The sequence below is a fragment of the Falco punctatus genome (assembly GCF_963210335.1).
Source record: "Falco punctatus genome assembly, chromosome: 1".
NCBI classification, from domain to species: Eukaryota; Metazoa; Chordata; class Aves; order Falconiformes; family Falconidae; genus Falco; species Falco punctatus.
In genome coordinates, this window is record NC_137580.1 from 79,190,203 (window position 1) to 79,262,291 (window position 72,089).

General features: G+C 38.9%; 1 long non-coding RNA gene across 1 annotated transcript; it reads right to left on the reverse strand.

Moving 5' to 3' along the window:
• Positions 1 to 20,042: 20,042 nt before the first annotated feature.
• Positions 20,043 to 51,549, reverse strand: LOC308062995. The gene is made up of 2 exons (XR_013927790.1): positions 27,764 to 51,549; positions 20,043 to 26,943 (listed from the first exon to the last, which is right to left on the reverse strand). It is a non-coding gene; the product is annotated as an uncharacterized lncRNA (long non-coding RNA).
• Between the last annotated feature and the right edge of the window lie 20,540 nt (positions 51,550 to 72,089).

Consider the following 72,089-nt stretch of genomic DNA (forward strand, 5'->3'; position numbering starts at 1 on the left):
TATGTTTGGTTCTACCCTCTTATCTGTATAAGGATAATTAGTATGTGTTTCTAATCACTCATTCCTTCTGTTTAAAAGAATAGAAGAGGTAGCACTTAAATAAGTGCTGAGCTGCATGAAAGAAGTATTTTTGGTGATTAGAAATAGTAGGGAAAAAAGAATTTAATACAAAAAAGGAACATGAGCAGATTGACATTTTCAAGTGTCTAAATGACACAAAGAACAAGTGCACAGTTATAAAAAACTTGTTTCTTCGAACAGAAAATGGATTGAAGAAAATTGCTTGGAATGAATTGCTAGCATGTTGATTTACAGGGGAAAATTAGAAGAGGTTTTATAGAGCAGTCACTGAATGAGGTAGTACATTAAGACTCCTGAGCAACCATTTATCTTGGGGTTAGTGTGATATAATGAGAGGTGGGTCATTTGTTCATGAATAATGTATATATTTACCTAAAGATGGTAAACATAATTAAACAAATCTTTTCCATGAGTTACCTTCTGAAAGCAACTTGCTAAATCCTGCAGGAAAACTCTTGGCAGAGAGGTTAGCTCTGTACATCAGAAGCAGTGCTGTTCCCTCAGGATTTTTCTCACAGCTCTAGTGTCCACACCTCAGATCTGCTCTATGCCTACATTTTTTGCCAGAGTAGCTACCTCACTGAGCACTGTGAGAAGAATTGCTCAGCTAACAATTGGAAAAAGATAAATATATTATCAATAAAACCTTTATTGTGTCATAGATTCTTATGTCTGGCAATATGGGTAAGCTATGATGATAATTATTCCTTATTTCTAGCAGGAGAATCAGTAACCATAGCGTGTGGCTTGTACAAGATCAAGCTGAGGTTGCTGCACTGGTATAATGGCAGATGGTGCACACTGGACCTCGTTAATAGTGAACTTTAACTATTCTGCTATGTCTATTTTAAGTGCAGCAAAACAAAACATTTAAAAATATATTTTTATCCTCAGTATTGCTAAAGATTACAGAATTAACACATTCTCAACTGCTGTGCAGAGCTGTATGTTTCATCAAGCAGGTTCCAAAGCCAGAGGAGGTTAGAAGAAGAAAAAAAACAGCAGCTCTTTCAGTTAAATGACAAATGGACCTGGTTGCTGGCAGGTTCTTTTCCAGTTTATCAAGTAACTTTGTTTTGTAAGATGAGAAACTGGGAAGTAGAGTTCTAGTGCCGCAGCAAGTTCTCCACATCCCTCTGGATCAAAGATTAGTAAAATACAGCATTAGATTAAGGCATAGAGTATAAGATTCAGTGTTATACTGAGGAACATTATGACCTGAAGTCTCTAGAGGCTGGGATATTCATTAGATTTATGTTTTGTAGTAGAAACCAAGGAGTTCTTTATTAAAGCATTCAGTGGTACATGAAGAAGTAATCATAGAATCTGTCATTTGTCTTACCAGGATAAGTGTTTGTTGTTTTAAATGTGTGTTCTGTAAAAGGAATCCCACAATTAAATGCTCCCCCATTCATGGTCATGGATCAAAACCATAAAAAGGCTCGCCCCGTGCAAACAGCAACAGTAGCTACCACGTTGTGCACATTTATTTTCAGATGAAAAGCACTGTTGTCCCTTTAGTTAATAATCTCTGCCAATTTGGCCTGATTGATTTACTGCACATCATTTACTGCTGTTGTCCAAATAATCTCTATTCATGCCAACAAAAAACAGTGTCAACAACTGTAATAATAGCGCACTTGTTTTCTCACCACGCCAAAAGGAAGAGACATCCTGAGTTCAGAGGGATCCTGAAAGAAATAGTGTTAATGAATATCCTTCCCAGCTGTACGCACTATGGTGAGTGAAAAACCTCCCCAAGAGTATTGCGTAACCCAGCATCAAGGTCGTTGTTTTCCCAAGCACACACCTTGCTTGGTCTTGTCGACATCAGTGTGATCACACAGGGTACAGGCTAGTGCAGAATTGGCCCCAATACCTCTAGTGAAGCCAAAAGGCTTTATCCCCATAGACCAGCTGGCACTGAAGAAACGCAAGATAATTTCCATCTACTTCAGCTCTAGTTCATCTAACCCAATGGGAGTAAGTAGTTATGCAAACTTTGAAAAGCAAAAGCAAAGAGAAAATTAAGTGCTGTAACCCTTCACTGGTATTTTAATGCTCCAGACTATAATAGTAACTCCCTCTGAAATAATAATTACTTTCTGTGTCCTTCACAAGGGCATGCCACACTTTTCAGAGGAGACTGAATTTTCTTTCATGCTTTCCTCAGCCCTGGACCTCCTGCAACAGCTTCTGATTTGGCATCGGCCTCTGGTAGGCTACCCACGCCATCTGGAGAAGAGGCTTTCTGATGAGTGAATGAAACAGCTGTAAGAGTGTTTTTAGGGAGGGAGATGAATAATGTGGCAATAGAGAATGTGCAGCCATTGGAGACCTTCTCCAAGTATCAAGGCACTGACTTCACTCCCTATTGAACTGAGACAACTCCGCTCATTACACAGACAGCTTTTTATACCAGAGGGTGTCAGCATCACTGGACTTTTCAACTGCTGCCAGAGGCTTTATGCAAAGGCCACTATATTTCCATGGTTTTATAAGATCTGTGTATTATTGTTTAAAGCCTCCTTTACAATGGAGACCCTTGCCAAGGTCAGAGCTGTACTGAGCTACATCATGGATGACATAATTTATCTTGAACAACAAATATTGTAAGAAGCAGGGATGAACATCTGACAAAAGGATTATGGATGCAGGAATATTTTTCAATTAACAGGAGATATATTTATCAGAAAGTATCATTTCGCTAGGAGCTTCTGAGATTTTACTACAAAGAAACAAAAAGTAGTATTTTGATGCCCAGTAAAACAAATACCAAATTACAACTTTTTGATGAAACTCAGCATTTTACAGAAATAAAAATCCCTGGTCCAGTTGCTCTAGAAGTGAAATAAAACCATATAGATTGAGAGAAATCTGGATTTGCAGATCTTATTGATGAAACTTGGAAATCATTTCCATTTGGTAAATATTAGACCATTTCTCCTGAGTCCATAAGAGGGATAGCTAAATTCTTTTTGTTGGCTTGCTTGTTACTTTCATTCAGGAACAGTTTGTCTGTAGGAACAGCCTTTATTTTTCAGTTATTTTCTCTTTTACTTCCCAGCATATGTTTTTCTTTTTATTCTTTTCCTTTCTCAGAGGAAAAATAAAATAAAACACTAAGATATTTTGTTTTCTGAATACTAATGTGATGTTTTTGTTAAAGAACAAAAAATGGCTGTGGAAATTGCAAAACAGGCTATGTTTATGTTGCTGCTCTTCATAGAAATTTGTAATTTTATAAAATGTAGACCTGCAATATTTAAGGAACTGAAGATTTATAGAACTGAAGGGATCAGTATAAGCGAAATAAAATCTGCTAAGAAAACTAAGTGCGTAAAAATCCAATGTTTATTAATCTCAAACAATAATCTTTATCTTTACCATGACTTTTTAAATGATATTTGGTGTCAGTGGAAATTATCATAACAGGTATTCAGCTTTACAATTTGGTTGTAAACTTGGGAGTTAAATTAGAAGACTAGCCTTAGGTACATATAGTATATGGTCATTGTCATGAATTCTGTTCTTAACCTTTTCATATTTTTTTTTTTTTTAAGAAAACAGATAGAATCATAGAACACTTTGATTAGGAAGGGACCTTAAAGATCACTGAGTCCAACCCCCCCTGCCATGGGCCGGGACACCTTCCACTAGACCACATTGTTCAAAGCTCCATCCAGCCTGGCCTAGAACACTTTCAGGGATGGGGCATCCACAGCTTCTCTGGGCAACCTGTTCCAGTGCCTCACTGCCCTCATCACAAAAAAATTTCTTCCTCATGTCCAGTCTAAATGTACCCTCTTTAATACTATTTCCCCTTGTCTTGTCACTACAGACCTTTGCACAAAGTCTCTCTCTGTCTTTCTTATAAACCCTTTTTCAGTATTGAAAGGCCACAGTAAGGTCTCCCCAGAGCCTTTTCTTCTCCAGGCTGAACAACCTCAACTCTGTCAGCCTTTCTTCACAGGAGAGGTGTTCCAGCCCTCTGACCATTTTCTTGGCCCTCCTCTGGACCTGCTCTAACAGGTCCATATCTTTCTTGTACTGGGGCCCTCGAACTGGACGCAATACTCCAGGTGGGGTCTAACAAGAGAGGAATCACCTAGCTCTACTTGCTGGCCTCACTTCCTTCCATGCAGCCCAGGATATGTTTGGCTTTCTGGGCTGTGAGCCCACATTGCTGGCTCAGGTCCCATTTTTCATCCACCAGCACCCCGGAGTCCTTCTCTTGAGGGCTGCTCTCAAGAAATTCACCCCCTAGTCTCTATTGATATTGGGGATTGCTCAAACTTGTTGTAGGACCTTGCACTTGGTCTTGTTGAAATAGTGCAGTCTTTTGTCGTTCTTCATCTGCAGCATTTGATTATATCCTTACACCATTTTGAATGCTATGTTTTACAAACGGTTCCCAAATTTAAGCATTTTTAATGGAGTTTGTTCAAGTAGAGTTGTACTTACTATAAGAAGTGGAAATGCTAAGAAGCCTTTGGACCCTGCTGTTGTAATACACTGTAAAGTCCAGTAGCACAAGTGTTGAAATTACAGGTGACAGAAAGGACAAGAAGCTTCTTATCAAGACATTTTCCCACCTATTTTATATCATGTCAGGTATTTTTAGTTGATGGGTGGGCTTATAAGACAAAACCTGAATACAATTCCTTGCATGTCAAATACTATGCTTGTAACTTTGGTTGTGTATCTGAATGATGCATAATATTTTTATTAATATAGGGTAGGCGGAAGAAAACCTTGGCAATCTTAGACAAAGGTGAAATTAGGATTGCTTCCAAAATAAATAAAAAAAACGATTTATTCTTTCTGATCAAAAATCTCCCTCCCTTTCCTGCTTTCCTTCTTTGAATAATGTCTTTAAAATTCTCAGCAGTCTTTCTTCTCCTTTTTGGTTCCAAGTTCAGTCACAGAAACTTCCATTTACATTGAGTTCCACAGTCATTCCCCATTATGCTCCATTTGATAAATTCACTTTATATAAACAGCAGATGACCTATACTCTTGGTTTTATATGTTTACATTGTTATTAAAAGCAGCCATATAAAGTTATTTCAACGTGTATTATGTCACAAAGTTAATTTGGTATTGCTCACTTTGACCAATGCAAAAATGGAGTTTCTTTTTTCAGTTAATAGAATAGCCGCTACTCCTGCATCCACTTGCAACCTTATTTGCATTGCTGTCTGTGTGCAGCCCTTTTTCTCCTGTTATTGGAAGATGCTTTGACTGTTTTATTTCCTCAGGATTTCCCCTCAGTTAGCTCATTATATCTTTGCCTCTGCGTAAGCTGTTCATACCAAATGGGTTTTTGGTGCATTTTAAGTCACAGGGCTGAATCTTACTTCTTCTCAGTGCTCTACGTTAGCTGAACTTATTAAAAAAAGATTTCAGGGATATAATGCTGAAACTGAACTTTGTCAACCTGTGAGTATTTTAATATTTCATATTAGAAAACTATTGCTATACAATATGAATACTAATATTAACATTGGTATTAGTCCTGATATGTATGTGTGTGGAATCTTTTGAAGCATTAAATTATAAACATCTCAAGATGACAAATAAAGCTAGTTGATGGACCAAACAAATGAAAGACCAAAGGCTACACATTAAAGCCTGAATAATTCAAATGAAAAGTAAGGCAGACGTTTTTAGCAGTGGAGATGGATAAGAAAAAACTTTTAATAGGATTCTCCATTTCTTTTAGTCTTCAAATGAAGCTTTGATGTCTTTTCAAAAATTGTCTAATCAAATCATAGATCTACGTGTCCTTTGACTGGAGTGGTTGAAGATGAATCTGAACGTAGAGACGGACCCCAGAAGACCATGTAACTTGCCACCTCCCACAAGATGTCTCTGCCCACCCCTGCAGGCAATTCTAATATGCTGAAGACCTTCACTAGTGGGCACTATAAAGAAAAAGTCTCCCTACCTTTCAGCAGTTTTCCTCTAGTATCTAATTTGAATCCTCTCTTGTGGAATTGCAGAAAATCTCTTTTCTTTTATCCATGATAGAAATTAGGCATTAGTAGGTAATCTGCCTTGCTCTCCTTTCTTTTAAGCTAAGTAACTCAAATTCTTTTAATCTTTTCTCAGGAAGGTGAATTTGGTGCCCTTGAACAGGGATTAAAAAAAAAAAAAAATCAGGTTCTTATTTTGCACATTATATCTTCTTCACGTTGGTAGAAATTCAGCCAGAGCCAGGAGAGACAGCCTCTGCAAGGGGCACAATGCCGCTGATGCTTGGCTGGGCTCCTTGCCTCCTGCACAGGTGCTATCCGCTCTCTTCTGTGCCGCTTCAGTGTTCTGAGAGCTTTCTGAGTTCCAAGTGCGGAGTCTGCGGGCTGCTGCCCCTCACCAATGCCTCCTCTATGGTCCCTGGCACCCCCCCGCCACCTCTGCATCATGCTGCTGTGTACCAGGTGCAGGGCTGCCCATAGATCCAATAGATCCGTGGATCTGGGACTGCTTTCTAAGTCTGAACTATGAAAACTAGTGCAAGTGGAGAGCTACAAGTTTCTCATTTTAAAACAAAAACCAGCAAAGCTGCCTTGTGTTGCTCAGTACCTTCTAATACCAATTACAGAACGCTCTGTCACTCCATCGATTTTGATGTATCAGTTTCCTGCATGCAGCGCTTCACTTCTGTCTGCTTTCTGTAACATCTGATGAGAGATGCTTCTCTGTTTTCAAGGCTTCTCAAGGTCTATCCCTTCCCACTCAGTGTTGATTCCCACCTCTGGCCAGGTCCAAACCCTGCCCTGTTTCCATTTGTTATTTTGCTCTTGGACAGGTCCAAACCCTGCCCTGTTTCCATTTGTTATTTTGCTCTTGGACAGGAGCTTTGGGTTTTTTCTCCCACCCCCCGTACAGGCACAGACAGGTGCATGCAGTAAATGGGCACGGAAGGTAGAGTGGGATAAAAAATTACTGCCTTTGGGTCCCCTGTCAAAGCTCCTTGCCCAGAGGACTTGACAGAGCAGACAGGGTTGTGAGACCAGTAGTGGCTACTGCAAAAGAAAATTTTTTTCTTGATGTTCCCGTTAGCTCTATCTCCCCATCTACTTCTTGTTTAAGATTTACAAAAATAGTTATAAGAAGGGTGATTTTTTTATTTTCATTCTGTGTCTTCACAATGTCTTAAACGTTGAAATCTTCATCTATGAGTAAGATCCGTAGTTGTTACAATGATGAAGATGCTTCTGCTGCTGTGAACAATAATAGTCATATAGAAGTGAACATAAAGTTTAATAGGTATCAAGTGGAATAACATTGAGTCTCTGAAGGGGCAAGAGAAAGTTTTGGGCTTTTTTCAGATTAAGACAGAGAGTCTGGTTGCAAGACAAGCGGCTCAGAGCTCACACGTGGCATAGACTAAATGGAATCATTTGGCTGAAATATTTTGGTAGGCTTTGAAATCTCACTGTAGTCCTTAACGTTACTTTGGCTCAAATGGTCAAGAATATTATGAGTTGTGGCTTGTTTCCTACAATATGGTCATACTTACGTAGTTCATTTAAAAATGTTTAAAATGCTATTAGTATTACATTGATTTTTGAAGTGATTATTACTTATATTTTCTATATTCTCTATTACTCTGAAATTAGAGATACTTCTTATTACCTCTGGTTAGATATCTAATGCACATACTTTAAAAAGCAGTATTTTCAATATTTTAATATTTTAGTCATATTTCCACGTTATGTGATGGAACTGCCTACTGCAATGTTTCAAACTCTTACAGCTCCTCTCTGCATCTCTTTTCTAGGTATGATTTTTCACTGCTGTTTGTGTGCATTGTTTTATTATTATGATTCTCTGTTTTTCAAGCAAGGTGGTTTTAGTTTGATGAGAGAAAATTGTGGAACACAGCGTACTGGTAAACTGGGCATTCCATTGTGCTCCATAGTGGCAGGGAGACAAGCATCAAAATGAGTTGGGCACTAGAGTGCAGCTGGTATTTGGGGCAGCAAGGTGGGAAAAGGAAAATCGTGGTTGGTTTTTCGGTTCTCAGTGTTCAGTGCTCACCTTAAATGGGACCAGCAAAAAGTGGAAACAAATGGAAATTACTGAGTTTCTCAGGAGACCTAGTGGCATAAGACAACCTGTAGCCTTTCTTCCAGATGGTAATTTAGAACCTAACCATTTGTTAACCCTGTGTGATGGCCTCTGTACAAAAACATAGAGAAAAATATCAAGCTGAAATAAAACCAACATAACAAAACCTATACATAGAATTAATACCTACTGTTATTTTTCTCATTTTTGTCTATAAAGTGTATCCTTTTCTGAGAAGTCCATTCTAAATGTATCTTTTCAGTTTCACTTTTTTTTTCCCCATTTACACTGTTCAACTCAAAAAACAAGTATCAGTCTTTGAACAAGAGAAAGTTATTCATAGAAATAGATGACAGCGAGAGATTTTTCTCCTTATTCACAGTGAGCAGGGACACATAAATTAATGAAAACAATGGGAGAAATTTTAAGAAATGTAGAAAAAATATCTATTCCAATGTTTTTAAAAATATTGTTCTGAAAATCTATTTTATATAAGTGATTATGTCAGAGATAATTTGCACAAAACAAAATCATACAGGCTTTTCAGGAAAGCTTAACTGAATGTGTTGTTTTAATGCACAATTATTTACCAGAAAAATAACTTTTTGGTAAATTAATAGTAAAATTTTGTAAAAGTCAGTGGGGAAGGATTAAACAAAAGCCTAAAGGTTTAGTGCTAGATAATCAAATATACTTTCAGATGCATATTTTGGTATTTCACAAAGCAATGAGACTAATTTGAAAAAATTTCCAGGTATTTCTGACCTGTCTAGCACCAGAACATAGAGTGAAAACCTGATTTTCATATTTACTTTTAAGATCTCTTCCTTAACAGAACAAAAACAACAAAAGGTAGTCTATAGAGTCCCCAAAACAATGAGAAGTTATTTCTACACCCAGAGTGAATGTCTGGGCTGATATGTAAGGTTGAGGGGTGTTTTTTTTGTCTGATGACATATACCCTCTGTTTAATTTTACCCCTTTACTATTAAGAGTTTGAAATAGAAAAAATCACATCAAAGCATAGAACAGTGATATTTTAGGGAAAAGTAAGTATTGGTAAATTCCTTTATGAATTATGATTGAACAACAAAGACATTAAATTGCTTGCAAATTTCACAAAATCCTCCGGCTCAATTACATGCTGGCTTAGTGTGTAAATCTTTGATGACCTCTGCTTTCAGCATAATGTGCCTTTTTAACTATTACAATCTGCCTATATATTTAGAGAAAACTCCTTAAATGCTGCACACTAGTAATAATTCAAGCTCTTTTTGTACTCTCCCTTGTCTACGCTTCATTCCACAGGTATTGTTGGTAAAGCAATGCAGTCATTCGTTCTTCATCTCCTATCAATCATAGTCTTTCCTCATTACATTGGCCATAAAATGCTGATCCTTTTGAGTTATGTTGTTTACATGGTGCTGACAGCAGGAACTTGCTGGAAATCAAGACACTTTTCTTTAAATAGCAACCAAACTTCAAAGGGAGCAAAGATGGTTACCCTATAGGCTTGCATTTGAAGCAGCAATATTTCTGGTTGTTTTTTCTTTTGATAAAAAACATTTTAGAATCATGGATGAGAGTTTAAATAGCCAACATATCTAAAAGTAACACTCAAGTCTGTGAATGTGAATTTTCTAGAAATGAACAAGCAGTGCTCATGATCTATGAAATGCATAACATTAGTAAATTCTCCCTGGTTTTACGTATGGGTAAGGGCTCTTTCAGAAGGGTAGTCATTGCATTACTCTAATGTTACTCCATGTTCTTGTCCACATTCCTGCCCAGCAAACTAAATGTATGCATCATGGGAGCGATACTGTGGAAGTAGACATCCATCGCTGACTAATAATGTAATGTAAACTATGTAAACTTATAGGCTATTTTGCCAATCAACAGGGTCAATAGATAGCACACAGACACCAACACAGAAAATAACCTTGATTTTCTGTTTGTTTCAGATTAATACAGAAAATAAGGCATACAAAAGGATTAACCTAGGATACCCTGATTCCAGCAATAAAACAGATAAGCAAGGCAATGCACCTAATCATTACTATTCAAGGTTAGCGACAGTAGTTAAGAAAGCTATGTCCCCCGTTTCCCTGGTACGTTGCCATCACCCAGCTCGGCGGTGCGGGGCTGGCATTTGCAGAGCCTCCCCCTGCCATCGGGAGACCCTGCATGGGGCGGCCCCTCGTCCCTGAGGGCGCCAGAGTCGCTGCAAGAGGGCCCAGCTTTGATACTGTTACACAGACAAGCTCACTTCGTTTCAAATGTGGAAACCTCTGGTTTCACCCTCCCTCAGGCCCCACTGAGGCCTGGCCAGGGCTCAGGGAGCAGCCGAGGGAGTTTCCTTTATCTGCTGGAGGTCAACCACCCGTTTACAAACAAGGCCGCACGGCTGGCGTCACAGCCTTGGCCACCTGCCTCTGAGCAAGGAAGCGTGCACTGTACCCTCAGTAATGATTAAATTCTGTCAGAGCTACATCTTTCACTTATGATCATGCATATATCACTAATGATCATGCATATTTTGCTAATGTTTGGATACTAAATTGTATATAATGTTTGGTTGGTGGGTTCATCTAGAAGCCAGCTTCGCCGCAGGGCCTGTTGCTTTAGGCCTCAGCACTTCCTAGGCACAGAGTTATTTAGTGCCAGCTGATGAGACAACATTCAGTACAACAGACATGCCAAAGTTTCTAGCTAAGAATCTCTGTAGTCTGTGCTTGTTTTGAAGGGGAGATGAGAACTATGTGCTAATCTTCACTATCCGTGCATTCCAGCTGCACTTCATGTCTCTACCGAGCACAGTATTTTAGAGACAAAGGTTTTAGCTCCCTGTGTATTAGCCACTTTATTGGCTGAAATATGCTTCTGATAAAAATTTAATATTCTGATCAGGATAGAAAGACAATTTGATTAAGAGGGAGTAGGCATGACCTGTTGAATACTTCTTTAATACTGTGGAACCTTCTGAAGAAAACTTTGGGATATTTATCTCAGATTTAAGCATTTAGACCCTTCCACTCTCCAAATCTTCTTCCAAATCTTTTTACATATCCATTTTGGTTGGGGTACCGCAGTCTACTGAATTTTAAATTAATACTGAGGAAGTAACTTTCATATAATCTATAATGATAAATTAGTATCATGAAATACCAAGTAATCAAAGAATATTTATTTTTTCATTACTATATGGTGAACTTCTCATATTTAATTTACCTTCCTTAAGGGTGTATATACTTTTTCTTTTTCCAAGTAGAAGAGGACAAATGTTTTAAACCTTTAGATTTTATTTTTTTAAATTTATTTACTGTACCTTAATGGTTGAAATACAGCCACACAATCTGCTATATTATTTCTCTTTGATTCCCTTTTATTTTTTCTAAACAAAGCTTCTTCTTAGCTTAGATTCTCCTCTATCATCCTTCATCTTCTGTACAAAATGGGCATCAAAGTATCAAGCTATGAACGGGAATCTGTCTAGATACAAGTAGGAAACAGAACCAGTATCACTGTGAACTGGGCATACATAAAACATGAAACATATACATACCTCGAATATCCATGGTGTCCTGGTTTCAGCTGGGATAGAGTTAATTTATCTTCTTAGTAGCTGGTGCAGTGCTGTGCTTTGGATTTGGTGTGAGAACTATATTGATAGCACACAGATGGTTTTGGGGTTTTGCCAGGTAATGTTTATACTAGGTCATGGACTTTTCAGTTTCTTGGGCCCTGCCAGTGGGAGGGCTGGAGGGGCACGGGAAACTAGGAGGGGACGCAGCCAGGACAAGTGATCTGAACTAGCCAAAGGGATATTCCATACCATGGGACATCATGCTGAGTATATAAATTTGGGGAAGAAGAAGGAAGAGGAGGGACATTTGGCATTAGAGGATTTGACTTCCCCAGTAACCGTTATGTGAGATGGAGCCCTGCTTTCCTGGGAATGGCTGAACACCTGCCTGCCGGTGGGAAATAGTGAATAAATCCCTTGTTTTGCTTTTTTTTTGTACACGGCTTTTGCTTTACCCTATAAACTGCCTATCTCAACCCACGAGTTTTCTCTTCTACTCTTCTGATCCTCTCCCCCATCACACTGTAGGGAGAGTGAGTGAGCAGCTGCATGGGTCTTGATCATCAGCCAGGGTTAAACCACAACACATAGTTATTTCTAAAAGAAGAGCTATGTGTGATTGTGTTAGGTAATATGGGAAGAAAAAAACCACCTAAACGTGGTTCCCATTCCATAAAGCATTCAGTTGTGGAGTAAATCTCTATAACAATATTGTTATAGTAATGCACATAAAGCATAAGAATCAATCAATTTTAAGTTGAATACCAGGTTTCATAAAGACTTGTTACCTTGAAATTGTAAACACTATTAAATGGTCAGGTACATGGTATCTGACTGTAAAGTTCTTCACTGTCATGATGAATTCAAAGTTTAAAACCAGTAGTGAATAAGGAATGAACACTTATTATAAGTCTGTTTCATGGGGCTGAGTAGTCCCTTTTGTAAGCAACCTATGGATTTTTCAGTGATACTTACTTTTAAACTAAGTTTTATTAAAAAAAAAAAAAAGCTCAAAAATAATAGGGAAAGAATCTTCTGTTCCTCTATTCCCTGAATCTATTAAAAAAACCAACAGAATGAAACATATGCTATGTTGTAATGCAGTACATTGACCGTACCTACCACAAACATAAATTCATATATGTAGGTATTTATATATTTTGTCTTTCATATGGCCATAAACATGCACTGAACATCTAACAATCAAGCACCTGTAAAATCTTTGGGGAATGCAACACAAAATCCATTTAATAATACTCTGGTATCTAACTTCTTATAGTAGAAGATATAGCTTCTTATAGTAGACTGGCAGATTTCTATGACTGTACCTGCTCCCAGCTACCGTTTTCTGAATATAGTTTGAGATGGGATTCTTTTCTCATTTTTTTTTCCGCTAGAGCAGTTCCAAATATTTTCCAAGTTTAACCACATAGTTCTCCTTGATTTAATTAGTTTCCTCTACTGCAGCTCACTTTCTTAATGTGACATGTTACTCAGTCAGAATAAAGTAGCTTTTAAATTTGCATGTATTCACCCAACCCAGTCAAACACAGTTCACAAACAAGTACTGAGTGAGAAGTGAAAGTATTTTATAAATATTATAAATATAGAAGGAAAAGATAACTTTTTTATTAAATTGATGACTGTAGCATATACTTATGCATGTAACCTGTACTGCTTTTTGTTCATGCAAGGATGCCGTTCCTTAAGTAAATGCTTGAATTAAAGTGTAATAAATTCATGGCACAAAATCAGTTAATATCAGGCTATGACATGCTGATAGAATACCAAATTGTTGTTATTAGTTCTTCAGGGTTATAAGAGTACATGTCTAATCCATTAATGGAAAGGAAAAGGAAAAAAGAAAAATTGCTAGATATTAAGTGAACAAAACCTGTTCCTGTCCTTCTGTTTTAGCCAGGGCTATTCAGCCATTTCAGAACAACTTTTGCGGTCCAGTATCTTCATATTGTTGCTTTTCTTTGCTGCAAAACGTTTTAGACACTATCTGGAGAAAGTACAGGATTTTGCCAAAATGGAACAATGTGGAGGGGAAGAGAGAGTTGGGTTTGGTTCTCCCAGGCAGATGTCAAAAGCAACACTCAACTGAAAGTCTTGGCCTTATCTGACAGTTTTATAGACATAGAGCTCACTGCTGAATGGGAGGCACTCAGGAAAGCTGTTTAATATCCAAGGATCATCTCCTCCAAGCTCAGGAGTGATGCATCCCAACAAAGAGGAAATTGGTCAAAAACACCAGGAGCCCTGCATGGGTGAACAAGGAGTTCCTGGAGAAACTCAAACACAAAAAGGAAGCCTACAGAGGGCAGAAGCAACGACAGGTAGCCTGGGAGGAATGCAAAGAAATTGTCCCAGCATCCAAGGATGAAGTTAGGAAAGCTAAAGCCCTGATAGAATTAAATCTGGCCGGGGCCATCAAGGGCAACAAGAAAAGCTTCTATAGCTACATTGGTGATAAAAGGAAGACAAGGGAAAATGCGGGCCCTCTCCAGAAGGAAACAGGAAACCTGGTTACCTGGGACATGGAGAAGGCTGAGGTACTCAACAGCATTTTTGCCTCAGCCTTTACTGGTAGGAGCTCCAGCCACACTGCCCAGGTCACAGAAGGGAAAGGCAGGGACTGGGAGAATGAAGAACTGCCCACTGTAGAACACTGGGTTTGAGACCATCTAAGGAACCTGAAGGTGCACAAGTCCACGGGACCTGAAGAGATGCATCTCTGGGTCCTGAGGGAGCTGGTGGATGAAGTGGCTAAGCCACTACCCATCATATTTAAGAAGCTGTGGCAGCCTGGTGAAGTTCCCACTGGCTGGAAAAGAGGAAATATAATGCCCATTTTTAAAAGGGAAATAAGGAATACCTGGGAAACGACAGGCCGGTCAGTCTCACCTCTGTGTCTGGAAAGATCATGGGCCAGATCCTCCTGGAAACTGTGCTGAAGTGCATGGAAAATAAGGAGGTGATTGGTGAGAGCCAGCATGGCTTCACTAAGGGCAAATTGTGCCTGGCAAATTTGGTGGCTTTCTATGATGGGGTTACAGTGTTGATGGATGAGGGAAGGGCAACTGTTGTCATCTACCTGGACTTGTGCAAAGCTTTTGACACTGTCCCACATGACATCATTGTCTCTAAACCAGACAGACATGGATTTGACTGATGGACCACTCGGTGTATAAGGAGTTGGCTGGATGGTCACACTCAAAGATTTGGAATTAACAGCTTGATGTGCAAGTGGAGATCAGTGATGAGTGACATCAACATCTTTGTTGGAAACAAACAGTGGGATTGAGTGCACCCTCAGTGAGTTTGCCAATGATGCCAACCCGAGTGGTGTGGTCGATATGCTAGAGGGACCTTAACAGGTTTAAGAGGTGTGCCCATGCAAACCTCATGAAGTACGACAAGACCAAGTGCATTATACGCCACAGGGTCTTGCACATGGGTTGTGATAACCTCAAGTATCAGTACAGGCTGGGCAGAGAATGGATTGAGGGCAGTCCTGAAGAAGGACTTGGGGGTGTTGGCTGAAAAGAAGCTCAACATTACCCGGCAATATACCAATGTACATTTGCAGCCCAGAAAGCCAACTGAATCCTGGGCTGCATCAAAAGAAGCGAGACCACTGATTCTCTCCCTCAACTCAGCTCTCATGAGACCCCATCCAGAGTACTGATTTCAACTCTGGGGCCCCAACATCAGAAGGACATGGACCTGTTGGAGCGAGTCCAGAGGACGGCCACAAAGATGCTCAGAGGGCTGGAGCAGCTCTCCGGTGAAGACAATCTGAGAGAGTTGGGGATGTTCAGCCTGGAGAAGAGAAGGCTCCGGGGAGACCTTATAGCAGCCTGCCAGTACCTAAAGAAAGCTGAAAAATGCCTTTTTACAAGGGCATGTAGTGACAGGACAAGGGGGAATGGCTTTAAGCTGAAAAATGGTAGATTTAGATTGGCTGCTTAGAAGAAATTCTTTTCCTGTGAGGGTGGTGAGGCACTGGAACAGGTTGCCCAGAGCAGCTGTGGATGTACCATCCCTGGACGTGTCCAAGGCCAGGCTGGATGGGGCTTCGAACAAGGGGGTCTAGTTGAAGGTGTCCCTGCGTATGGCAGGGGGGTTGGAACTAGATGATCTTTAAGTTCCCTTCCAGCCCAGATCATTCCATGATTCTATGATTCTATCATTTGTTTGATTAGGAGACTCATTTCTCGGTGTAAAAGAGAGGTAAGAGATAAAGCGCTGCACTAGTGTATTTCCTTTGATGTCCAACTGTGAGTCGTAAGTACTTTGGAAGCTCTATTATGCATCTCATGCTAGCATAGCTAAAAGCATTTCAAGTTAGAAATGTTCCATTTTCTCATCAAAATGGAACTTATACAATGGTTGCTCCTATTAATAGTAATGGATTCACGTGAGCCCTGGTGTTCATACCAGCATAGAAAGACACAGATCATTATCATCTGCTTTTTACACTCAGTCAGTGTGCAAAGATGGTCATATGGTACTGAAAGTGCATTGAAATGTCTTAAATACAGAAATCTGTGTGTATGGAAGAGGAAGCCTTTCACAGCACATTGATTTAAATACGATAAGAGTTTGCCCTACAAAGAGCTAGTTAAAATGTATGTGAACTATCACATACATTTTGAGACATTGTAAGAGAGGCTAATTATAGCTCTTTATAATACCACTATAAAATTCTGCTTCTACACATTGTCCAAAGAGATATGTTTTTTTTCTATTTATTCCAAACTGGACTGTCAACGTAGAACAGGTATTTGGAGCACCACTTTCAGTTTGACTCTTTCAGTATTTACTATACTTGGTTATAATTACTTTTGTTGCTCTTGTGATTACTATTCACTATGTCTCTTTTTGCGTATTTTTCCTAAGTCACTTTTTTACCTGGGATAAGATTTTCTTAATAACATAACCTTAGAGTACAAGCTATGATTATATCTCCCTAATGGTTTGTCACCTCAGCTGAGAATTAAATAGAAAGTCTGGGAATAGTCTGTGGTGGAACGTGGTGTCCAGCATAGTCTTTTATTTCATCTCTGTAGTTTAAACTGTGCATTCACCTGTGGTCCAGCTAGCGTATCTTAAGCCCTGAATATTTCATTTTTATTATAGTAATACTGTGTTTTATTATACTAATACTACTCTTTTAATGATAACATGTAAAGCACATAAATAGTTGCTGACTGAACTGGGTAGAATGAATTCCAAATAGTCATCCCATTTTAGAGAAAGCTTAAGTAACTTATGGAACTTTTTGGTCAGGTTTTGCATTTTGATCAACAAAGCAGGTAGTTTTCTGAAACACCCGTTCCTGATAAAATTAGGAAAGAAATTTGAGGATCATGATAGAATCAAATTTATATCAGCCTGAGTACGCAGTTCTCCATCACAGCAACAGAGGGGGCAAGATAAAAAGCACAGATCACAGTTTCCCTGAAAATCCATTTTTCTGTTCAAAAAACAGAAAACCATTAGTAAGTTTGGGTGTTTGTGTTGTTGTGGACAGGTACATAGAAGACCCGGGTGCGGAGTCTGGAATCCTTATTTATATTGACTTGCCCTTTGAATTAGACCGTATGGCTCCTTTGAAGTCCGAGGGACATTTACCAGTACAAACAAGGGCAGATTTAGCTATCTACTCCAGTCAAATACTCTGCTTTAAGTGATATTAATCTTAATTATTCCCTTGCCAACACTAGCCTTAGCAGGAAGCCCCAGTTTGGGCATTCACAGAGACAACCAATTCCCTCATCATGTATTAATCGCATCCTGTGTGCAAGGGTATCCTTGAAAAACATTTTATCCTCTGCTTATGTTCTGTACTTAAAAAATTAATTGTGCCTTAGAAATTTTATATACAGATCATGTAGACCTGTGTAATGAGTGATTCAAATCTTCTATATACTCCACAAAAGTAGGATGTATGGTTTAAATTCTACCCTGCTTTATTGGTTTTGTTTTCACTTAGTATGCCCAGTATTGCCGTTATTGTGCTGCTTTTACTTGTATTAGTATGTAAATGATGGTGCAGTAAGCAGATGATATTTATAACATATTAAATTATAGGACATTTATCACATATTAAATTATATATTTATCATCTACAACAAGCTTTGAAGAATACTGTTGGGATTTTAGTGATGGCTACGTTCACCTTATATGCTGTGCTTCACTTGTTTGTTTGTTTTTTGCTTTATCTGGAAATTTTTGCTATCCTGGAAATTAGTGTTCCTTTATTTTTTGAAAAATCTGCTTCCTGTTCCATCTTCCACTAAAAACAAAGAAAAAGGTTTTGCACAAAGATTCTTTATGTATGAGTTCATGTATTTATTACTTTAACACAGACAGCATCCTGTCTTAACAGAGTTATATATTTCTTACTTTATGACACCCACCAGGGTGCTGGCAGTATCAGAAGAGACAAATATATATAACACCCTTGTTTCAAAATGGTCAGAACATGTATTAGCTTCTTCCACGGGGAAAACCAAGGTATCTTTAGTATCCAAGAGTGCTCTGATCTGTGAAAAGGTATTTCTTGGGGTACAGTGACCCTTGAAATGTGTATAATAGCTTTATATATATATATATATATATATATATATTGGTTTTGTAGTAACTGGAAATAAAAAATGGCCAAATACATGACCTTCAATAATATTAGCACTTCTGAAATTAAGTCTTGGTTAGTTTTTCCAGCTAAGCCCTTTACAGATGCACATATTACCCTTAGTGAAACAACCTTTCTAACGGGTGTAAGACCCAGCTAAAGGGCTTGTACTTAGTCTGTTTTCAGTCCCTGCAGAATTTGTAGGAATAAATATGGAGAAAACCAAACTCCACTCCTTTTCTAGTTCCTTTCAGTCCTTTTTTCCAATGGTTATTCCATTGCATCTCTTACGCTAGGGAGAAGTGAACACCTGCATAGGAGGTGACCGGACGAGCTGGTGGACAGTTTCTCATCTACATTGCTACTTCTGTCAGAAAGGTGAATAGCAGCTGGTTTTGTACCCTTTTGCCAAAAAACATGCCAGAAATGTGCAGTGGGCTCAGTCCACACATTATCCATCAAGCTGAAGCATGGATCAGAGCACATGCACAGAGTCAAGGTATTTTCACTGCTTTCACCGTCCTCCAGCTGCTCTCTCCAGAGATGCAGTCTGACTCATCTCTGCTTGCAAGAAACAAGTGGTGGCTGCTGTCACTTAGAAAACGTCAGTCTAAAACTCATCTGGACCTCTATGTGTTACCAACACTTCAAAAAATAAAGGATTGTATGCCTACTTCATTCTTCAGCTCTCATGAATAAAAACCTTTCTCCTCCAAGTTATTATGTTAGGCTCAAATATTATTCAAAGTAATGACTTAACCTTCCCTTTGATAAGTTTCACAGATGCAGTCTTTCATCCTCTATTGATAAACAAATATGTTTATGGTGGATAAAATGTGGGGTTTTTTTCACTGTGTGAAGTGCCTTGAGGAATGTATTTCATAATAGGAGGCTTCTCAATACAGCAGAAAAAGATAAAACAAAATCTGCTGGCTGGAAGCTGAAGGTAGATCAATTCAAGCTAGAAATCAAGGGGGGAGTTTTGACAATGGTGGTAATTGCCTTTGGAACCACTTATGAGATAGTGCAGTAGGTTCTACAAAACTCTTAATACTTCAAGCCAAGGTGGGGTTGTTGCTGTTGTTATCAAGTTTTAATTAAACAGGAATTACTTAAAGAAAGGTCTAATGTCTGTTGTTATGCAAGAGATCTAGCAATTCCATTTGACTTCAGAACTTCTGAAATATATGCTGCAAAACATGCTTTATTTTTCAAATCTGTTCACGCAGCAGTATTTGCTCTCTTTTGCTGTTACTCTTCTGTGCTTTCAAAAAATTCATAGGAGACAGTCTAATGCCATTTTAGTCAGCAAGCAATTTCCCTCCTGGTGGAAGGAAATTTCTTTCTTCTCTGAAACACATCTAGAAACATAAAGGAAACCATTCTCTTGCACTTATATTTATCTTCTTTTGTATTGTTAACCAGTTCACAAAACTTCAAGCTGCTCTGTATGGCTTTCACGGAGTATTATGGGGTTGGAAACAGAAAGGATGAAGATACAGTCATATGACTGAAGACAAAAGATAAAATTCTGCTCTCATTTTACACCAAGGCAAACCCAGAGCTACCACTTATGAATCCATAGATTTTTTTTAAGATTTCCTACCAAAGAAACTAAAGGCAGGATATAGACCATCATAATTTTTTAAAAAAAAAAAAATATTTTTAAACATTGTCTTCAGGAATTAAGTTACATATGTTATTTCCCAGCATCTTCCCCGTCCCAAACTTCCCCCAAAAAATCACCTGTAGATTTATAGAATCCTGAAATTCTTTTTTGTTATGCAGATGCTTTTGTCTTATACCACACTGGCAGGTAACTCTAAATGTCAAACGGAACCCATGTCTTTGCAGTGTCACTTACAGCTCTCATCACAATTTCTTTTGTTCTTCTGTTGGCACTTATTTCTTTATGAAGAACTGTTCCACACACTTTGAAAACCTGCTCTAAACAGCAAGTGGTTGTGTTTCCTACATTACAAACAGCTGAAATGATGGTCGATTTCCAGATGGTCAATTTTTTAATGACTTCTGTGCCCAGATCCAGCTATTCTGAAAGTCCCAAACACCGAGAAGTAGAACTGCAAGGAGCAATAACCATAATGCACTGTAGCTACAGGTCAGTAGTCTTCTGCACCTCGGAACCTGCAAAAGCTGTACCATATCCTCTGATTAATTTATGTAACCTCTTCCCACTCTTTAATCAAGGGTCCTAATTGAGGAAATAAACCTTAGTTCTGCAAATCAATACCAATTTCTACAAAATTTGCTTTGTCAGTCTTCCTTTGTATATTTATCCTCTAGCTGTTGTCTGATTATGGCAGGTACAATTCCAATTATGTTGTAAATTGATATATGATATTTATCTCTCAGTAACCATATGTAAATCATAGTACACACTCTATAGTATAGTACAGTATTTCAATTTGAAGGCAGCTTCTTCTGAATGCTCTGTTTCCTTAACCCTCATGACTGACATAAAGGGTGCTGAAGATCAGGCTACAACAGTTTTCACTGTATACTTCAGCACAGCTATTTATCCAATTTTTTGCTGGGCATGTACATTATATACAACTCATTGCAATTGTGGTACTTGGATAATTTGACTACTAAAAATACTCTCTTTTTTTTTTTTCCTTTGATGTGTTCTCTGAAAAATTTAAGTATCACCATAACTTGCCCTTTTTGTGTGCTTTTTGACTTTTCTGCTTTTTTGTTTTACCCTTTTTAAAAGTTTTTGCACTTCTTCCTGTGTGAACAGTTCATCATCGTTCATGGAAAGACACTGTGGAGACTCCGTCCTCAGACAGCAGACCTCCATTTGTGGCTTTTAGACACATCTTCAGACATTTGAAGTGGGTTTGGTCATGTAAACTTCTCTGACATGAACCCTCAGACAGAGCTGTTTCATTGTTCCTACATGATGAAAGAGATGCACAATAGAGAGAACCAGGTTGAACAACGCAGTACCAATATTCCACCTTTATTAAAGTTTACTAAATACTCAAATTGCTCTTTGGACTTCTACCTGGCAGAAAAATAGTATCACATCAGAAACCTGGCATAGGAGTTGCTTAACATTAAGGGGGGGGAGGGGGGGAATTAAGCAATTGAGAACAGATTTATATTAAAAGCTTGACATATGATGAAGACAATACTCTGAGGATTAAAGAAGATGTGGTTGTTATGTAGGAATAGAAAACTTTGATTTTACAGTTGATACTGCAGTGAACTATGTCTGGGGTTTGGGGTTGTTTTTCAGATAAAATTTCACCACAACTTTAAAAATCTTGCCTCACCTGTTAAATATGTAGTGATCTAGTTGTGCTTTACAGCTGCTGAAAGACAGATTGGAAGGCTTTGATTCTTTTGTGCTTGGAATATTTTGTGATCATCAATGAGAACATACTGCTATCACTTTATTAATTACTGTTCTTTTTTCAGAGAAATCCCATGCAAAGTTACAGCTATGTGATTGCTTTTGTCAAAATAGCCAACGTACATTTGAAACCAATATTTTATAGCAAAATATACACAACAACAGAATTTATCAAATTTTAATTTTGATTTTCATAGGCTTCATGATGGTCTTTGGATTCATTATAACCATACTCTTCTATCACTATCCAGATGAAGTACAAAACACAATTTATCAATACTCTAACTAATTATTAATAACTGTAGTATAATAACTGCAATTGGGCAGTGCTAACTTATTCAATCAAATTAGTATTTTATGTATAGATTGATAAAAGGCTATTATTGATGTTTAACAAAACACAAAAAATAAAACAGAATGAAGCTTGAAGCCATATGTGGAGAACAAATAACAGACAAGATCCAGGTTAGAGATTTCATAATGAACATACAAATGCAGGTTTGGATTCAAATATTTTTCAGTATGGTTTGAAGATAAATAATTATCTGATTGTTGCTAACCAAAACTTCTATGGATAACATTTAATTTTCTGGTAACTTGTTAGTTATAGGACATTCAAAACGTGTCCATGGGAGATCTGTTATCCTACAGAGCGGGACTAGAGAGAAAATAGGGCAAGTTAGTGTTGAGGATATGAAATGGTTGGAGTTATAACCGTCATGGCTGCAGGGTCATTCAGTGATCTGAGGTGCAGTTTGGCTGTACCCCAAGTGAAAGCATGCATGGACTCAAACATATCCTGTTTTGACAGTCTTCTGATTTGACAATTAGTTGGTGCCTGCAGACACTGGAAGATGCCGGGTGCCTTGACACAGCACTGGATTTTTACAATTTGGATATTGAATTGACAGCACATCTTCCTTGTCACCAGTTCTCGGGATGGTCACAATAGATGACCATCTATCCAGGTTAAAGGAAAAAAAAAAATCTGGAAAGTTCATCTTAGCTCTATCTTTTCATTTTTTTTATAACATCAAAAATGGGGGGCCAAAGGAAGGTGTTGCCTTCTTCCTCTTGCAGAACAAGTGCAGACAGCTCGGTCAGTGGCCTGTCCTCAGCAAGAAGTATTAGATACATGTCTGAGGACATCGGGTTTGAGAAGAGTGCTTGGCAAGACAAAATATCTCAAAATTCTTACTAATACAGGTCTTATCAGAGCAGGGGTGGCTGACTGGTCTCACCCTTGGGTCATACACTGAGTCCTGCACCCACACAGCGAAAACTGTATGTCTAGGAATGGTTTGTTATAAATACAGATTGTGACTTGCCGCTTGCTCCGCCTGCTACAGTTCTGTGCCATTCTTTCACTTGCATGCCTAAATCAATTTTCACTGCATGCTTTATAGATGCTTTAATCCACATATTGGTATGGATTTCCACAGAGCTGGAAAAAACATTCATCTATTTAATAAAATGCTTCTAGCTATGTTCTACCTTTCCAAACATTTTTCATTTATCTCCAGGAAAAACTGCCATAGGTGCTTATTAAAAAAAAACCCTAATGGTTCACAAAAATGCTCCTATTACTAATTCTCCTCTTATGAGGGCAAGTGCAAAGCTCTTTGAAATATTTCCTCAATGAGTTCAACAAGAGAAAGCACTGAGGTTAAAAGGTGCAGCAAAATCAAACTACAAGGCCTAAGAGAAGAAAAATTTGTGTAAAACTAACACAGTTTAGTTGTTTTTTGTTGATGTTGGAACATTTTATTTTATAACATACTTTACTGATTATATGATACTTGTAAATCTTTGGAGCAATGCTATTTTTTGCTTTCTGTTTATTTCTCTGTCATAAATCTGTGGGGTTTGTGTAGCTTGTCTTTGTCACACAGCAGAATTTTAATTTCCAAATGTGATTCCATTGGTGCATAAGTAATATCCATATCTTTTATACCTTAGTGACTGCACTGAATGGTGAGTGTTTTACAGAATGGATTTTATGAAAGTAAATGTAGTGTTTGAATGCCATAGCTAGCTGATAGCTGGTATTCTCGTATCTCCTGCAACAGTTCATTTACCAGAAATATAGGGGTAGATTATAATAGCAAATCCCAATGTCTGCTAAAACTCAGTTGAAACCTGAGAGATCTACAGTGAGGGCTTTTCTTCTGTACCAGGTACTGAAGTATTAGTGGCACATTTGCAGATCCTCTGCATCCTTTTCCTCACAAAGCACCAGCTAGAATAAAAAATGGACCCCAGCTTCACCGCTGCATTTTCAAATGTGTAAATCATGGGTTATTGCCCTCTGTATTCATGAATATCATTAATAAGTCTTTCAGCAAACAACATAGTATTTCCCTTCTTCCTTTTACTCCCCAACACTTTAACCATTACTCTACTTACTAGGGGAATGTAGGTGTCCAAGGTTTGGCTGGGATAGAGTTTATTTTCTTCTTAGTAGCTGGTGCAGTGCTGTGCTTTGGATTTGGTGTGAGAACACTGCCGAGAACACATGGATGATGTGTTTGGTTGTTGTTGGGTGAGGGTTATACTAAGTGAAGGACTTTTCAGTTTCTCAGTCGCTGCCAGTGAAAGGGCTGGAGGGGCACGGGAAACTGGGAGGGGACACAGCCAGGGCAGGTGAGCCAAACTGGCCAAAGGGATATTCCATACCATGGGACGTCATGCTGAGTGTATAAACTGGGGGTGGGGAGGAGGGGGTGTGTTGTTGGCCAGGGCCTGCAGATCATTGCCCAGGGACTGGTTGGGCATCAGTCATCAGTCAGTGGGTGGTGAGCAGTTGTATTGTGCATCCCTTGTTTTCTTTCCTCCTTTCCCTTTGGATTTCATTCCTCCCCCTTCCTCTTTTTCATCATAACTGTTACTGTCACTATTGTTCTTTCACTTATATTTTATTTTCAGTTATTAAATTGGTTTTATCTCAACCCTCGAGTTTTACATTACTTTCTGATTCTCCTCCCCATCCCTCTGGGTGAGGGGGCAGTTGACTGAGCAGCTGCCTGACACTTAATTACCAGCCAGGGTTGCACCACGACAGTAGGTTATCAAGACGCCTTCGTTGCCCTTCAGCAAATAGTTAAATTCTGCAAAGCATATACAAAATAGTACTTATCACTTTGTCTGTATTATTTCTAACTGTTCTGTTTACATGATACATATAAGCAGGCACATTTTCTGACTAGGATTGAGTACACATCTTCCATAAAACTAACTATGGTATAATCTAATGGGAGCAGAATATGGATGCCCTGGCAGGTAAACAGCAGCAAATACTTGCTTGCGTAATCACTGCCTTAGAGGCTGGGCTCCTCATTTGCCCACTAGCTTACCAGTACTCTGGGCAGCAACTTTTCTGTTAGAAATGCATTTAAAATTTCAGGGTGTTTTAGAGAGAAAATAATGCTGTTAGCACTCTTTCCTCATTCATTTCAGATGACATTGCAAAAGTGATTACCAGTTCTCAGAAGAAGCAGTTATTAAAGTAATATTTTAAAAGTACAATAAAGTACAACATAATCTAAGCCAATTTAGCAAGTGTTTTCTCTTGCAGTCAAAAAGCAGAAAGTGGATTAATTAAGAGAAAATATTCTATTCCTTCCTTAAGGAGGCTATACAGGGACAACGGTAGTTAGCTTGCTTTAAAAGTACCTGCATTCACAAGCTTCCTAATTGCACAACAATTTACTTGGTGCTCTAGAAATGTTGCTAGTGAGTAACATTTCAATGCTACAACACTGCCTGAAGCGATCCTATCTGCTACCTAGTACTGTTGAGTTGACTACCGGTGACAATTTGGGATGCTGAAGTCACATGTAGTCTCTTCTTTTCCTTGCCAATGGGGGAGCAACCTCATTCTCCGCGGCTCAGCACGTGGCAATGCTGTTGTCAAAGAGCCACTTGCACAGTGTATGCCCCAGTTTATGACTTCCAGGTCTGTGTTGCTGAGAAATTACCTGCATGAGCTGCTCTTTAGGGTTTATTATCTGCAGAAGAATAAAGGGACGAATGTGTTTTCCAGCCTTGATCTCACTCTTAATACCAGGGAAACCTAAAAATGAAATGTGCCGATTCCTGCATATCTCTTCCATGGGCTTTAGGATCTAACTACTGGCCTCTTTTTTTTGAGCTGATGCAGCCTCATTTGCCATTATCAACCTTCATTTGAAATAGAAACCTATGTTCCCTACCTCAAGATAGCAGGACTACACAGGTATTAATTTTTGGTGGCTTTAACATTAATTAAATATAATAACCTAAATAATATAAATAGTTTGATCAAATTCTTATTGTAACGAATGTACAATATGGCTATGCTATAATAAAGAACTTTCATATTATTTGAAGAGAAAAAATAATTTAAAAGAACTGAAAAGAGGCATTGGGTCACTGATTCAGGAGTCTATTCAGTTTTCCCTGAAGACCATGGACTTTGCATAGCACTGAAAATAGAGTTATGTTAATGTATTTGTTATGTAAATTGCAAAGGATGTGTTGTTTTGCTGATTGTCTGGATACCAAGAAAAAATAATTCCAAATCAAATATAAGAATAAGTGCATGTTATAACATAATAAAGGGAAACAGTATGCTGTATGATAAAAGCAAACAGTACTAGTTATTATGAACAATATGATAAAAAAGCAATAGGAGCGAAGCATCAAATCATTTCTGCAAAGAGTTACAGAGACTAAGAGAAGGTTACATCACCAATTACCACCTCAACATCATCCAAGCCCACACTTTGGCTGGGAAACCCCATTGCAACCGGTGCCAGGAGTCTCTTGGTAACTGGGAAAATTCCTACATGGTACATCCACCCATAGGTGAGGCTTCTGGCCCAGTCCCAGAGCTTGCTCGCATCTATATTCAGTGAAAACCAAAAATAGTTTACATACCTAGCGTATGCAAACTTTTGAGTTCAGGCTAAGTGCAGGCGTGCAGTATCCCATGATCCGTAAGGTTCACACGTGCCAGGGACATTGGCCAGACGCCCGAGCGTGGTGCAGTTGCCGTTGTGACCCAGCTGCACACAGCATTGTTGCCTGGATGGTCCTGCCTGCATCTTGCTTGTTCAGGGGGCTCAGGACAAACACCACTTGCTCATTAAAGTTGTCCTTGAGCTCCGTGAGCTCACTGTCCAAGTTAAATGATTCCTAATGAAAGAGAAAGACTTTTTCATAAGCAGTAATCAATTTAATAAATTTTCACCACGTGTTATGTTCACAAAACAAGTAATAACAATATTTTCTTGTCTAACCTTTTCCTATTAAGGTATATAGCACAATATTTAGTATTGTTCCATTCCAATAGTTCCTCACCTGTTTGTCTTAAACATCTTTTAGATTTTTCACAGGGTAAGATCTCCTTTATTTTGGAAAGGCAGAGCTACTTTGCCAGATTTACACATGTCAAGTCTGTGGTTCATTTTCTTCTTCTATCACATTTACAGGTGCCATCCTTCCACAGGCTACTCGTCCTGGCTCACCCTGACTGTTCTGCCCGAAATTCTCTGTAAACTCTTTCCCCGACCATTCAATAGGAATACTCCTAGGAATATGTCTGTGAATCTGACAAGGCTTTGCACTCAGTGTTCCTCTTTATTTGGTCCCAGAAGTTCTTCAGAACATTTAATTTCTTCTGGAAATGTTTTCTTCTAAATTCAATGCCCCTATAAAGCTTCCTCCCATATCTATTGTGTTGCAAATTTTGTTCATTCTTTGAGCTACAGTCAGTCTCCTAAGGCTTGTTGCTATGTAATTTTGTTGTGGTTTTTTGGCCTATTTTACTTTCCTCTCTTTTCTTTTTCAAATCCAAACTGCAGCATAATAGAACTAACAACTTAATTTCTCTGTGTTCAGGCTTGGTAACATATAAAACTGAAATAACAAACAGACATTGACTTCTGTCAATGTGCATAATAAAACTTATCATCCAGAGAGACTGAATATGGAACAAGACAATGCTGGTACTCACTGAAACATGAAGCCATCGTTACAGCCACCATTATAGCCCTATATTAAGAAAAATTACAGTAAATTAACATTTTAAAGAGATGGAATTAGAGACCTAGGAATAGCTGTTCATGTTTTATCAGGAAGCAAAGCTTTCAGTTACTGTATGACTGAGGCATCCTAAAAATACTGCTTTTTTTTCCTCTAGTCGACTGGAGCCAGTCACAACATGCTGAGATTGATCTCGTCCTGATTGTTACCCCTAGGAAGGTTGTTGGAGTTAAAAACCAGGACGAAACATGATTTAAAACATCTCTCTTTCTCTCAGACATTGAAGATAAAGGTCCAGGACGTGGCATTTAACCTGTTCTTTGATACCAAGCCCACGCTCCACCCTGCCTGCTCAAACCATTGCAGTGTCAACTCTCATCGGATTAAAAGAATTTAAGCTTTTTGCCTCTCTTGGAAGGATGTCTCATACTTTGGCGTTTAATGAAGTGTTTACCTTTTAAATAGCCACTTTTAAACTGAATGTGGCTGTGTTTTTATTAAGACAATCATATGTTGATGGGCCTGAAATAAAAACCACATGCACAGGCATGATTGTTAATAAGTCTGACAGCTTGCAAATTCTAAACAAAAGATCTTCTGTTCTGGGATGTTTTGATCTAGCAGTTTTTTATAGTACTGTGATGAAGATGACAGAGGTTGTAAGATTATGTCCATTTATTTACAATCAAGAAGCTTAAAAAACCCCATTGTTTATGGTGATGCACAAGCTTGGTTATCTAATTTTCTTTCTCATCAACAGCACTTGCTCTCTAACGTTCTTTTTGAAGATCCTTTCACTAGAAGCCGATATATACAAATGAACATGCAGTTGCGTAAGATATTTCTGTGTTCCCCTAATTTGCAGATTCTATTAGCCCATGGAAAAGAAAAACAACAAAAAAAGACTACATTCAAGCATATTTCTTCAGCCACTTTTCATTCAGCTTGAGGTTTCTGCAACCTTTCACACTGTCTGAAGGTACAAGTACTGTTGCAAAGTACTCTTCTGGGGTTTGAATATGAAAGCACCAAGGTAAACCAATCATCGTGGTATGAAGCTGAATGCACAGCAATATTCCTTTCCAGTGGCTTATGACAGTAATTTGTCATTCGTTCTAGCCTCTAACTTACTTCTCAATTCAGGAAAACCAGAATCTCCAGAATTCCTCCTGATTCTCAATAGTGTAGGAAAATCATTCCTAAAGTGTTGTTTTTAATGAAAGCCACATTGCTTTGGTTTTAGCTATTTCCTTATGCTTTGGCTTGTGAGAGCCAGTTTTGATATGAATTAAAAAGCTCCAAACTTCAACTTAATGCAGAGCTTACTAAAATCCATAAATTGAGAATTTATTCCAAAACCTGTCTGAGAGTCTGATTTTGAACTTTAGGGCATGCTTCAAGGCTCTCTGCGGGGGCTTTTGCTTAAATATGAGAAATTAAAGGGATTGACTTTTACCTTCTTTGTGTAAAATCTTATCAGCCAATTAAATTAATACCTCATGAATTTATTAAATTCCCTTTTAATTTACCACACTCATTTCACATGCACAATAGACATAAATGTTTATTGATGTCAAAGGCTGTTTTGATTAAATTCAAATTTAGTCTTAGTAAGAAAATTAATCAGGGTTTAGTTCATTTTACATCTAAGTTATGGGTATGGTAACCAAAACCCATGATCCTCATCTCACAGAACACATGGTATTGAACACATAGACTTAATCTATTGTAATTTCTCACCCCAGCTCAACTGGATGTGTTTTGGCAATGTGAAAAACGCAGACCTTGATATTTGGTGCCTTAGGCCAGGTTTCCAGAGGACTGGGAAGCAAAGACTTGCTGACAGTCTGCATTCAAAAAATGGAGGCCAGGCTGCTTGCAATATGTATGTTTAGGTGTGCTGGGAGTATGTTGCGGGGAGAGCCAGACGAAAACAAAGGTGTGACCAGCAAATCTGCACGTTGTTCAGGTCTCCTACACCAAGTCTTCAGGTATGTTAATAATTTATATTTCAGTGGCACCTTTCTATCAGAAAGATGTGAAAGCTGAGTGTGAAGCCAGTGAGGAAGCTTGATCCAATATCACGAAAATATTGTTTTTTTCTGCTTTATGTGGCAGGTGAATGTTATAGGACAAAAAGGATTTCATACGTCCTTATCCTAGGTATTCACGTGTTGAGTCTGGAAGATGGCTGTGATCTAAACTAAACTCTTTAAAATAGCTTTATTTATAGTATTATTGACCTGGAAGAGAGGTGATGAACACCATAACCTAAAGCATTTTTGTGAAAATATGGTCTCAAAACTATATGACTTTGCAAAAAGTTTTATTGAAATGGTTGTTTAAAACATCTTAAAGAAGGAGATGCATGTGAAAGAATACAGGGGCAAAACACATTTGAAGGGAGGAAAAATAAATTAAATTATGAATGTAGGAAAAGTTTAAATAATGGGAAAGTAATAAGCTGTAAAAGTTTTCCAGACCTGAAAAATACCAGCAATCTTCCATCCTTTAGAAATTATAACCAGTCAGCTTTTCTACATGAAAATAAAATAAAAAAAAAACCAAAACACAACCAAAAAACCCCCAACCAAAAAACTGATGTGCAAAGAGGAGACAATACATTTAGAATTTATATAATGAGGCAATTTAAATTTATACAAGAAAAAATATCCATTGAGGTCAAAAGCATAAATACTACATTTGATCCTTCTCACAGGTGAATTAATTCGTTGAATATTAAAACCTATTGCATACATTTCCCTCAAAGACAGGCTAACACCAGATATTTGGATCTGCTGACAACCTGTACTTACATTTTAGTAGAGGCATCATGCTTTTATTTATTTGTTTGTTTGTTTGCTTATTTAAATTCTAAATTACTAAGTAACCCAATTACCTGCTTTCTCTAACATAGCAAAATGTGATGTGCAAATCCGATACAACTTCAAATTCAGTAAACGTAGTAATTGTTTTCCTTCTAAAGACAATATTTAAAAATCAAGTTAAGGAAAAAGTCAGGAAAACAAAATATCTGCATAAACCAAAATTTCAGTGAAGAAGGTTTATGTGTAAATCATACACGTGTTTTTATACCTGACTTGTCTAATATACAAAGATATTTTCCCCGTGGTGGTAAAAATGAACAAAGGTATTCTCAGAAGATCAGCAAACAAAACTGTTCAGGGAGTTTTTTGTACCTTGTCTGTTTGGCTGGGGGTTTTTGGAAGCTGCTCTGTTAGTGGAAATCCTTCCCACTCAGTTTGGTCTGCAAGGGTGATTTAGTGGAGACGAAGTGGCCCTTACTGGGGGACAGGCCCTTCAAGGGTCCTTTGGCACCTGCCCTCCAAGCAGCTGTGTAATCAGGTTCAATTTATCCCCATACTCCTCGTCCCACAGATGGCACAGCTTGATCCCTTCCCTGGATTCCTGTGGGCCACCATGACTTTAGGGCTATCCCAGCAAGGCCCTTCCAGCGTTCCCTCCCAGGCAGTAACCGAGGGGGGGGGGGTGGTGTACCGCACACAGCCTGCAGCCACGCCGCATGGCCTGGGGCTTAGGGACCCGCCTGCCCCGCACCATTGCTCCTCAGGACCTGCTAGCACAAGGATGGGGTCGGGGGTGGTGAAGGGTGAACCACTGACCGGATCTCTGGTGGCCTCGGAGCTCTCCAGACTCTTCCTTCCAGGCATATTGGATCACCCATAAACCACCCGCACAGGGATGTCCTGCAGGCATGACAACTGAGGGCTTCATGTGAGACTGGAACTGGGCACACCAGTATGTGTCAGAGCATGAGGAAGAAGGGTGAGCCAGAAGGATGGGTGCCTATTTGTAGTGGAAGTCTATTTTGCCCCATTTTTCTTGGCCATCCACCTGGTTCTGAGCAATACTCACGTCCATAAGAGGTAACATGCTGAGCAAGAGCAGCTCCAGGATGTGCCTGAGCTGTCACAGGTTACATCTGCCTGCAGCAGCTGCTGGGGGGAAAGTATAGCTTCTCCTGAATGCAATTGCTGGTCACCCAAGCACATTATAACCGAATGGTAAGAGCTCAAGTTTTAATGCTAATCTGCTAAGCAGGTTTTAGTGATGTGGAAACCCCAGAAACAGTATTTTCCTGGAAATGCTGAATCACAGGTCCAGGTAGTAGAGTACACTATCTACAGTGATACACATACTGATCAACTCAAGGCAGAAGGCCATCATCTGTGGGATGTTTTCTCCTGTTGCTGTGTCCAGATGTGAAACCTTCTGTGTGGATGTCTCACCCCGCTAAGAAAGTTCAAACAGGATAAACCATCTTACTGCTCTTCTTCCCCAGCCTCCTGAGTGCCCTCCAAGACCAAGGCACTTTGGACATGCAGACACTGTCACTCCAGCGATGTAGTGTAGATGTATGATCTTCTCAGAAAAAGGAAAGGGTAGAACACGGGCTTTGGAGGAAAAAAGTGTAACTAATGAGTTACTGTAAGAAGGGGAAGGTGTCTTTGCCTTCTGGCACTTTTTAAAGCTGACAGGTGGGATCAGGATTCAAAATACACAGAAGGCTGCACAGAGAAGGAGGACTTCTGCCCAGTTCAGACCTCGGAGGTTAATAACCTCTTTCAAGATCATGATGCGTATTAGCAATATTATTATTATTTATATGTATGGTTGTGATATCTGTGTAAATATTTTCCCGTACATGTAGTAAACCTATTCCTTCAAAGTTCCTGTGCTCCATAACTGGACTCAGGAGAGAGATCTGGGTTGTGTCTATCTCAGGGGTCACTTTCCATGTGCCAGGCAAAATACCTTCTAAGGGATCACTTAAGAACCAACTTTGTGTATGTAAGAGAAACCTCAGGGAATTTACTTCTCCCCTGTACCAGTTCTATTTGCACAGGAAACAATCTGCCCCAAAAAGCTGAGCCACAGTAGAAAATGCAGTCCCTTCTGCAGCTCCAACAGTGTGGTCCTGCGGCATTCCATACAATCGATATGTTAGGGCACAAGTGATACATACAGGAGCTTTCTGGAGCTCTTAAGCGAGAACAAAATCCAAGGTCAGCCATGACAATGCATAGGCCTGAAGGAGCATTGCTCAGGCTAATTTCTTTACCAAATATTTGGAGTTTTTTAACCATGCAAACAAACTTTTTCACTAATGACCAGTAGTTATTTCAGCCTGGCTCTATATGCAGCCTGGCTATTTCTATTTTTCAACCAATCTCTGTATCTTGCAGGTAATTTGTTTAAATCATGAAGCCGGTCAGCTTATGACAAAGGCATACCAGTGTGAAGTGAGTGACCTGAATCTGCAAACATAAATCTGAAACATCACTACAACAACTTTCCAATCCATTCCTTCCGTATTCATTCTTGAAATGGATTGACTGGGCAGGAGAAATAAATTCTGTGTTTTCTTTATCAGGTTGATTTAACTTTATCTTGAGGTCTGAATCGTTTCACTATTCATTAGAAGAATAATTGGTTAGCCCAGCTATGCTATTTCTGATGCAAGTGTAACATTTATTTTGAATTTCAGTGTAACTTCATGGTTTCTTGAAAATCAGTTATTTGCATCAAACTATGAAATAAAAGTACTTTTTTTTCTTAACTTGGACATGGAACTCACTTAAACCTGTCAAAGCGTGCTGACTGCTTCCATTAAATAGTATTGAACAGTTCAAAGTTTAACAAACGTCAACTTCAAATTTCCTGATCCCACATGCTTTCTGAAAATACACTACACATTGTGAAAGTTTTGCCTGAATGGGAATGGTTAGAACACACCCCCTATCTGTTCCTAGGGGTGCCACAATGAAATAATTAATGTCCAAATACCAATACATATCCAAATACAAATGACTGTATCTGATGAGGTTACCATTTAAGAACACAAATAGGAAGAGAACTCGCAGATGTTCTTAATGTCCAAGGTTGTATATTGTTAAAAGCTTGCTGCACCTTGTGTAGATCGAGCTGGCTAGGTAGTGACAAATACATAGGTATATACTGAATCAAAACTGCTGTCTTACTTTCTATAAAGAAACCCAGAAATGGACTAGTTCCTAAAAGGAATGTAGCTTTTCACGTCACGCTGCAAGCAGATATGGCTAGAATGTTTGAGAACGCTGAGTTTTAACTGCAGCTTTACTGCCTGACAAACCACAGGAGTCTCTCTCTCTTCCTCTTCCATCCTGTAAGGTAGAAGTGGTATTTGACCACATTTACTCTATGTAAGTGTTATGATGGAAAGTAAAAATATGTGAGTGGTTTTCAAATGTTATTACTGCTTAAGTACTGTTATGCAATATTACCATATGATTCATTAATCCTCTAATGGATAACTTGCTTCCCACTTGCACACTCTGTAACCTACTACCAGGATATATCATGACCAAATGGAAATTAATTTTTTTAAATCTTTATCTTGGGTATTAAACCAAATAATTTATTGTAGATACATCCTGTGAGTCACTAACTCTCCAGGAAATCTTTTTAGTTTGGCTGTAGCTCTGAAATAAAATTTCATTCATGTCACTGAATCAGGCGGAAGTCTCCAATTCCAAACTAAAGAAATTAACTCAAAATTCTCAAAAAAATTCTCATCTGACTTTAAACAGCTATAACTTTACTTTAAAAACATTTCAACTACACAGTACATAAAGAGAAACATCACTTATGATTATAATTTTGGTTTCCAGAACACCCATAGCAAGCTCTGAATCATGGTTTAAAAATGTGAAGAGATGGCTGTAGACACTGCCACTGGGGGATATATGAAGATAAATTGTAAGAACTAAGAACTTAGCTTGAACATTGACTTTTTTTACCACAGTTTTTACTATGGTTTCGTGCTGTACACGTTACGAGGGATGCAGTAGTGTGAAACTGTAGTAAGAATAGTACAACTATGAAAAAAGCCACTGAGCTGAGTCTGTCAACATTACATATGTATCAAAACCTAAATTGGTCATAATCTGTTTCAAGCTATTTTCCCATTTGTTTTTTCTATATTGATGCATTTGTTACATTTTTCTGCTGTCCGTCCAGTTCATAGGTCACTTCTGTAAAGTGCTGAAGACTCAATGGCCATTAAAGTCAGTAGGAGCAGGGCCAGTATTTGTCCTGTGGGGCCAAGGCTTCCAGTGTCAACGCCTCCACTTTCTGATTACAAAATGGACAAACACTCCTACAGCTCAGCCCTTCAAAACACTTGCCTTTAGCCCCTGCATACCCTCAGGTCACGATCCTATGTGGTTGCCATGCACTATATTCAAGTTACAAAAGTTAGTTACGAAAGTTCAGGCACCTCCTCCAAACTTGAACCTGTTGACCAGAAATCTCACAGTGGCCATCCTAACCTCAGCAAGAGAATTAGGATAAATATACATCTAAGTTAATGTATTATGGGAGCTGCTTTACCAAGCATACCCAGCTGATCTTGCTCCTGTAAACTTTATTCTGTTGACTTCTGTTCTTCCTACATGGGCTAAGTTATGCATAATAGCCAGAATATGTACCTTTTGCAAGTTCTCTTGAGAAGTTAGCACATTTTTTACTAAAGGGAAAGCTAATATACTGATCATTGATTTAATCAGAAGCTTCATTTAAAAAAAAAAAAATTTAAAAATGGTCCTTGATGTTTTACTCCAGATCTAAAATGCATAAGGCTGAGAAGTATTCTGGGGAAGAAAAATGACATGTAAATGTAAAATATGACTGTTCTATTTGCTAGGGAGATGATCAGAGCTAGTCCTGTAACCCTGTTGCAAATATTTCAGACCTTCACCAAAAATGTAAATCTCTAACAGTGAAAAAGAAAACAAACAAACAAACAAAAAAAAAAGCTTGTTGTTGGTGCAGGCTGGCATGAAATTGTTCCTTTTCACTGCTAAAAGCATTTGCATCTCAGTGCACACTAACTTTCTATTTTCTTTTCCAATGCCCTCTAGTGCTAATTGAAGATTTTGTTACTAACTGAATATGCAGGAAATGCCTACCAGGAACCCAGAGCTTTTGAAATGAATGAAGTTTCTTGCTAACTTGTTACTTAGTGCCAGCATTTTCGGTTAATTAGTAAGCATATGTCCTCCTCAAGTTAGCTGAAATTAATACTGCTTAGATTTAAAGATGACTCAGAAAGAGTGGGTGCAATTCCACACCTTCAGATTAGAATCGTATTGATGAAGCAAAATTGTGTGCTGTAGATATAAATCTGTAGGAAAGATTTTGCAAAGACATGAAAATGAATATCAACACCTAACTTTTTGCTGGCTTGTTGCTCTTATCTTTTCTGGCAATCTAATTTACAAAATTGGCTTATTATGTCTGTTTTTTTTAAAAATTACATCTAATGAAATCACCTATAGTAGTTGAGTAACATTGTCGTCACACTAGGAAGGAGTGAAATAAAGTATCTAACTTATGCAATGTTTGTAGATTGGCAGTACAGATTTGTTTTTATAGCTACTACTCAAACCAATAACTCCTAAAACCAAATTAATTCATTCTCATATTAGACTAAAACCACACTGTCACCAAGAATAAACTCATCAGACAATATGTTTTAAAGCCAAATACAAAACCTAGTCAGGAGCCTAGCGAGATATGGAACAGATTTTCTTTTTTTAAAGTTAATAAATAGGAATTTCTTATCAAAAATGCCTCTTTGAGGTTGTGATTTCAAATCATCTCTGAAATAAAGAGATTGCCTCAAAAGCAGAAAATGCATCTGTGAGGAAAATTATGCAAAACAAATCTAGTGAAATATATGGATGGAGCATAAAACAGTCCCTGCTGGGGTGGGGAAAATTTCTGGGTGGCTTCAATAAGCATGGGGGTGCACTGAGGCACGGAAAATTTTTTTCAGTACTGCTGGTGGACATTGTGGCAGCAGATTGAAGAGGGATTAAGCAGTGCTTTGCATTTTATGTAACACTTACAGGTTGTTAAACTACACGGAGATACTGATTAATAGAGCCTCACAACCACATTCTTGTAAGTACTGTTATCCTAGTTTTATGGAGGAGACAAAAAATGTGAAAAAGGAAACACCTTGAGTCACCGAGTCTATGGCAAATTCAGAAACAATGTAGCTCCCTTACCTCACTGTTACATGGGCAAATAACAGAAGTGATGTGTTTCCATGGGTTAACAGCTAGAAGTGAAGTTAATGTCACTATTTAAATGCATCTCTCAAAAGTTGTTGTTTAAAAAAGCCGAACAGAAATAGATTTCTTCTAGCTATTGCCATGGTTTCACTGCTTTAATGCCTGAAAACTCCACTGCTAATGCAAATCAGAGCCCTGTGAAGCTGGTGTTAGTTACTGTTCCCATGCTGTACCTGGGTGAGTAAACCGGGGAGGGTTATGTTCTTATCTAATCACCACTGGTTTTCAGAAAGTCCCCGGTGAAGGTGCAGAGGTTCCTGCTGGTCCCGCGGTGTGCTGCTGGCTCAGCACACAGCGCTGCTCGAGTTGCAGCAGTACTCGGCTGCTTAGTCTCTGCCTGAGCAATGTGCTATCATGATTCATCAAGATGGTTGTCCTCTGAAAGTGTCAAGTGCAGGCAGAGCTCTGTATAATCAATATATTCCTGGATTGTTAAACCATTTTGTTTTGTCATTCTGATTGGTATAGGTATGAATTATGCATACGGCAAGTTAGATCACTTGAAGAGTCTTGACTTCTTAATCTGCTTTTCACTAACCACCAGACTGTGCTGTACCTGCATTGTGTCGGGTTTGCTCAAGAAAATGTTTTCTGGCTGCAGAATTTCATCCCTCATTGCTAAAACCAAAAGACTACAGCATCAACGGTCTCTGTCTTACTGCTGGAAGTTACATACATTGGTGGAAAATTTGACTGCTCAATGTGATGATACAGATTCTAAAATGCCCTTTGAAGCTTCCGTGCCCAAACATTTACGTAAGTCTTGTGATGCCTGAACCCAATAGGCTGTACCTGCTTCCTCTGAATTTCTTACATTCTGTTACTTCCATGTGACTTCAGCCTGCTGTCATGGAACAGCGCATTGATTTTTGTCTTCGACAGAAATAGTCTTAAATAGTGGCAGTCACCAAGCTTTTTTTTCATCAAGGCTTTTCAGACTTTATTAATTTAAATTCACATCAAGAGGCCTTCAGGGCATGTGCAGTAGTCATTTTTTTTTTTCCAATTGCTTTTGCATTATGTTTATTTCCCCTAAAATATCCCCCCAGGCAGGGCTCTGTTCCTGACACATTTCAGACCAACTCCTGGGCTTTGGCCTGTCTTCCTGTATATGTCCTGTTAGTGTCACTGCTGCCTGTCACCTTGTGCGTAAGCCAGGCTGAACATAGCAAAGCCCCAAGGAAATCCTCGGCTCTGGGCTTTTGGGGGAGGAGGAAACAGAGTTTGATGTGTAGGAATGAGGAAAGAGCTGGTTTTATCTGTCTGGCTTGTCTGCAGGGGGGGCAGGGTAGCTTTTGGAAGTGTTTTCCTATGTGGAGTGGCACCTCTGCAGTTTAACCTGCAAATTATTCGAACCAAATATTCATTTAGTTAGGACCAGATTTCTTATACACAGAGCTGCATCTAAATGGTGGTGTTAGAGGTGAAAGTGAAGCAAGAGACCCTGGTGTCATCTAGTGAAAGGTAGTAATCAACCTTACAACGAGAAAAAATGTAACTTGTACAGTATTGAAATGGCTTTAAACATCTGAACAGGCGGTGTTTAGACTTTTTTCCCTGTCACAAATCATCTTTAGGCAAATAATAACCATGGATGTTCTGGTAGACTAGCTGACTATTAAAAACACTATTTGAAAATGAAGCCATAATGGAAACTTTACTGTTTGAAGTCCTAATATGGGTGAAGATGACAGGGCATTAAATATATGTTGTTCATTTTCAGACAGCTTGTGAACAAAAATGGTATACCTGTTCTTTTTGGCACGAATCCATCACATTAGTTAGTAAAACATTTTAGTGTGGCAGCCTAGTAATTTGATTAAACAGCACTGATTCCAATATACTACCATAATATAGTGGCTTGTAAAAATTTCCTTGCCATTTTTTTTACCATTTGATATTGATGTTATTGTCAACATAAACTATGTCTTCCTGGAAACTCATGTAGTGCTGAAAAGTAAAGCACAGACTTAATCTCCGTGACTGATATATATTATTTATAAAGTCTGGTTTAGTGTTTCTGAACTAAAGGATCAAGCTATTTTTCTGCCTCTATATTTGTTGTTTATGGGCTACTGACCTTCAAAATATCATGTCTTATAAGACAACATAGTGGTTTATGTAAGTTGATAGACAAATAGATGGGTTTCTATTAATAGACTGATTGCTGTGACTGAAAAATTTAGTTATGTAAATGAAGTCTTTTCCTCTCTGCTGAATTAATTATTAAGGAAGAAGAACAGAGACTGAGACATGAATTTTCAGCAGAGGTATAACTCAGTGTTTCCTGATCCTCAGTGGGACTTTGCCTGTCCTGCAGCCATGCCCACCCTGGCCACCTCCACATGAGCTGCTCAGGCTGGCCAGTGCCTGGCTCTGGAAGTCAGGGGAGTTTCAGCTCCGGCTCCTTATTTCGAAGACGGAGGCATGGTGTCCTGCAAAGCCTCCTGCAGGGTTTCTTTGAAACCAGGCAGCACAAATTCTATCCACTGCACATTCTGGTCAACCGAATGGAGGTGATGACCTGCCCAAAAGCAGCAGGGAAGACTTCAGGAATTTCATCCCTCTGGACTGACTGAGACAGCACTGGAAGGTGATGAGGAAAAATAATCTAGCAGTCCTGGTTAGTTTGGGGTTAAATGAATCAAAGTCAAGCCTGGTTTGCTGGGCTGCTGCTAGGCAACAAGTAACTTTCTGCATTCAGAGGTTCCCCACTAATTGATTCTTGACACCATTCCCCAGATGGTTTGTATAAATAGAGAGCTGTTGCTGCAGGGAGGAGAGGAAAGCTGGGGTGTGGGGGAGCACCTGGCACAGCTCACCAGGTGGGTCAGATGTGCAGAGGATCCCTTCCCACCCAGGAAGGGGTTTAGTTGCTATAGGGGATGGCAATCACTTAAGATTCAATTTGAAGCAGTAGCAATGTTAAGGAGCAAAGAAATCTATGGGAGCCATGTGAAATATTGCAGTACAGCGGCCTGTTAACGCGTGCCTGCCGAGCATGTCTTTGGCATCCACTTGTCCTTGCTTATATGTAAGTGACCCACAAAGGAACAGGAACCAGCCTGCCCTTACGTGGCTAGTATTTGGCAGGCTGCGTAGTGAGTGTAGCATCACCAGGGTATCCTCCATGTGCTAAAAGCACACGGGGGGAGAGCTGGAGCAGGGGCTTATAGGGGCTGGAGACACTGGGACAGTCAAGCTAATGGAAAGAAAGGGGAAGCGTGCCTGAAGAAGAGCAAGCCCAGCAAGTGTCTGAGTGTCAAAATTCTCTTTTATTGATGGCTCACTTCTGGAGTCTTTATTATATTGGCTCTATGCCTAAGCCTGGTAAGATTTTACCCTCACTAGCTGCAAGACTCAGGCATTTTAAAGACTGCTTCATGAATTAAACTATTGTTCCTTATAAATAAACTCTATTTTTTTTTTCTTCTCATACATTATTTATTTCCTAGGTCTTTCTTCCACTGCAGAGAAATGAAAGGCAAAGGAGGAGTGCAGAAAGGAAAAGAATGAAAATAGGATGTTTCAAAGATGATGGGAAGAACACGATTGTTTTTTGACAATGGTGAAAATTCCCTTTCATGACACAGAGGTAATTGATAGATGTTACATGTCTATAGCCAGCATGCACATGCTAGAACTTGCATGATATTCTTATTTTACCTCCTTTTTGGTGTGATAGAAAAATATACACAATTACACTCTTTCTGTATATTTCCATATTTTCTTGCAGCTCTTGGGGGGTATTTCTTTGTCATCCTCTCTGAAGTGCTGTGTTGTAATAATGCTGCTGATGTGCTGCTCAGGTGATATGTTTCCTTAAGCAGCTGGGGGGCGGGGAGTGAAAGGAAATAGTTTTTCAGAAATATATCCATTCTGAAGCATATTGAGTGATAACAGAGAACACTTTGGATTTTGTCATTCATTTCACTTGGCCAATATCTTCAAACAGGTTTCCATCATTATGTTGAGGGACTTGTATTTAATTGCTAATGACCATATTCATCCCCTTGCCAGATGAGATGGAACTATTGCCAGTGAGCCCTATGCCATATTTTTGATAGTTTCATTTATAAATCAGTATCTATTCCATGCATATTTACAAGTTGGAAAGACTGCATTAATAAATTTTGGCATGCTTTTCAAATATGCTGCTACTGTGGTTTTGTATATGTGATTACCTCTCACTACCTTTCTTTTTTCATTAACAGTAACAAAATCTATTTAAAGAGCAAAACATCATTTTCTTTTTTTATTAGAATTGCAGATTGTCTGTGTAAGGAACAAGAGAGAAGAAACAGAATACCTGACTAACATACATTCCTGTATAAGTAAGTGTATCCTGCTACACTTACCCTTTCTAAAATAGAAAAGCATTCTGCAAGTATTTAGGTAAATTTAAACCCTGATCTTTGCTGTCTGCAATTCCTTGTGGAACAGCAAAAGTGAAATGCAGTGCCCAAGAGAGCAATACGGAGCTGAGAGAAAAATCAAACTGACATATTTGTTCCTTTTACTTTTTAAATTACATCTAGTTCTCTCTTGATGCAAAATAGTTGTGCTGCCATTTCATACAGGCTTCCAAGAAAAGCCAAATAAGCTTTTCCAGAAACACCTCCTTTTTCAGATTTAGATCCATTTTATCTCTAAAGTTACATAACTATATATGTTGCATATAATCTGATATACAATACCTAGTTATTGAGAAATGGCTACCAGTTGGATCAGTACACTTAAACTAACTTTGCAGATACCAGCACTACTAAATTGACGCTGAGCTTCTCATGATTTCTGAATACTTGGGATTCACTGAATAATAAATGCTTATCTGGATAGTAATGCAAAATTACTTTTTGCAGAGACAGAACACATGACAAAAAGCCAGTGGACTGCTGATTCCCCCACGGGACACCTGAGAAGCCCTTTAGGGAGATATAAAGGTTCATCTTTAGTGTAATTACAGGGACTCCTTAGGGAGTTCACACATGACACCAATTAGCCATAGTGTGTGCTTTCCCGTTGCAGTATTTCTTTGTCTCACCTCTCTACCACCCTTTGCCACTTTTTGCAGTATCTTTTCAGCCTTTAGAATCAAATTTACAAACTCCAACATGGAAATTATATTAATGATAGGTAAAATAAGTTAAAGCCTACATGGGAAATGAACATGAATGCCCCAATCACACCTGAAGAGCCAAAGCACACCTACACATGCTTTAAAAAGGGATTTTAATCTTGGACAATCTTCGGCAACATTAACTAAAGAGGAGACAGCCACTGTTGCAAGTGATGTCTTGCCTATGTTTACTTTGCTTTAGGAAAGAAAATATAGATTAATTACTATATACATTTTTTTGAATCATTTGATACTGTTAAATATTGTTTCTGTTAAAGGAACAACTATTCATTTGATTATTCTTAAAATATTGGTACACTGCAATAGAAAGTTAAATGATGACTTAACTGTACCAGAGAAGTTTTTAGCTATCCTTTCATATTGAATCTTAAACAGAAAGTAATTGCAATGATGACTTTGAGTAACCTCAGCTTAATGAAGGAATTGTGATTGTCTGCATTTGGAATTCTTACAAGGCAATCCTGTTACAGATAATAACATCTACTGGGCTCTAACACCACTGTATGAGCATTATTTATGACTGGTTGCTGGCAAAGCAGTTACTCCATTTTCCAAGCCAAGTTGCAGTGAAAATTTTGGCAGCACTCAAAAAAGAGCCTCCAAAAATATGTATGTGAAATAAATAAGATTTCAGTCTTTTAGACTTTATCAACAAGAAAAGGTGAACAGAGTCTTAAATTGTTACTTTCATTAATCTCTTTACACTGTCACTTGTTTTTGGTTTTGTTTTTTTTTTTATTATTATTTTGGTACTAAGGTAAAACAAGTAAGTGCTAAGGTAAATAGCCTCCCTTTGCTTGAGACCAGGAAGATCTAAGCTAATAATTCCTTTTCAGTACTACAACTTCTTATTTCATTGCTTTTAGGGAGGCTTTATTTAATACCTCAGACTAAAATCTATATATTTGTGATCCCTCACCAGTTTGCTGAAGAACAGGGGCTTCACTTTCACATTCAGCCTTACCCTGGTGCTATTGGTCTCAGTGAGAAGATAGTGTCCTCAGGGGCATCCTCAGGCAGCTTCACCTTGTGTCTCATCATGCTACCCATGAAGGACAGGTTTCCTTATGCCCTGGCACTGCCTCTGCAGGTGACCAGGAGACAGTCAGGACAGGTGTATCGGGTTTAGCCCTTCCCAAAAGAGCCCCAATGTGGGTCCAGCACCTGCTGACTGCATAGGGAATATGGATTCAGGATGAGGGCACCACCTAAGTAGTCAGATCTGTCTTTGTGCTCCTTTTGGCTTGTGTCCAGAAGGATCGAGGGGCCTGGCACTATGGTAGGTGTTCCCTGGCTTGCATGCCTGCTGAAAGCAGTTATATCAACCACACCAGCCCTGTGTGCAGCCAGGCTTGCCTCCATCTCCTTCTGATGCTGATTTCCCTCGTGCTGTCAAGCTCATGGTTGACATCACCCATCTATGAGACCCCTGCCAGAAAGGAAATCATTCAGCCCAGAAGCCTCACAGCTACACAGGTGAAACCAAGCACAGTAAAGAAGAACTAGATAAGCATTTCATGCTTGCTGCAGTGTGATTTTTGAGCAAACACAGTTTTATAAAAGCAAGAGAAGGGTGAGTCAGCAACTGATTTTATAATCAGTTTTGGAGTTTTCTGAAGAACTGTCTGTTATTGGCATAAGAGTATGATCATTTCAGAGTCTCATGCCCAGCATAATAAGGAGATATTTGAGGCAGAGTCCCTGGATGGTTTGGAAATCTCAGGGACAGACAGCAGGACTCCCACAGCACCAGAAAAAACCCTGAAGATTCACATAGAGCAAAGAAAAATAATACAGCAACACATCACCAGACGAATGCCTACAGTCGGCCAGGCCCCAGCAATGGGGATGACGCAGAACATGTGGTGCAAGCCTAACCAAACTCCTCATGCACAGCAAGCTGATATCTCACATCCTCTCCACCCTTTCTCTGTTCTAATTTTCCTTGTCTGATAAATAAGAAAGTAGAACATAAACCCTTAGAGAAATAATGCTGGTGGTCACTATAGAAAGCACACTAAGACAAGCAGAGTCTTAGAATAGATGGAGCTGTGCAACAGCGAAGATACTCAAGGCAGGAAAACCAGGCACAAGTGGAAGGAAAAAAAGTAAGCAGACAGAGGAGTTTGCTTGGTGACAGTTTAAAAACTGAGTTTCATTCTAAACAGAATGTTGATCACCTAGTTTGGGGTGGGAGAGTTGCTTTTTAAAGTGTGAACATTCTGTATTTGCAACAGAATTTCCAGGCTAGTAAGAAGTAATTATCGGTTGTGTTTACTGTCACTGTGTAATTGTAACTTACCAACCAAAATGTGTGGGAGATGAAATATCTTCAATGACAATATCCCTTGCTAAAGGAAAAATTGCCTTTGCCTTGCCCACTAATCATCTGCCAAAAAGTAGTTTGCATTGGAAATGTTCCATTTTTATGCTAATGCTACTTGACAGTAACTGAGATTTCAGCACTGGGACCTATATAAGCACCTCAGGAGAAATTCAGAATTGTCTGTCTTAGAGCTGGGAGAATGTACAAAATATTATTTTTAAGGAACAGGGCTATGATTTGGTTATTTTTTAAATAGAACTAAAACTACCCACATACTGCATAAAATCATATAAACCTACATTTAATGCTGGAAATAAAATTGAACCTTAGGGCCTTAGTCTCTGCCCATTTCCACCATGTCTAATGAAGTCTGTGGAACTATAGTAATGTATAAACAGTTTGCAAGAATAATAACTATAATATTAAGTAGTAAATACAATTAATATTTTTTATACCATTAGGATGTAAGAATTATAGTTGGCAGCCATAAAACGTTCAGGGACAATCACAAAAATAGATCATCTTCTGTAGTGTTCACATATTAGAAAGAAAATCAAAAAGATGCTTATAAGGCAGGTTGAAAAGCGAAGGAAAATTGTTTACATTCCTTCAAAAATTTTCCTCTGCTGTGTCACATTTCAGATGTTCAAAGGTAGGAATGTTAAAATGTCATAAGAACATACATCAATACTGAATCAGATCAAATGCACATCTACTGCAATTTCTTGTGTCTAACAGCAGCCATAGTGATGCCTAAGGACAAATTAAAAAAAGGCAAGCTTGTACGATACAATGCTTCACAAGCATGAAAGTGATTTTCTTTCACTGCTTAGGGGTCAGTATATCTCAAAAGCCATATTTAATTCACTGAATAATGTTACCAAAACAATTAGAATTGTACTCGGAGAAGCAATTCATGTAGGATAAAGAGTTCCCACTAAGTAACAAATACTTCTTTTCATCAAACACCTGTTGTGCTTCATAAAATATGCATGCAATTGTTTAAGAAAACAGGTACCTTTTATAGCTATACATGAAAAATTTAATATCATTCACAGATTACCATTGACATTATCCTTTATTCCCATTATTGAGGTTGAGAACTACTGAACTTAAATTCAAGCAACAGTATATATCTTTGTAATACTAGTGATCTCAACATCACGGGTATCTGCTTTCCATGAATCTTGCTTGATTGTAATATAAATCAATAGAATGATAAATGTTCGTAGAACAGAAGCAAGGGTTACTAAATAAATCACTGGCGCTACCAGCATAAGCTTTCTCTTATTTTAGGTTGCTCTGCTGAGGGCACATCAACTTTTCTGGGCTTTGTATCCAGAGATTACTCCTGCTGTTGGCTTGGTACCCAGATAGGTGTGCATGGAGAGCATGCGTACGGTCTCTCCTACTGCCTGCTTTTCTTCTGTCACCTGCCAGGAAACAGCAGCCTTTGCGCTCAGCAGACAGCTGTGGATCACAAAGAGTCTCTCTGTATAGGCAAACAGATCCCTAGTTCATATTCACAACATATCTTATGCTCAGCTGGCTCTGTTTTATGGTTTGAAGAGATTTTAATAGGTTCCTCACCCCATTTCTGACTAGGTTGACTCAATAGCTCAATATAATATCTGTTTATAGGTCTTGCCTGCATTCGCTCAGCAAAGCTCCACTAATCTGCTGCATCTGTTTTCCTCTAATTTCAGTATTTATCAAGGTTTGAAGCAAATCAAAGTCCATATTGCAGAAGGTTACACCACCAGGTTCACTCGTCCCCCAAAAGAAGTACTGATAAGGAAAGCTTGGAGAGGAGGTGTGCAAATGGGAAGGGTGGTTGTGAATCCCCAGCAAGCACTGTGTGCGCTGTGCTCCCAGTGAATGAAGAGACCTTCCAATTGGGAAAAAGTACCTGAACAGTGGTGCTATGTTACTAATAGATATCCTTTACAGCTAATAGGAGAAAAAAATCTGCATCTTTTAATAAATGTTACTCTTCCCAGTAAGAAAATAAAACATTTCTTCATATTCTACAGTTCTTTCTTCCAGACATTTCTTTTAACCTTCTTCTGTGTTAAATCAGAAAACAAACAGATAAAATTAATAATTATCCAATAGTAAGAAGTCTTTAAGTGTATGCAAACAAGCATGAAAAGCAAAAAAGTGAGTTATATCTGTTAAACAGACCACTTTGCCATCACAACACACCATTTACTAACTTCAGATTAAAAAAAAAAATACGACTTCCCAAATTAATAGTAATTATTACAATATCTACATATGGGTGTGCAAAATCTATGCACTGTGGTTCCTGAAAGGGTGACTAATTTTTCTGAAAAGACAATTAATTATATATTCAGGGTAGTACAATTGCTAGTTTGAAAAGAACCAAACCTCTTGAAAAAAATTCCTTCAGGGAGTATTGGCAATTCTTAAGAGCAGTAAATATAATGTTTTTCAGGTTTCCAAACCAAGGCTACATTGTAGAGGTAATTAATGACTGTGAAAGCATAAAGAGGTCTGTTATGTATCTGCCATAAAAATAATTGTAAAACATCTAAAAATATGCACAAAGAAATATTCCTTTTTTTAATTATCTGAAAGTATAACCTCATTGAAACATAGACACATCACAATACAAACTCTGCATGCAGCAATAGTATTTCATATAGTGATAGTATTTTGTTTTATACAAAGTGGGAAAATAATGATTTCACCATTATGCATTATTTTCAGGACAGAAGCTGTTCTTTGGTCATTTTATGAGCATCTGTGCTTTCTGTATCTAAATAGCTATAGGATTTCATAAAGTTTGAGTGTTTTAGCAGTATCCTGAAGTATTTCTGAGATTTGTGAGCATACTGGAATTGACCTGAGTACTAGAACCTGCCAAAGCAATATTTGCTGAGGTAGCTTTCTAGCAAAATAGGAAAATTGAGATGTCTTTGTAGTGTATCAGCCTGCAGTAACATGTTTGGGAGAGACTCAAAAGTTTGTAGAGGAGATGACTGGTAGGAATAATTTTGGCAAAGCTGGTGGAAGGGAAGTGTCAAATAGCACAGATAAACTCCCAGCCCTAAACAAATACACATAACCTGAATATATATTTTTTTCATTGTTTTATCTTCAGAATTCATTTATTCTGCAGAAGCCTCTTGGTTGTGCTCATTCTGTCCTTTAATGATGCAGGATAACTGTAAATGATCTTGAGCCAGGGTGTATAAGAGTGATCTAATGTCGGTTAGAGAGCAGAAATAAGTTTCCTATTGTCATGGCAGAAAATTTTTATTTCACATGCCTTCCCAAAATGTAATGCTTACTCCATATCAAAAGCTTGTACTCAGCTATTATCACTGTCCTGAAGTGTTTGCCAATAATCTCATTTACCACCTGAGTAACTTCCTTCTAGAGAATGCCTAGAGATTTTCATGTAGCAGAGGTGGAATTTGGTTTGCACAACTTCCAGCTGCAAAATAGACAAACATTTGTTATTGTCAGGGGTAGTTTTCAAAGACACTATGATGCTTGTCCTTGCTCCCATATAAAAAAATCTACAGCTACTCTAAATGCACACAACTACAAGCTTATGTTTTACTTCAGGCTATCCTGACTTACATCAGAAAATCTTTTCTGTTTCTCAGAGGGGAAAATCTGGAAATTAGATCCTTCCATTTCCCTTTCCTACTTTCCTTCTCCCTCTTCTCTAGGGACCTGCCATTCCCACTCTTTTTTCTCTTTCAACCCTTCCCACCTTAGTGTCCCTGTTATTCATCTTCATCCTGTCTTTCTCTTTTCTTCCGTAAGCTTTTTTCTCTTCTCTTTGCTTCTCTTCTTTTTCCTTCGCTTTGCTTCGCTGCCCTGTCCTGCCCTCCTCCCCTCCATTCCTCCCTCCCCTCATTCCTTCCCCTCCCCCTCCTTCCCTCCCTTTCTGCCTCCTTTTATTTAATCTTTCATCTTTCCTTGCCTTTTTTCTTTGCCCTTCTTTCCTTTCTCTTTCCTCCTGCTTCTTTCTTGTTATTCCTTACTTTGTTGTTTTTTTAATTTCACTGCTTTTCATAGAGCAAAATAGAACCCGAGTCTCACATGTAGTTAGTGTAATTGAATAATCTTCATTAGTCTCAGCATTATTTTCTTGGCAAAAGAAAGACTGCATCATTGTGGTTAGAGATAGTCTTGAGTTGTTTTTCTGTTGCTGTAATTAAGGTATCGTGTCTGGCATTGCCTATGAAGTTCTCAGATATTTGTTAAGGGAAAAACAAAAGGAAGATCTGAATTCAAATGAAAAATCTTTTCTTCTTTATGCCCCTACCTAAGACAAGAGGCAGAGGACTAAATCTGTAGCAGTTCATGTATTTTTTCTAGCAGTTTTGCAGCCTTCCTTTAACACAAAGACAGCCTCAGTCATGCTTTATGAAACTTCCCACAGGATGCAGATAGGCAAATACTTATTTTTCTGAAACTTTCATAAAACACCAGAGAGGTCAAAGAGTCTTTCTATACTGAGCATTTTAAAAAAAAAAAAAAAAAGCCACTGCTCAGTTAAGGCTCTATGGTTCATTCCCAGGTGCCCAAGAGGGAAAATCTGCCCTATATCATTGTCTTAGGGAGATAGCAAATAAAATTATTTACTATTTATTTTGTGGATTTTGAATCAAAGCCTATTGGCAGGTGTAGAAGTCTTGTCTACTCACAGAGAGTCAAATTCAGACCTTAATAAAAACTGTAGGAACCAGCAGGAGCAGAAATCTGGCCTGCCACGTAGCAGCTAGTGTCCACACGTGAGACTCAGACACCAGCACGGCCCCCAGAGTGGGCCTGGGGTTCTTCTTGACCAAGGTGGTGCCACATGTCATCCCCATGCACGTGAAAAATGTATCACTGCTGCCTCCCACGCTCTCCCCAGAAGCCCAAGGGACAGTATTTTGACAGTATGTTTTGACATCAAATATACAATACAGAAAATCATCTTAAAAGGCACGTTAAAAAACACATTTAAAATCAAAATCATTAAAATTTCATAGAGGGAAGTATACTTGCTCTTTTCCCAATATTATGTACATGCTTTTCAAAATAATCTGAAAAAAAATGCTAAAAATATCTCTGCAAAAGAATGCTCCTCTTTAAAAATATTTTGTTATTCCAAATACAGATCTCCTTATTCAAAAAAAGACTCCTTTTTTTTTGTGGAGAACAGGTGATCTTGAACTTCCAAAGACCAGTGAGGGGTTGGTTCAGCCTTCTCTGCAGTTTACAGCCACCCTGAGTCTGCTCCAGGTCATGTGCCTGTGGGAACACATTCTGAACCGTTTTATTCGTAGTATACATTGTGCTCATGCAACATCTGCCTTCTTAACCTGACCCTCTAACCCTGTGCAAGGGGATAAAAGACCCCAATGGCTTAAAAGGTGACTGGACAGAATGTAACTAGCGTGAAACCATAGCTAGCAGAGTGTAAGACAGTCTCTGGGTAGGTTTTTCAGGTCAGTCCTTGTGCCATAGTACAGCAAAGCCAAAGATAATGCTTATTATGCCAGTTCCAAGGATAAATATGTCTATATGTATATATATGTAACACAGATATTACATTTAGAAATATCTTGTGCTATGACCAACTATATGGTTAGCCAACTAATTTAAGGATGGTTTAAATTCATTACTTTAATTTTTTCCCATATCTAATGCAATAACAACAGCCCATATTTTTCTTCTTAAAATATTGCAGTCAGAAAATGCAAAAAAAAAAAAATCTAGAAATTACTTTGCATTTATTCAACTGAATTCTGTAAATATCTACCTGGCTGAAAGAGTAGCTGCAAACATTAAATGGAAGTGCTTGGATTAATGCATCACTAAGGAACAATTCAGGTGTTAATGGTACACACTTTCATCTGCACATCTGAAGAATAAGATGGTCAAGTAATTTCGAATGAGTCAGTGAACCACCTACATTAACTACCAGGTCAGCAGTCTACAGGTGAAATACTTATAAAAGCTTTTGAACTATCTACCATCCCTAGTGCTTTCTATGAGCATAAAGCAAAGAAAATGTCACATTTCATCCCTTATGACTGCAAAATGCTTTTAAAGTTAGGAATTTACTTAGTATAGCACATGCATTTAACATTATAATGTTTTATTGCATTCTTTCGGATATAGGAAACCTGTATTAAAATCACAATCCTGAAAAAGACGTATTGAATTTAATGTGATAAAGCCTGTTTGTAGATGACAAGAGACATTATATTTGCCTGTTTGTTGTGGTTTATGATTTGGAGGTCATTTGCAGTCCAAACTAAAATAACAAATCCCGACTTTATCCAACCTCTGTTCCGATCCCTTGAAATAGATTTTAAACCTATCATGTCTTTTCCCTCCATTTAGGCTTTGCTGAATACTGCATCTTGACTGGACTTCCAGGAAGCCCTCTGGTCCGTCCCCTATGCCCCAAAGCAGAAGCAGCTATCCCATGTGTCATTCCTGACAGATGTTTGTCTCTTATTTTTAAAACCCTAAGTGACAGCGACTCTACAACATCCCCAGGCACTCTGTTCTCATGTTATTCTACATTTGCCTTTGGAGTTTTTCCTAAATGCCTAATCTGAGTGTCCCTTGCCACAGTTTAAACCCATTATTTCTTCTCCTACCCTCCACAGAGATAGAGAATAGATTAATTACTCTCTTTTTCCTTTCAGTTGTCCTTTAGATATCTAAAGTTAGTTATTGTACTCCTCCTTTGTCTTCATAGTCTCCTCAGGAAAGGCATTGTTATTTAGCATCATTGCAAAATGAGGAGTCAATATTTTCTGGTAATATTTATGTTATTATTGTCAAGGGAATAGTCTTTCTACTGTATCAGTTTCCAGCAGTATTTGCAATGGGATTATGTTTGGGAGAAATGATAATAATGTTCCTTTTTGTAGTTCTATGGGGGTAAAATGAATAAAACGGTCTAATGGGAACAATTGCAAGAGAGAACCGTTCAATGAACTTTTGGGCTGCAGCTGGCTGAGAGTTTCTCTTCCACTCAAACAGTACTCCTTGTCTTCCCCCAGTTGCTGCTTGTGTAACTGCATGGGAAGGGGAACTTGAGGGGTCAACCCAAAATGTAAGGGCAACGTTTTACATGGGGTGTGTGTGTGTGTGTGTGTGTGTGTGTGGATATGTGCATGCACAGGGGACGATGTTCTGAAAACACTTCTGAAGATATTTCCTACCCCATACATATAGTCACATCAAGTTTCTGCATCAGTAACTGCAAGGAGAATATTTGTCTCTACTGATGATTTTTCGGCACCTGAAGCAATACCTTTGCTCTCTCACAGTCACATCTCCACTCATTTTAACTGACTTCCAGCTGCCATTTGGGATCTATGGCTTCTTGTCTAGGGTAGTAGTGTCAGCAGTAGCCTTGGAAACCTGAGGATATTTACCCCTCTTCTGTGCTGCCATCAAAGATCTTTTTTTGTCCCACCCTTTTACAGCTTGACTACAATGCAGAACTGCAAGGTGAAGCCAGAAGTAAATTTTGCATCACAATTTTTTTACTTTTCCCCTCACTGCGTTGTTCAGGAGGGTCCATTATGGTCACGTCACATGTGCCTCCATGATGTTGAATGTGGAATGTCAAAAGACCTCTGTCTGGTGAGGAGAGTGACTGTTATGAGGACATCTGAGCTCATGCTGTCTACGGATCTCAAGAATATTTGCTTAACTTTTATATTTACATTTCCAAGATGTTTTGCAAGAACCTCTCAAGATCTCTCTCCTGATGTTTATGTTTCAGAACTCATTCTTCACATTTCTTGAAATTTAGAGCCAGCTATATGCTTCTCTGCAAGCTGAGTCAATGAGTCGTAACTTCCTTACCTTATCTAATTTATAATTGTTATTACTTAATGATCTTGAAAGTGGTAAAATTAAAATGATAATAAAGTAAACAGTACACAGAGATTAAACTCAGATGATCAGTAACGTGTTTTAGTAACTTTATATTACAGAATATAATGGTTCATATAATTCTTTCTCATATACAAGTACCATAGCAAAATTTGAAATTTATAATAATTTTTAGAAGAAATTTTACTTACGGCTAATTTACAAACTGATGCAGAGAGATGCCACGGCTTGTTCCTTAATTTGAAAGTAGGACATGAACTGCTGAGATTTAAGAGACCTATACAGAACTGAAAAACAAAATCATAATTTAGACATCTGTCTACCCCTCTTCTTTAAGGGGCGTACACAAGCCACTATTAAGTCTATGTGGGAAATACGTGCCTCAAAGAACACCAAAAACCTGCACACAGGAGCTACCTGCAAGAAATGCTTGACATAAATCCATTCTGAAATCAATGAACCTATCGATCTTTGATTTCAAAGCCCACAAGAGAACCTACAGCTACACTCTGTGAGCACCTAAAGTGGCAAACTTTCCTTCCTTTCTTTTTTTTCTTTTTCTTTTATTTTTCTTTCTTCCTTTCTCCTCTCCTCTCCTCTCCTCTCCTCTCCTCTCCTCTCCTCTCCTCTCCTCTCCTCTCCTCTCCTCTCCTCTCCTCTCCTCTCCTCTCCTCTCCTCTCCTCTCCTCTCCTCTCCTCTCCTCTCCTCTCCTCTCCTCTCCTCTCCTCTCCTCTCCTCTCCTCTCCTCTCCTCTCCTCTCCTCTCCTCTCCTCTCCTCTCCTTTCCTTTCCTTTCCTTTCCTTTCCTTTCCTTTCCTTTCCTTTCCTTTCCTTTCCTTCCTTCCTTCCTTCCTTCCTTCCTTCCTTCCTGCTTTTCCTCTCTTTCTTTCTTATTTTCTTTTCTCTTTGTAACAAGGCACAGATTTACCAGGGGTTTTAGTCACCACCTCCCTCAGCCCTGCCTCCCACGGGCTCCCCAGATGTTCTCAGCACAGAACTGAAGCTTCTCCCTCCTCCAAACGAGAAGTGCCAGATACAGGGAGCTAAGCAGAGGCTTCACAGCTGTGCAGAAGTCCTGGGGTTGGTGTTCACCCCTGCCCATACCTGCTACTGCTCATCTGCTCTCTCATGCAGCCTGACCTGGCCGCAGTTCCCTTTAGCCCCCGTTTGCAGTGAGGATCTGCCTGCCCCTTCCAAAGTGGATTGAATTACTGTTGCCTATCTTTTGTGTAGCTTGGGTGATAGAAGCACCTGTAAAGCACCCAGCCTGAGTCTAGTTTCTTCCTCCAGGAGGGAGATTCAAATGTGTATCTGCCTCTAACTGCTTTTGAGAAGAGGCAGGAGATCACTGACAAAGAGCTCTGAAAGTTATGGAAAGACCAGGAACGTGATTCCCCTGTACTTGTTCAAGGTGAGGGGGGTGTGGTGAGGAAGCCTGTCTTCCCAAATGAAGATATCCTCCAGAAACTGCCAGGGGAAGGATGAGCTAAAGTGATATATTTTCCACTTTGAAAGTCTTTTCCCTCTGACACACCTTATGAGAAAGAGCAACCGCCCTTCATATTCTGCTTAGAAGTTGCTTATGTCTCCGTTGACTTGTCTGGTGCGGTTCTGAGGGAGTCCAGCTGTCGCCAGGCCGCAGGCAGGTGCTCAGGGCTGCAGCGGCAGAGGCCATGGGGGCATGGCAGCTATGGAACCGGGCTGTGAGGTGACTTTACCAGGGCCGAGCGTCGGACAGGCCGCCTGCAGGTTCCCCGTGGCCCGGCAGTGGGCCCCTGCAGCCCCTGGACAGCTGGGGCACCATGGGGCAGCCAGGCCCTGCGGCACATGGCACGTTGAGCTGCCAGCCCGTCTGTTTTGTGCCGGGGACGATGGGCTCCCTAGGGGCTGGGTGGTGGCGGCTGGGGTAGGTGGTTTTGCACACTGGAAAACAGGCCAGACTTACACTGGTACATTCATCTACGCTCCGTGCAGCTCAGTGATCAGCTTGAGTTTTGCGCTCGCCTCCTCATATATTAACTTCTAATCTTAGTGAGCTTTTTGTGTTTGACACTTTTTCCTTGTGGGAAAATATTGTTGGAGCATTGAAGGCATCGCTCAGCAGCCACCATAGTGAAGCAAAGATTGAACTGTACGACAATGCATTATTTCTTAATTCTCTGTTTGCTGAGCAAGTTGTTCTAAAGCCACTTTCCATCAAGGACTCTGTATCTGTTCCTGTGTTCCAATGCAATTTGTAACTCGGGGAGCATTTATTTTTACATGGTTCTTGAAGACTACCTCTTTGTCCTAACGCAAATATCTCACGTAAAATTATTTTCACCCATTTTGCAGCTATTGCTCAGGATGCAAAAGGTTATAGAAACTTGCGATTTTCCATAAAATCCCCTGATAACTGCACTTGACTGTGTCACTTTCTGTAAGGGTATAAAATTCCTAACAAGAATTCATGGTAATTATGACATTTATTTATCTCACTACAGTATGTTTGAAATCGTATTTAAAGATTCATGTGGTCTTTATACAGTTCCGGTGACAATTAAGCTTTCCACACAGCAGCAAGTCATACTCATAAAAATAAGACTCATTTTCAAGTATTGCCAGTGCACCAAATAAAGTTTATGAACTTGAAAATGTGTACAAAGTCTGAATGTTTCTTATTTCTCTTGACCAAACAAAATGAAAACCACTTTCACTAATGTATATAGTCCTCTGTTTAAAAAAGATCTCAAAGAACATAAAGGCCTTCCTTGAGCCTTATCTATTTTGAAATAATAGTTTATTACCATATTTTCATTTGATTGTCTTTTTAAGAAGCAAATGTTTGAAATGGGAAAGTCAAAGTTCTGGTGCTCTTATTTGCTTGTTAGACTGGTGCTAGTCTAGACCTGGAGCTCGTGTCATCATTAGCAGCCTGTGTATTCTTCTGCCCGAAGAGATGTTCTAAATGAAGGTGGCAGCCCAACAGAAGCAAGTAGTCTGTTAGTCCACACGAAAGGTGAAGTTTATTGCTTTCAGACTTTGAGATTCATTTGAGATCAATTGAAGTTCAAGCATGCATCTGAAACACAGTAATAGAAGCAAACTGTTGCACAGGTCTGTAAATTCCCATGACTTGGAATTTGACCTTTTCTGATCCTCTGCTACAATTTTTTGGGTGCTGAAGTAAAAAACTAAAGAGTGAGTGTAACTTACAGAAGACAGCTTCTTTCTGCCCAAATAAATGAAATGAGGAAGGAATAACTGCAGACATACAAAATGCTTGTTTTTTCTTGAATATAAACGTCTAAAATGTCAAACAGAAAAAAAACCAACCATGTAACATTATAATTTTTTAGCTATGTTGTTAGAAGAATTAAGAGAATTTCAGTTCCCACTTTCCTTGAAATAAAGCACTTTATAGAATTTGCAGTCAAATATCTGAGGGCATATCCAGCCCTTTTTTGTACTAATGTGCGTATTCGGTACTTGTGTATATTGCCTGTTAATCAGTCAGAAAAAGCTTTTTTTTTTGTTATTGTGATGAGCCTCACCATTGTTGCACAATGAGAATCATATTTTATTTAAATATCTTTTTGAAGTTACATGCAGCATTTGTTCCTGCTCTTCTCTCTCTCTGTCTCAACATTCCCATGGAATCTGCTATAATTGTTCATCAGACTTCCCAAAGCCACATGTAATGTAAACCAAATCTATTAAATATCACTCATCTATTGGAAATGAAACTATTATACAATACATGTGTAATGCATGGCTGATTCTAAATTAATAACTCTTTCCATGTACAACAATAAACTTTACTGTAATTAGTTTATTTATATAATGCAAAGAATTTACCATCAAATCATGCCCATGCATCTGTTCAGGCTAGCAGTAAAAAACTCAACCAAACCTGAATTCATGTAGCTAAACTGCTCACTGCAGAGGGCAGATGCCTAGAAATGAGAAGTCAGACTTTATTTCACATCAGCCTCTGAATTTTTATGGTCTTAGGCAAGTCATTAATATCTATGCTGTAATTTTACAATATGTAAAATAGGGATAATGATGCCTGATGATCTTTATGAAAGCGTTTTGACTTTTTATTTTACAGGAAATGTTATTGCTGCTGTTTTTCAAGGAATAAACCTATCCCATAGAACTGTGGAGGAGCCTCAAAGAACATGGAATGTGAATGAGAAGATTTTAAGAGTCCCAGACAGAAGGTAAGTTAAACCTTCAAAGCTTTGACTCCTGTCTGGGGCTTGCCTATCAGGCCTGAGAAGTGAAGCCACAAAATGCCTTCTCTATAGCCCACCAAAGGCACAGGTAAATGGGATACACATCTTCCTCACGGAGATCTGCAAGTGAAGAGGACATTTGAGCATTGCTAAAGGATTTTTTGATTGCTTCACTGCTGAGTTTCATTGACCACAAGAGAGCTATAACTTACTGTAATTTACAGGTACCATACCCTGTGTCACTGGATCTTAAACAGAAAAAATACAAATAACCAGATCCTACCTCCCAACCTCCCCACATAATAGGGGAGGGGGAATCTAAATGAAACATACAATCATAAATCTTCAAATATCATTATATGAAACTCTGAATAAAGTTGGAAGCAACTCAGCAGCATAACTCAGCACTGGACCTGGGGTAGCATATCTTTAGGACCTGAAGAATCCTAGCAAAATGAGATGCTACTAACCCAGGTGGATTTTTAACTTCCTTTCATTCACTTTGCTACTTATGTCTACAAAAGCTGAAAGGAAATAAAGAATTATGCCTGAAAATGGTATTGCTTCTTACTCATCACCAGGCTTATATACAGTCCACATCTACACAATCATAGAAAAAACTGGGAGTGTAATGGAGTGACATAAGAAATTATAAAGGCTCTTCATAACAGGTGTAAGAGTGAATAGTCAAACTGTGAATAGACTGCAAATATAAAGACCACCCAAAAGTCCTTATTTACCTAAAATATGATTTTTTTAAAGTATATATCTGATACTTAACCTGAAAGAGGAATGCTGATTACCTAAAAGAGCTTTATTTTTTTCTTTCACTGTAATTTTTAAGCTGCCACCTAACAATGTGTTTCACCACAGCAGAAAACATTTGATGAGGACATCTAGTAAAGAATATTGGAAATTCTTATTGTAGAAAGTATACAGATATTTTAGGTAAGGTGGAGGATGGACTACAAGAGACATGAAAGATAATTAAAAAGAAAAAAAAAAAGAAAAAAAAAAAGAAAAATTACCAGTTCTGTACATGTGAATATACTTGATTTTTATTTCCTGTACAGCAATTATACAAACACACTGTTTGCCAGCCAGGCAACAGGGGTCAATTAACTCCAAATACAAGCACATCAAATAAAGCAGGGCTTTTTCTTTTACTATTTTTAAAATTCTAGCTTCCCTGAGAAAACTGCAGTTTTTTATATCCTATCAGCTAAATATAACAATTAGTCAATACTGTATGGGAAATCATAAAGTCATTTAGTCTTTCCCCTCTTTTTTAGCTTCTCCCACCATTCTTTGAAACATCTGCACTACTGGTATTAAATGCATACTCTTATTAAATTGTCTGCTTACTCTGTTTCTACATTCTTAATGTTGTCAAAACCAAGGAAACAGTAGAAAATATATTTAGCCTTAAGGATAAAGCACTGATAAAACTGGCTTGAATCAAAGCCTTTGAGACTCTTCTAATTTATTTCAGCAGAGACTGTTTGAAGCACTGCATCCAGAAGGATCTGTGTATCTCTGAGTGACAATCCTTGTCGCAAGAAGGTTACAGCAGATAACTGACTGCAATTCTCATTTGCAATGAGTGAGAGAGGCAGGATTAGTCATTCTGACTCTTGCCATCCTTCTTTAGAGGGGAAGATACTAATAGAATGAAGGGTTATCATGAACATACAAAAAATGTGTACAGTATTGCAGCTGTACAAATGAATATCAATATTAGATTCCCTTGCATTTCCACCACAAGCTAATCAGTCTCAATAAAATTATCTTCATGTGGCTACATTGTATGAAAGGACATTTTTCCAATAGTTAATCGAAATTTAATTCTCAATTCTGATGAGAATATTTTGTAAGTCATTTCATGAAAAACAAGCTGGTTTGTGAGTGGGGGAATTAATGGAGCTGCATTTCCAGCAGATTTGTGATTTGTCACTTTGCTTCCTCTAAAAAAAACAAAACTCAGGTCACCTTCTGATGCCTTTTGTCACCTTTTCTAAACTTCTTCCCAGAGTTCTCTGCTTCCATTCCTGTTCCTTATTTATCTTTCCCTGGGCTGTGCTGAGATTAGGTTAGAATTATTCACGGTGGGTAGACATGAGGCTTTTAATCACCTGGCTGATATCTGAATGAAAAGGACTTCTGTTTTCTTTCCTGTCTCTTGGTAAATCAGGAACAGAAGCCCACTGAGACCTCCACACCTTTGTCAGATTTGGCTGAAATTGGCTAATATATTAAAATATATATATATGATCATAGACGGCAAAACAGAAATCTCACTATTCCTCTTTCCACCCCAAAACCAGAGCATGAATCTCATAACAACAAAATGCATCTCCATGTTGGCTCCCAGTGACGTACTTAGATCAGTGAAACAAACACTGTGCTAGCCAAATAGGTTGCAAAGCTAATGTCCTTCAGCAGAGCAGCATTTTGGCTGACATACTGGAGTTACATACACACTGCTGTATCTCCAAAACTAATTTTGATAAACTGGATTTGTACTGGAAGATGGAGAGTAGTTTTTTCTTTGCATCTGGGCTGTATAACAAACAGCATGGAGGCATTACAGTGCACAAGCACGACTTTCCATCAAAGACGAGACTCTAGCTACCATCCACGCACCTGAGTCAGGGCTGATGCCCCTTGAGCAGGATCTTCCTTAAAGTTTGCTGTGTGAGTATATTAATTTTTGCCTGCTACCAAGAATTTTCTAGTACAAAGGAAGTGCTAGAAATTTCCAGTTTCCTCCTATTTTCTTTAGTAAAAGAAATACCAAAAATGCCGGTCTCTTTCTTTTCTGTTCACTGTGTTTTGGCAGTCATAGGCAAAATGCAGGCACTACATGCAAGCTGCATTTTTCTTGCAGCATAAATAAGAAAATCCAGGCAGTGAAATGTTAATCATCTTCTCCAAAAATGGTGTGAAAGGGATAATTTACTTTTCTCTTGGTATACTTTCACGTGTACTGGCAATCCTCTTTCCTTAAAGGGCTAACCTTGGAATTTAGGGCAGTAATCAATATGACCTTTTAGTAAAGGGTATGGAAAGCATTCACATCTGAACTTCAGCCACATAAATCCATTACTTTACATTTTTGAAGATCACCCATGAATCTCGCAAGCCAGAAAGGAAAAATACCTGTCATAATTACCCCGGATCATTTTCAGTACAAAGCAAAACGCTGTGTTCAGTCAGACAACATGTATAATGACTCAGACTGACACTGCCTTTATCTCACAGCAATCAATAATAAGAAAATCCCAATGTAATAAGAAGATGTCTTATTTCTGATGATCTTGACCTACCATTTGGTAAGTGACATGTTCATGTCCCTTCCCTGCCACAGACATACTGTAAGACCTTATGTGGGTAATAAACCAGTCTGAACTTTTCCCAGAGATCAGTAGCATTTCTTTGTTTTAAACGAGTGCTTCAAGACTAAGTCTATTAAAGATGACTGGTGCAAGTGTAGACCAGGAGTTGTCATCAGATGCAGCCATGTGCAGAGATGGAATAATCCAAAAAACATAAAGTTTTACCTCCCTTGAGGCTTACCTGTAGATGGTCATTGCCGCTTGGATACCATCAGTTGTTGTGGGAAGGCGACTGACAGCTGAAGAAGGTGGCATATTTAGGTAGGCAACTAGGAAATCATATCTACCTGTACGGTGAAAGTTTCTGGTTTAATGTTTTTTACTGTGTATTCTGAAAAATATTGTGGGCAAATCCTCAGTTTATTTCCTGGAGGTGAGAGGAAAGCCTAGGACAAGGCTACAGGAAGAAGGACTAAGGTGACCACCAGCGCTGGCAGGGTGCAGAGAGCACCCAGAGGCCCTAATTGCCCTGAGTAGCCTCACCTAAGATACTCCCACCCACCCACTTACATAAACCTGGGCACCACTCAGGGTCAGGGTTGTTGCCTCTTTCCTATATAAGTCACAGTGTAGGCATGCTGGTTTCTGGCTCTGCCTCCTTCCTGGGGGCTAGGCTATGGGCCCACCATGTACCTATGTCTTCTGTGCTGGACCTGAACTGTCCCCTCGCTGGGGCTGTCAGTGGACCTGCCTTTCAGCAGCAGCTTGGATGCTGCCCACCCTGGTGAGTGAGAGTCTAGCCTATGTTGAGGTTGCCCCCAGCCCCACAGAGCAGTGCTGCTCCCTGGCCCAGGAGCCCCCCTGCATGTGCTTGGGGGGGTTATGGCAGGTGGAGTATACTGGGAATTTCTGTAGGGAAGGTCTTAGTCTTGCTGCTTTGAAGTAGCCCTAGCGCAAAGTCTTCTCAGCTTGACTTTTTCTTAAATAACAAAAAAATCAAATTCTTTAATTTCAAGGCACTAATTTCAAAGTAGGTTATTTTGGGGGTTTTGTGGGAAGCTTATATAGTGACTGTATATGATGCTGGACTAGCAACTATAAAAATACATGTGGAATTCTTCACTTCCAAAGAAGATAAAGAGCTTCACAGGTTCTGGCAATCTGATGTAAATAAGTCTTCTACCCTTTTTGGACTATCCAGGTAGTTCTACCATGCAGCTGTGTAAAACAGGTGCAATGGCAGCTTTACCAGCTGCAGCTGGTCTTTCTGTCTGTTTGGCAGCCATTAATAACTCCTGTCTGTGTTGCTTTGACCAGTAATGTATCAAAGCAAAGTTTTCAAGGAATGGTTTGTAGAGTAAACCAAATAACACTTATTTCTTCCTATCTATCAGACATGAGAGAACTTTCTCATTATCTTAGAGTGACTGGTCAGGGTTGGAAGTGACCTGTGGAGATCATCTAGTCTAACTCCTGGCTAAAGCAGGTTCACCCAGAGCAGGTTGCACAGAATTGCATCGAGGCAAGTTTTGATTATCTCCATAGAAGGAGACACCACAACCTCTCTGGGCAGCCTGTCCCAGTGCTCTGTCGCCCTCAAGGTAGAGAAGTTCTTCCTCATATTCAGATGGAACTGCCTGTGCTGCAGCTTGTGCCTGTTGCCCTTGTGCTGTTGCTGGGCACTTCTGAAAAGAGCCTGGCCCTGTCCTCTTGACACTCGCCCTTAAGACACGTGTAGACATTGATAAGATCCACTCAGCCTTCTCCAGGCTGAACAGGCCCAGGTCCCTGTCCCTTTCCCCATAAGGGGGATGCTCCAGTCCCCTAATCATCCTCGCAGCCCTCTGCTGGAGCCTCCCCAGTAGTTCCCTGTCTATCTGGAACTCTGGCCCAACTCTGGACACAGCTCCAGGTGGGGCCTCACCAGGGCAGAGCAGAGGGGCAGGACAACCTCCCTTGACCTGCTGGCCACTCTCCTCCTAATGCACCCCAGGATGCCACTGGCCCCTTGGCCACCAGGGCACCCTGCTGGCTCATGGGCAACTTGCTGCCCGCCAGAACTCCCAGGTCCTTCTCCACAGAGCTGCCTTCCAGCAGGTCAGCCCCAGCCTGTACTGGTGTGTGGGGTTGCTCCTCTCCAGGTACAGGACCTTGCACTTGCTGTTGGACATTGAAGGATGAATCAAAGAAAGCATTCGGTAACTCTGCCTTCTCTGTCCTTCATCACCAGGGCACCCATCTCATTCAGCAGCAGACACACATTTCCCCTATCATCCTTTACCTGCTAATGTACTTGAAGTCCTTCTGATTGTCCTTGACATTCCTTGCCAAGTTTAATTCCAAATGGACCTTAGCCTTCCTTGTTGTTGTCTTCCTCCATGTTCTGACAAAATCCCTATATTCCTCCCAAGTGGCCTGTCCATTTTTCAACATCCCATCAACTTCCTTCTCTTGAGTTTTTTCAGAAGCTCCATGGTCATGTATGCAGGCCTCTTGTCCCCTTTGCTCAATTTTCTGCTCATGGGAATGCATCAATCTTAAGCTTGGAGGAAGTGGTGCTTGAATGCCAGCTTTCTTGGACCCCCTCCCCTACCTTCTAGAGCCCTAACCCATGGGATTCCTCCAAGTAGGTCCTTGAAGAGGCCAGAGTTAGCTCTCCTGAAATCCAGGGTTGCAGTTCTAGCTGTTGCCCTGCTTCTTCCATGCAGGATCCTGAACTCCATCTCATGGTCACTGTAGCCAAGGCTGCCCCAACCTTCACATCCCCAACCAGCTGTTCTTTGTGAGGACAAGGTTAAGAGCAGACTTTGCCTACACATGTCTAATGGGTGTAACCTGCCCATGCTTCCTGAAGTATGGAACATTAGGAGGAAGACCAAGAAAACACAAAGGCAAGGCCTATGTAGCTGCTGGCTCATATCCCCAGTGGTTAGAAGATTCTTATGACTGTCTAAGATAAATCAGAGTACCTCTGTGTGTGTTGTGGATGGCAGGGACAGCTAGGGAAGCAGAAAATGTTCTTCAGTCCTGTCAGTGAACCATCACCAACCTCACATACTTGCAGATCAGGCCATGAAACTGCTCTCAAGACTAAACTTGATTTATTTTTCCCCTCTGAGGTTTTAAATTATGAAATCATGACTTTTAAGTATTTTAAAAGATTAATTTGAACAAAACCACAGATAGGGGTGGGTGGATTTTTCTCCCAATGCAGTTACAGTGCAGATAAGATGCAGAACTGTGTTCCAAGTTTCCTGTGAGAGTCACCTTTGAGTTGAGATCGATCAGAGAATAACCTTGAAGGCAGCAAAGGACAAACTGAAACCACAGGTTTCTGGGAAATGGTTTTAGTTAGCACATTTTATTACATGGCATGTGTGGTTGCAAGCATTGATGTATAAAATGTCAATTTTGAGACATTTGGGAGGTGCAGGTGGAGAGGAACATTTCAAAAAGACCATAAATCATATTTTGCTTACATGTTATGTTCTTTAGAATTACCCATTCATATTATCGTAAGGTAAAGTTATAAAATTTCAATTTTATGCCAAAATAACCATCCGTAGCCATCCACTGGTGAATTCCTATTAGTAATGGTAATAGGACTGAGAGAGTAATTGTGTGCAGGGTTTTTGATATTTAAAAGGATGGATATGCACAATTTAGCTCCCTACACTGCACAAGAGGCATTCTGTTTTAAATGAATCATGAAAATAGTAATAAGCTTTGTATGTTGTGCATTGCTTTGCACTGAAAAACACTGAAGCATATTATTAAAGAAATGTTGCACACAGTCTACCGTATGTGCTCAAGGGACAGTGCTCTTCAAATTCATTCATCATACTTCTATGTGGAATGGTAATTATTCAAAAATGTTAAAGCCACACAGATCATGACTTGTATTTAGCCTGGATTTCAAGAGAGAGTACTGCTTCTTTAGGGGGTAAGAAATACCATCTTAATCATAACCAGACAAATCCTCCACTGCTTCTAAGCTACTGTGAGTGTAGCAGAAAATGCAGGAGATTATGTGAATCCTGTTGGAGAACTGGTTAAACCTCCCCAATTCTGACTCAATTAGGCAGCAATTCAGAAGTTGGTAAAGATCTGTAAACTGTGCAGTCTTTTCTGCTGAAGTGGTAATCATATTCCAGCTGGGTACAGATGGAGTGCAAAGTCATGTTTCAAGTCCCAAGAGGAGGGGAAAAAAACAAACCACCCAGTAGTTTAAAACACCTCCTTAGTTTTCTTTTAACTTCTGCTATTTGTGTAGCTTTCTGCTGGTTTTGTGTATTTGATTCTTAATCAGTCCATACATTATATATGAAGCCTGGGAGTTTAGCAGAGCGTTTTGGATTCCAGAAGGCAATAGGTGCTCAAATGTGGGATGAGCGCTTCAGGAGACACCTACAATTTCAGTGGTGCAGTGCCCTGGGGACTCTGCCCAGCTACAGATCTGTCAAGAAAAGACTTGAGGGTAGTTGAAATCTCCACCATGCCATATGAAAGCTTACCCTAAAAAAGCCATGCTCCAAAGAATCCACCCCAAAATCATTGCAATAATTGCTTCAATTTCATGACCAGATGCTAAGAATCAGCTTACTGGGCTGTCTGTAAAAAAAATCTCATAGATTTGGGCTTAGGTTCAAGATTGACTTTTAGAGTAGATTGGCACGTTTTTTCCATATAGTGTTCAACTGATATATGCTATGCTTTTCATTAATTTGGATCAATAAATTGTATGTTTTGGGCAACAGGAGACTGGAGGTGGAATTGTTTGCTTGGAAGGTGACCAATCTTTAAAAAAAACCCCAAAACCAAAAAACACCCACCACCCTTTGTCTTCTTACATTTTAGCTGTTGGGTGCTGATGAAACATTTTTACTGTGTGAATAGCTCACCCATTACCTCTTTTCTTGGTTCTGGGAAATGTCTAATAATGAAGCCTATGTGAGGTCAGTCTCATAATTATAGCTGTCACCAGTCTTTCCCCTTCCCTGGATACTTTAGATCATAATCTGCAAAGCCAGAAGTATCTCCAAGGCTGAAAACTAATGATTGCATTAGCACTTAGTATCTACCAGATATCAAGGTCTTTGAAGTAAAAAAAGTCCAGCTCTGGCTAAAGGCAACAAAAGAACTGAATCTTAGAAGAACACAGCACTAGATTAATTCCTTGGCAGTCAGATATGCTGACGGACCAGATTTCTTCGGTTGAACTCTAACAAAAATGTGACACGCGGCTGATACCTCCAGTTAAAACAAAAAATCATCTCTCTTGGCATATGAAACCTTTTCTGATATAGGAAAAATCCTAAAAATTTGACTCCAACATTATAAATTCTAAATACAGTTATGTTTCAGATTAAAATCATCATTCCTACTAGCTACCTCGTTCTGGTACTGAGAAACACATAACAAAAACCTAAAAAAACATCTGCCTCAAATGAGTGCTAACAACAGTAACACATGGATAGACATGGTGAATGGGAGGAGTTTTCCATAGTGCAATCAGGTGTGTGTTTTTAGTAGACATAATATTCTTATTAGGTATTTATATCAGATACAAGAGTGTCTGCTCTGTAATGACTTTTATCTAAGTGTCTTTACTAACTCAGACCAGATAGTCTGAATGTTGCTTCCTGTAACTTTTAACCTCTGCTCTTGGTTCATCAGCTTTAAACAAAATCACTTAGAGCTGAATGGATGATTTATGTGCACCTTTCTATTATTCTAGTATAAATCTGTCAAGAAAGTCTTGCTGAAAATTTCTAGCGGGTGTCTGGCCAGTGGAGACTGGGAACAAAGCAGCATATTAAATTTCTTAAAGTCAACACTGCTAAATGACAAATGGAATGGGTAGGACAATGCTTCCATACCGCAGGTAAAGAAATGACTGGACTGCTAGCCGAATGGTGAAAATCATATTTGAAGCAGAAAGAAGTTCTAAATAAACATAAGTATAGTGAGCTCATGGCATGTGAGACAGCACTGTGCTTAGCAGTAATGTGTTTTTATCAGACACTGTCATGCACAGAAATCCTTTTCCAGATCAGACAGCAGCAACAGACTTGGGAGCTAAATGCAAGTCAATGACGTGCAGACTGGGGAGGTACGTATTGGTCAGCTCACCTTTGAGGGCAATGAACTTGGGTGACAAGGGACAAAATTGTATGGCAAGATGAAAGACAATGCAGCTGCGCTTATGCACGTAAGTGCATGAGAGGAAAGAAGACGGTTGTTGAAGTCTGGCAGTGTACCAGCAGTATTTTGGTGTGCCTCAGATGGCTTGACACTGTCATGTTGGGTATGAACATCAAATGCAAACTTCTAGCTGCGAATCTACTATTGTGCGTGGATTTAGACCAGTTTCAGTAAAACATTGCTGGACTAATCTCCTACAATTTCCATAAGAATGTAGGCCAGGATGTTTAGGTATTGAGAGATAATTACAGGTATGTTCTTAGAATAGGCACTGTAAAAAAACTTAAAACATCCTGTGGCCATTTATATTAATTTTCCAGTATCTTGGAGTAACTTGAGTATCACAGGATTAAAAGGGGAAGGGAACACTGTAAATACAATAACATTTAGTAGCTTAATCTTGTATTCTCTGAAATTAATGACAAATCCTCTAGTTCATGTGCAGGATTAGTTTATTAATAAAGCATAACTAAGAACAGAAAAGTTCTTCCAGATATTTTAGTCAGTCAGCTCTGGTAAGTTAAATGTGTAACAGTCAACAGACAGAATTTTGCCATTTTAAAGGAATATGGGTGTCCTTTAAGGGTTATCATCGTAAGGCCTTAATATTGCCTTTAATATTTTCAGACACAGCAGATGCCAAAAGTCTTTTAAAATTGTAGTCTTCACTACTTCAGGCCAGTCACATCATTTAATATAATGCTGCTTTCTCATTTGACTTTTTTTTTTGCATTTTTTTAAGGAAATATATTTATATGTGAATATATAAATTCTTTAATATATGTAGAAATTATAGACAGGGAAGTCTTTCATATTTTAACTCAATGCAGTTTTACCAGTGTTCAGTTGAAAAGTGGACTTCAGGCACTACCAGGAAGCCTCAAACTCTTTAATGAAACACGATGATATTTGATTTAGATTTTTCTAGGTGCATATTAATTGACATGAGAAATATTACCACCATAAGATATATGAATTTATGTATACACATTTTGGCTACTAAGTAAAATATTGATGTGGTAAATTATTTGTACTTTGGATAATAGATTTCATGGAGAAGACAAGGGAATTTGTGACATTGTGACTTGGGATTTTGTTAATGCTAAATTCTGGAAGTGAATTGCATAAATGTGTATATAAACAATTACAGGAGGTGAGAGAAAAAGAGCAGAATAGACATTAAGATGATTGTGGAGCAAAAGCACAAATATAGTAGTAACTTCTGTATACAGCTTATGAACAAACTGTTACTTTTGTCTGATAGTGTCTTTGAAAAAAAGTCATGGTTTCATTCTGCCTTGTTCACTTAACTGATTTTTAGATAATTCATATTTATATAAGAGAAAAGAAACATTTTTTAAATAATACAAATAAAACATAATAAAACCAAAATCAAAAACGCAATAAAACATAAAATAATGGGGTATTTTCTACTGCACTTTCCTTGGCTAACAGTACTAGATGAAGCATTTCATATTCTGTTTCACTTTGTTGCTATGTAAAAAGGTTTTCCCTTAGGAAAAGATGACTTCCTGAAGTAAAGCACTTGAGAAATATATTTAAAAAAAAAAACCTGCTTGCTTTTGTGCAAGTTCTAAAAAAGAACTTATTCCTTTGAAAACAAAGCTCTATTCTTTGCAAGCAAGCAAATTTGTTTATCTAAAATGTCTGACTGTATTAATTATCTCTTATTATTGACCTGAGGAAATACATGACTGAGCCATCCCTGAAAGAGGAGTTAGTGTTGCAGAGTAGCTTCAGCTGCAGTATTGTTTTTGGTTTTAAGCCAACAGTTTTCAGGAATCATTCTTCCAATCTCTAGGGAAAAATCTGCACAGACACATTTATCTGTAATGTACGGTATACAAAAATAAAAAGAATATTCCAAGGACTATGAAAGCATTGACAATGTTAACATTTTATCCTTCAGATCACAGGCATGAATTTGATGGAAATTCAGTCTAATAAACAAAAGTCGCTTGTGTTGTTAGTGGCTTGCAAAGTACGATGCTTTCCCAGTTTCTTGAGAACAGGTGTACATTGCATTCATATTCAGCAACACTGAAAGGTGAAGGAGTAAACGGGCATGACAAATGGACCACCTTTCTCCATCTCCTCCTGTTTGGACACATGATCTTCCAATCTGGAAGATCAGATACACAATGGGAGGTGTGAAAGGTGATGCCTGCAATGCAGCTACTTGTGCAGAGGATTCTGCAGAGAGCTCTGAAGCTCCAGAGCTGCCAATCCTTTGTCTGTCTAACAACTAACTTTCTCTGAAAATATAAATTTTATTTTTTTTATGGGGAAGTGGAGCCTTAAGGAAAGAAAGGGGTAAGGAGACCACAGAAGGCTTAGTCTGCTCTATAAGCAATGTCCAGTTCAGCTCAATGCTTTAACAGAAGGGCTCTTGGGAGCTGTGGTTCATCTTCAGCTGAGCAGAACCATCAGGTACACTGAAGGATCTGTGTTTTGACATGAATTTGCATCTAAGGCAAGTTACCAGAAGTTTAAAGCTGAGGCATGGCATCCTCAGGAAGGTGTTTCTGATGGGCTTGAACAAAAACAGGCAGCCAGAGTGGTGATAGCAGCTTGGTATTGCAGCGGACCACTTCAAACCATTACTGCCTGGTGCTTTTACCAATATACAGTTGTTTAACTTGTAAATGCACAGGTGATAATACATAAATAAGACGCATGAAGCATATGGGGAGTGACTTAGGGTGTTATGTTAGGTATGTTATGCTGTCATTCTTGAATTAGAGACTTTAAAAAAAAAAAAAAAAAAGAATTTTTAGGTGATCCCAGACTAGCCATTTTGAGTAGCAAGTTTAGTATGGTTAAGTCTGTTCAGTTGTGAACTCTGCAGAATGCCTCGTATGAAATAATATATTTTTCCACATTTTTGAAGTGTTAGTTAAACTCCAAGTGTACCCCTCTAGCTAGTCCTAGTAAAGGAAGACCTTTTTTACTTATTACCTTATCTTGCATACCTTTAAACTCTCTCTAGATTAAAAAAACCACATACTAATAATTTAATTGGTGAAGAAAAAATTAATAGAAATCAAGCAAATCGGAATTCCAGTCTTTTAATATCTTAAGGAAATAAAACGTAACCAGCCACACTAAATCAGTATTGAGGGAAGCTCAAAGACACTACAGTTCTGAATTGGTTTTATCCTGTTGTCATAAAAAGAGCAATAAAAAGTACTCTTGCAAAAATAAAGTTTGGCAGCAGGTGGATATAGGTCTTAAAGTTCAGTGATTGCCTGCAAATTTTGCTCAAACTTGCACTGACATCTCATAAAAGTTTCACAAAACTCACATGCTCTCTGGGGCTCTGTGCCCTGGGTCATGCATAGTATGGTTGGACTAAATGATCTTAAAAGTCTTTTCCAACCTAAATGATTTTATGAAATACTAGGACTTGTTGTTTTATTGAAGATAATGAATCAGGTTATCTTTAGGATATTTATGACACTGTCTAAACTGCATTCTTTTCCAAGTGAAAATTCAGTGTAACATCTCTTAATTACAGCTGAACATGTTTCAGGAGTGTAGATGGATCTGAGTGGACAGATTTACTTGCTTTAGGAAAAAGATTGTTAGTCAAACCTAATCTTAAGACAATCGCTCCTTCTGGTCAAGAAAAATCTTCAAGGGAATAGTTAGAATTATTTACAGATGCAGGGCTAACTTTTCTTTTTCTCCATGATCTTAAGTTCACAGTATTCCTAAAAGCTTCAGTAGAATTACTTTACATTTATATCTGCTTCAGATGAAGAATATTTGGCTGACTTTCAACACATAATGAGTAAAGCATATGACCTGGTGCATCTGAAGCAATCAGGAACACTTACATTGAATTGGTATTACAGTAAATGTGAAGAATGGGCACTTGCTGGTCCAAGAGCACTGAATGTGTGTGTCTGACTCGCACAAGCCCCCAGCTCCAGCCATTTATTATATGGAGGGCTTTCTCCTTGCATTCACTGATTCTTTTAAACAAGTCTTTTGCTGTGTAGATCAAAGGAATCTTTCCTGGTTAAATTATTTCCGTTAAATATTTTTACTGGTATATTTAGTCTGGTTTTCTGTTCATAGATTAATTTGAAACAATTTATCTTTGGTGTACATAATTTTAAATTGTTCAAGCGATGGTTTATGAAAATACATTTTACTCAATGCTCTCTGCCATGCCAGTTTGCTTCAGCTGTCTCTTATTTGGCACACTGGCTATACACAATTTAGTGTATAACTAGTAGTTTCATTTCTGTGCCATTCTCTGATTCCAAACCTATAAAAGGCTTTAAGTTGAGCAGGCAGGTTTTTTGGTATAAATTCTATTCCTTAGTTTCTGCTACAAAGTTGTGTATAAGCACTTGTTGGAGGAAATATGTTTGTTTTTACAGCAGCAACACAATAGGCTTTTCCATAACATCTGTGTGTTTCTCTTCAGGCTTTATTTCTCACTTGTACCTGTTCTCCACTCTACCCACAGCATGTTTCTCAGACCTGTATATTTGTGTTCAGATGACGGCTGGATGAATGTCTGGACTCAGGTGATTTACATTCAATCACAACAGACAGATAGTTTTAGGCTTTCTTAAGAAAATGAAAGTGAAAAGTAAAAACTCAGCAAATTGGGAAGAAAGGGGATTTACTTTGGGGGTGTGAGGTTGCTTAATGTATTATTTAGAGATTTTGCTGTCTTCCTTTGTAGATATTTCCAATTTCTGCTAGTAAGAAATAAGTTGCAGTGCTGGAAAAGATGCCATACACACTTTAATTAAATCATTGGGCATGGCAGAATGACAAGAGGTTTTGAAACTGAAGAAACTTATCTATCTTTCATACATTCAGAAGGAGAGAGATGAAAGAACCAAGAATTATTTCACAAGAAAGCCCAAGTGCCTACTTAAACTCTAAATAGCAACAAATACATATACACAAGCAATACTTATGTTTTCAAGCAGTGAGTCCCGTTTTTACAGATTGATCTCTTGTTTCTAAGTGCTGTAGATAATCTCCCGACTTTATGAACAACCTTTCTTGAGAACAGCAATGTGACACTTCAGCCATTTTGTCATTGCTTTATGATTTCAATTGTGTGGTAAACCCAAGAAAAAATATTTTCCAGTGAACTGCCCTCAGTGTTTCTCCCTGCTATATGGGAACTAGACATGCTCTGCATAAATCAAAACACTTAAGTGGTCCTCAGCATTGTAGATCCTGGGACATGCAGGAAGCCAAGCTGTCCTCACAGAGGATCTGCTCCTTTGTACCAAACACCTTCTGCTGGTGAGAGTTTGGGCACTGACCAGTTGTTCAGGGGTTTATTCAGTTGCTGTTTAATCGTAATCCCTTTGATGAGACCTTACAATGTATTAGTTTCCAAAGAGTAGGTCTGTCGATACCAAAGGATTCCCATATGTGGTCCAAGTCATAGGTACGCATTCATTACCCAACAGCACGAAGTTCTGGTCAACAATCTTAGAGTGAAACAGCATCAGATTCTGTGGCTGTACTGGCCCTTTCTGTGGAGGTGGCATGAAGCTCACTTAGTGATACTCATCCTCTGCTACTTAGAAAATGGGGTCATGGTAACAGAGGTTCAGGTCAGGCAGGGTTGCTTGCCGACATGCACTGGACAGGACTTTGTTGCCTGCTTTCAAATACAATTGGGAGACACTTTGGTATTACTGACACTCGACGCTGGAAACAGCAGAACAGAATTCTGAATAAATGGAATGAACCTTGCTACTATTTTTCAGTAGAAAGGCAGCTATGAAATGTTAAGAAAAAAATTGTGTGCTAACCTTTCCATCCTGTAATGGACTTGCATACAAAAGGTACTTAGGATACCTGATACAGAGTGGGAACCCAGTGCTCAAAGGTAGGCTTCCCACAGGAAAAAAAACACCAGAAGTGGGTTATCCAGAGCTGCCTTACAGGAGATGCAGGGCACATGGGTGTGTTGGCACTGGGATGCTGCAGTCAGTAAGTATGTTCAGGCGT